General features: G+C 35.2%; 2 pseudogenes; both read left to right on the forward strand.

Annotated features, from left to right (window-relative positions):
* Positions 1–30,418: 30,418 nt before the first annotated feature.
* LOC118009131 lies at positions 30,419–31,133 on the forward strand (annotated as a pseudogene).
* Positions 31,134–52,056: 20,923 nt separating this feature from the next.
* Positions 52,057–52,163, forward strand: LOC118009749 (annotated as a pseudogene).
* The last annotated feature ends 19,926 nt before the right edge of the window (positions 52,164–72,089 follow it).

Here is a 72,089-nt window from a genome sequence, read left to right on the forward strand (position 1 = left end):
GGCATTTGTATCAGGGCAAAGCTGACCTCATAAAATGAATTTGGAAGTATTCTGTCCTTTTCAAACTTTTAGAGGAATTTGAGGAAGACGGGTGTCAATTATTACTTATAAGTTTGGTAGAATTCACTAGGGAAACCATCTGGTACTGGGCTTTGAAATGATTTTGACTTTTAAAATTAAAAAATATATATAAAGAAATACTCAGAATGTACTCTGTTAAAATCTGTTTAATCACTGTCTTAAAAATCACAGTGGTTCACTATTTTATAGTGCCAGTTTTTCCATGAATAAAAAACATAAGTACCTTCAACAGTAGCTTAAAATAGCTTGTAATAAGTCTATCTGTTATCCTTGATTTTCCAAACTTATATGGTACAAGCTGGCTGTTATGAGTTGAACAGTGTGTCCTCCCCAAAATGTATGTATATTGAAGACCTAACCCCAAGTACCTCAGAATGTAACCTTCTGTGAAGATAGCATATTTACAGAGATAATCAAATTACAATGGGGTAGTCTAATATGACTGGCATCCCTCTAAGAAAGAGAAACTTGGACACAGGGCCATTCATAGAAGGAAGATGATATGAAGAGATGTAAGGAGGATTCAGCTTTCCATAAACCAAGGAGAAGGGCCTGGATTAGATATTTCCTTCACATATCTCCGAAGAAACCAACTCTATAGACATCTGGATTTTGGACTTCTAATTTATGTTAAGTGTGAGACAATAAATACCCATTGTTTAAGCCACCTAATTTGTGGTGGCTTTATTACAGCAACCTTAGAAAGTTAATAAACTGGTTAAAAAAAAGTTATCTGCAAAGTGAGCTCATAAATTTTATTTCCTATGTAACTAGTTCTTAAATTATTACACTGTATAACATTTTACTGTGTTAAAAATATAAATGTAATATCTAGGGGCACCTGGGTAGCTCAGTCAGTTGAGTGTCTGTCTTTGGCTCAGGTCATAATCCCCGGGTCCTGGGACTGAGCCCTGTGTCTAGCTTTCTGCTCAGTGGGGAGTCTGCTTCTCTCTCTCTCTCCCTTTCTCTTTCTCTTTCTCTCTCCCTCTGCCCCTCACTCCCATTCGTATTCTCTCTCTTTCAAATAAATAAATAAAGTCTTTAAAATATATATAGGGGCGCCTGGGTGGCTCAGTTGTTAAGCGTCTGCCTTTGGCTCAGGTCATGATCTCAGGGTCCTGGGATCGAGCCCCTCATCGGGCTCTCTGCTTGGCGGGAAGCCTGCTTCTTCCCTCTCCCACTCCCCCTGCCTGTGTTCCTCTCTTGCTGTGTTTCTCTCTAATAAATAAATAAAATCTTAAAAAAAATTAAAATATATATAAATGAATTATCTAATGACAGTTTAATTTAGATTGATGTATATACATTGTCATATATTTATCATGTATTGATGTATATACACTGTCATGTATTTACATATGTATATACCTACAGATAGATGAGCTGTATAGATTTTCGAATGAACCTGCCATGTTGGAAAAGTAAGTTAAGGAACTTAAAATTAAGGCCATATTCCACCACATTTAGGAGAAAGACTATTTGTTTATGTTATCATGGGAAAAATAAACAACTTATTAAAGGTATCTATGATATCTTCAGACCCACATGATTTCATTTCAATGAATATGAAAGATTGGGAAAAACTCCAAAATTATTTTACCTGCAGATAGCCCTATTTATTTCTACTTTAACTTAGAACAAGTAGCTCTGAAGATCTTGGCTAGTCATATGTATTATTTAAATCAAACAAGTGAAGATAAACATTTCCTTGGTGACCAAATATTCTGTCATAGGAAAATCTGAGTGAAAGTTGAATCAGGTACCATTTTTCAAATAACACTATAATAAATATGAAATGTTCTCATCACAGTGCCTTCGTGTGATGCATACTGTGATGATTGTGATTATTTGTGATTGTGATGTATGGTAACAATTTTTAAAACCATACAGGAAGAAAAAGATCTTAAAATTAATTATTCAGAGCTAATATCAAGCATGTTCTCATTTGAACTTTGCACTTTTTCCTCTATTGCTTCTGAAAAGTTCAGAGCTATTTGACTTGGTTGCTTGTGGTACTAACCATTGGGGTGGAAACACTCCCTTAAATGAATTCCTCAGGCTATTAGTTTGGATGTGCCCCATTTATTTGTGCTCTGCTATTTTCTTGTACATATATTAGTGACTATGTAAGGAGATTCTATTAGTTTCCATCATCCTTCCACCATTCCATCTGTGATTTTGTAACTAAGGAATTTCATTATAAGATCAAAGAAACCTGTATCTAAAATATATTTAGAAGCATGGAACATGTACCTACATGTTTAAAGTGCATCAGTTTAGCACTATTTAAAGCATGTAGATGTCAAACAAAGTAAATAATGGGTTATAAGAATTTCTAAGGTTCCTGTTTTGTTAAAAGACAACTGTTATCACAGCAGTGTGTTCAGTCACTATACAACAATTCAGTTAAAAATTTTCTCACTAGCATTTCATCTTGGAACTTGACATAGACATTTCTTAGGACATTTTATGTCCTTGAATACACTCTAAAACCCATGAAAAAGGGGAAAAAAAAGTTTGTGTATTCATGTGTGTATTTGTGTATCACTATGTGTGATTATTTTTAAAAATAAATTAACTCTATCCTATTTAGCATTCATCAATAACCAAAAGATCTGAGGTTTTGTCCTATTTGCAAGCTAAGAAGTTGGCCTGCTATGGTTTCCCATATACCAGGGGAAGGCACGAGAGCCTGTCAGGGACATGATATTTTATCCCTCAGAACAATAGTAGTTGTAGGATACTAGTACTCTTTTCTCTGAGCCCCCATCCCCACAAGGGGATCAGAAGGCCAAGGTGACACATCCAAAATCAATGAGTTACATTACTGCAGAGGAAATCTGAGCTCAAGGAATCCAATTTTTTACACTGTCCAGTAAGCGTGTCTTTCCTTTTCTCACGCAGGAGGCAATCTCTGTCTCTTCCGAGGCCGTTTGCTCTACAGATAGCCCTGAAAAGATAATCAGGAACTAATTAATCTCTGTCTCTGCTTGTAAGATATACAGAAATGTGAAACCGGACAAGAATTATCTCCCAACAGTGTTTCAATTTGGTTATTTAAAAATATGTAAATTTGCATTAAAAAGCTATATTGACAGTGGCTTGCTGCATATTCAACATAGAAAGGCATACAAGACACCCTCTATTTTTTAACCTACAGTGAAGAAGAGAGTATCTTAGAGAAGTTTTGTCATAATGGCCTTTAGAAAGCCAAAATGAAACCACGTAACAGGAAGTGCATTATTTATGAGAGGAGGGTAAATTGATTGTTTTAGGACAAGTTTTTCTTTATCTGTAAGATATTGGCTCCATCCCTTTCTCCCATTTTTAGTTCTCCATCCTGTCACATTTACAGATAGCATATTTTAATAAATTTAAGGTTGGAATCCATCCTGTTAAAATATTATTAAAGATACTACATAGCTAGCTTATTTAACGTATAATGAGAAGAGAGGAAAAAGTAATATTCAAGCCTTACACATTGCTAAGTTTCGCTTAGTGAAGTCAGGAATCTCCTAGGAAATAATATATTGGGCATTTGATTGATCTAGCCCTTAAATATTACTCTCTGGATTCAAACAGACTTATATGGCTGACCAAGAAATTATGATTCTGCCCATCTGTATCACTTTTTACCAGAGAGACGATTCATAGCTATAAATCTTGCCAATTTACCAGATCATTAAGGCAACCACCCAAACACTCTCATGTTAACGTACAGAGATAATGGCTTGGCACCCTGGAAGATGAGGCTTCTTTTCTGTCCTGAAGAGATCTCACTGGGGACTCAGGACAAGGGTATCAATGACTTGAGGCACATGACAGTGGCACACTGGTAGAAAACCCAGGGTGGAAATTAGTTACGATGAAACAAGTAATTCATCTTAGAGCTATACTGTGTACATCAGAGAGAAAAAAAAGTGAGCAAACATACTAACAGGGGCTATTTAAAATATCACTTAATTATTCTTTTATTCACTGGTATGCACAAAAAGAGAAAGTACTATGTGACTATAAAAAAAGCACTTAACTTTCCTGTCCCTTAGGTCCTACGTCTCTAAAGTAAGTGTAATTACTTAGCAACCTTAGAGAATTGTGAAGAATAAGGGACAACATTCAATTTGTGTAAGTTATCCTATAGAAATGAATAGTAATATTAAGGAGACAAATGCTTATTCTATCATTCCTTAAGAAAATTCATGTTAGAACAATTGAGTAAATTATGAAATATCTACACAAGGAAATGTATTGTCTCAGTCAGTCTGGAGTGCTATCACAAAGTAACATAGATTGGGTGGCTATAAACAACATAAATTTATTCCTCACATTTCAGGAGGTTGGAAGTCTGAGATCAGGATGCCAACATGGTCAAGTTCTGGTGAGAGCCTTCTTCTGGGCTTCAGATTGTTTCCTTACACCATGTTCTTAGTTGGTGGAAGGGGCAAGGGACCTCTCTGGGGTTGCTTTTATAAGGGCACTAATCCCATCCATGAGGGCTCCACTCCCATGATCTGATCTCCTACCAAAGCCTCCTAATACCATCACATTGTGAGTTAGAAATTCTACATATGAATTTTGGAGGACACAAACATTCAGCCTATACTAAGTATGTTGACATAAAAAAAGGTAATGAAGGGGCGCCTGGGTGGCTCAGATAGTTGGGCGTCTGCCTTCGGCTCGGGTCATGGTCCCAGGGTCCTGGGATCGAGCCCCACGTCGGGCTCCCTGCTCGGTGGGAAGCCTGCTTCTCCCTCTCCCACTCCACCTGCTTGTGTTTCCTCTCTCGCCTTGTCTCTCTCTGTCAAATAAATAAAATCTTAAAAAAAAAAAAGCTAATGAAATAGAGCAATAACAGTGTGGAAGTATTTTCACAAGATATGGTTGAGTGATTAAAAAAAATGCTTTAAAAAGAAACTTAAAAATATACTGCACTCTGACTAAGCAATTGTATTAACATTATTCACCATGTTGTCGATCAGGCTTCCTTTCTCATACAGCCTGCTAACAAATGTGACTTGCAACGCACACAAACATACACACACTTCAGTCTAGGGTTGGGTAAAAGTATTTGTGCCATACAAATTTTAATATTATTTTCCATATGGTTTTCATTCTCACTTAATTTTAGTTTGACATTTAATATACCAATATGGAAATACATATTCAAAATAATATGCAGTAACACTTAAGAGTTAATTGGCTCATATTTCACCTTATGAGGAATTTGAATTGTAAACTACCCACAACATAGACTACAATGTGTAAACAAAATTCTGTGGCTAGAATTTTAACATGTTTTCAAAATGTTATTGAAACTATTTTTAATGGGGAAGGAGATTTATTTTATTTTAAATTTTATTTAAGCCCAATTATTTATCTCTGACAATGAGAAAAAGAGCATACACATTTATCTAAATTCATGTCAACCATATTATTCGTTTTATCCTTATGAATAAAACATAGATATTTAACATTTAATCATCATTGTTTTTCTAAGTAAATTATTAAATTATCTGAACTTCCCAAGATTGCTGTATGTATCTTAAACACTACATTAATGATCCTTGTTTCATGTTGTAGTCATTTTATTGACACTTATAGTGATCTTTGCACTTCATTAAATATAAAATGTTGATTCTTGAAATGTCCCAGATACTATTATAAATTAATAGTATATGCAGATTGTTTTATGTATTGCCATGATTCCTACATATATGGATCTTACAGTCTAGTGGAGGAGACAGTCATTAAACAGCAATAACAAATATAAAATTTGCACAAATATGTGTGTATGTGTGAGTGTGTGTTCATAAATATTTGGATGTTCATCTTAGGATTTCTATAAGCATAAACATGTTGAATTAGAGTTCTACCAGATTAGTCAGTGATCATTAGTCAATGATCTACCATACTCCTTTTGTTTTTGCTCCTCCTTCTCCTTCATTTCTATTCTATAGGATGCTCATTGAAAATTTTTAACTGGTAGAACTCCAATTCAACCCCACTGTGACCTAATGCACACATACACAGTGTTGGGTAAAATGTTATATTTAAAATATTCAGGTGATGGGTATTAAAGAGGGCATGTTCTACATGGAGCACTGGGTGTTATGCACAAACAATGCATCATGGAACACCACATTAAAAACTAATGATGTAATGTATGGTGATTAACATAGCAATAAAAATTTAAAAAATAAAATAAAATATTCACTATAAAATAAATAAATATACACTGTATTTGAAATTAAATAACTAAAACCTCCACAAATTATGAAAATGAAGAATCAATTCAATTATAAGAGGACACTGGAAGACTTTGGGGTTATGGAACCAAATGTATATTAAGAGTTGGTGGCCTAGAAATAAAACAAAGGGAGACTATGGATTTGGAGAACAATGCATGCCCATGGAATAAAGAGAAAAAAGAAAATTTTAATGAGCATCCTATAGAATAGAAATGAAGGAGAAGGAGGAGCAAAAACAAAAGAAGTATGGTAGATCATTGACTATAAAAAGTATAAATAAAATGGTAAGAATAAACACAAATATATCAGTAATCAGAAGGATAGAAATATACATCTTATATATTCAAAGTAAATTCAATCATGGGAGGTTTATGTAGCAGTATAAATTTCACTAAACCTTTTTCTATTAGATAATTCTTCTTTTTTAAATTTCAAACTATTAAGAAATAAGAAAAAATAAAGAAAAATATAGGTACATGATTTTATAATGCTAGTGCCACCCTGAATCTGTTTTGAAATAATGCAAAATAAAATAAAATAAAATAAAAATGACTCTTATCATACAGACCACATTTCCTGATGGTAAAAATGTTAACTGGAAATCACCACTAAATATAATAAAGGTATAACAATACTATTCATTTAGAAATCAAGTGCCTATACTTCCAAATAAATCTTGAGTGAAAGAGGAAGTTCTAATTAAAACTGAAGTATTTAATCTAAACAAAATTAGAAAGATCTCTATATAAAACTTGTAGGCACAGTGACAGCATTTATGGAATAAATAGAAAGGAAGGAAATATATATGTGAGCAAAAAAAAAAAAAAAACCTCAAATAAAAGTGGGAAAGAATAGCAACAATTGAGAAGACAAAACTGAATAGTGCAAAATCATTAAAGAAATTCAATTTGAAGCAGAAATATCATCTCCTCTTACATAGGCATCCTGGTACTTACCATAAATGTATTAGATCCAGCAGTTTAATCTCCAAATAATAAGCAAGTCTTCTCTTATTTAAACATATTAAGATAATAAAAAAAAAAACATATAGCATCATTTTATAATACTGGTTCGACCATGAAGCCAAACAGAGACAACAGAAGAAAATAAATAAGACAGACCAATTTGGCTTATACAAACAGTTGCAAAATTTATATATACAATGAAAGCAATCCAAAATCTATAAGATATGAGAAGATAAGTAGGGAGGAAGTAGTTGAAGAATGCAGATATTTTAGCATTGTTTATTATATACATTTAAAAAGCAAAGCTCTAAGTCCTTATGATTACCAAATTGGATATTGATGAAGCATTCAACACATTTTGATACTGATTCATGGTGAAAATAAAAATCAATAATATTGAAATAAAATGGAACATCATGAACTATTACAGACTAGAGTTTAAAATAATTTCAAAAAAACTAGATAAAACATCATACTCAATGGTAAATTAAAAATGTATCTACTACATCTGAGGCACCTGGGTGGCTCAGTTGGTTAAGTATCAGACTCTTGATTTAGGTTCACGTCATGATCCGGGGGTCTTGAGATTTAGCCCCGCTTGGGGCTCCGCATCCAGCTTGTCCCTCTCCCTCCTCCCACTTATGCACTCTCTCTCTCTCTAAAAAAAAGTATCTACTACATCAACAAAAACCCAAGGATTATTATCAACCTCATAGTGTGAACCTCAAACTGGATTTCCTATCCATTTTTGGGTATTCGAGGAAGCCTAGCAACTGCTATCAAGGGAGAAAGATGGAAGAATGAACTGGCAACATCTAGTAACTTTGAAAATATTTATGTATATTAGCAATTTTGCTTTTAGATATATTCTCATGGAATCTCTTGCATATATATTCCAGAATATATGTGACACTGGTTATGACAATAAACATTAGAAAAATGGGACTTGTCTGCCAATATGAGAACAGATCATTAAATTATAGTACATCATAAAATAGAATATGCTATGGCAGCTAATCAATAGACAGAATCATACCATATATTTTAATATTACTGATCTTAAAGCAAAATGTGAATTTAAGAATAAAACAAATTGGCAAGATAAACATATGTGAAAACACACAGACCTAGTTTAAACACACAAACACACAATATTATACATAATTTATTAGTACACATACAGCAGAAGTATAAAAACGGAAATTTCTGTTTTCTGTATGGACCATTGCCAGTGTTCCAAAAGACAAGACTGTATGAGCAGGTGTGCTTCTCCCATTTCAGGGAGAGAAGTTAGAGTCCCGCAGTTTCCTCTACTTGGCTGTCTTTGATCGCCTGCAGGTAAGCACTGTTTTCACAGATGAGATGCTTCACCTTGTCTGGAAATAGTCAACTGAGATTCTCCATGCCTGCTGGGCCAGATATAGGAAGATATTTCTGTCTTGCCTTGACTCTGACTTTAACCTGAACCCAGAGTGTTTTCCCTTTTGGTGTCTAGGTAATGCTAATAATTAATTTTCCTGACATGCCATAGCTCATCCAATAGAGATCAACTTTCAAATGTTAAAAATTATCTATACATACTAAAGTCAGAGGCAAAACACTGGGCATTGCAATTAACGTCCAAAGAAAAGCTCTTTAACAACTATCTTAAAGGCCAGGAAAGTCTTCCATACGTATGCTCAAAAGGAGAGCTCGTGCATTGACAAAATCAACAAGAGTAAAAGAAGACAAATATAATAACGTTAATTTCAGTTTATTACATTGTTGTCCAAAGCATTCCATTTTTACAGAACTGTAAATTTTCAGCGGAAAAGGAAGTTAAAGATTGTCTACGCTAGCCTATTCTTCTGTGCTTTGACATTCCCCTAAATTGCTATTCATTATCTGTCAGTCTAAGTATCTTACCATCCTCACCCTGGAGGTGACTTTCTGAAGTTATTTATTTCAAAGTGGCAGTTCTAATTATTATAAAGCTTTTATGACAATGCACATGAGTCAGTTTTCCAATAACTCTACACTTCAGTGCTCTAGGTAAAATATCTAAGCCCTAATTGTCATGGAAGACTTGCAAATATTTGAAAAATATATATATATATATATATTTGTTGGAAATTTTGTCCTGCCTAAAGAGAATATACTCCATTAGAAGAACTCCTATGACAAGTTTTCTTTTCCTATCTTCTCTCACTGCTACTGTTTGGAAGAAATCCAGCTTAATGTCTTGTCAAATCATGACTCTCAGAATTGTGTAACACTTCTGAAGTCTAAGAACCAGACAGAAGAGCAGATGTATTAGAATGCTGTGAAAAATATTTACCATTAAATGATGTTATCATGATTAATCTTTTTCTCTCTCTTTCTGTCTCTGTGTCTCTCAAAAGAACAGACTGTACTGCTTGCCTGTGTTCTGACTCCATTTTTTCTGTGCAAAACACAGAAAAAAAGATTTTCTCTCCAGCTATTAGGTTTAAAAGTTTTTGTTTTGGAAGTTAGAACATAATGGTGGGCCCCTAAGTTGTAGTTGGAATGAACTGTTTTTATGCCATATTATTTCCACTCATTAAGTGTAAAGCTTTTAAACTGTATGTTTTACTTAAATTCAGACTTTGGAAAAAACCTTATCAACTTGTCATATTTAATATAATAGTTATTATCTCTAGGTTTGTGCATCTGACAACTTAAAAAATGTCTTTTTAAGTTTAATTTTTTGGAAGAAAAAGATTAAAGAGAGATTCACTGAACAGCTCACTCTCCTTCTTTGTGTTCCCAGAGTGTAAAATAATTATTGACCATGAAATAATATTTACTGAAGGATGAATCTTTTGTAAGGGTTCCAGTCTATTCATCACTAGCCTTTTAAGAAGTGTGCTTGACTATCTATGAATTTACCTGATTTGTGATTATGCTCAAATTTTTCAAATGCCTGAAGTAGAATCTCATCACTAATTATTTAACGATGACAAGGCATTTTAGTTGATTCCCCCTTCCTCCATCTTCTGCCTATTTCTAACTTCCCATTCCTTCTTGACAGATCAACTTCCCTACACTCAGTTCTGATTAAAGTATTTACTGAGAAACTGTATTATCATAAAACCCCCAGTAGTAATAGTTTCTCACACACCACGTATTTTTTTTTTAAGATTTTATTTATTTATTTGATAGAGTGAGAGAGCACAAGCAGGGGGAACAGTAGAGGGAGAGGGAGAAGCAGGCTCCCCGCCAAGCAGGGAGCCCGATGCGGGGCTCGGTCCCAGGATCCCGGGATCATGACCTGAGCTGAAGGCAGTCGTTTAACCATCTGAGCCACCCAGGCGCCCCACCACATATTTTTATCTTACCCTTTACCACTCCCTTCAAAGCTGGTGACATCTTCTGAACTTCAAGTTCTTAACCATTCTTTTACAGCTGCAACTGAATACCACCTGCTTAAATCACAAATCCCTTACACGGTTGTCTGGGCTTTCCCTTGGTGTTAATGGCAACAATAGCCACAGCAGTGATGGATTACTTGCATTGGTGGAGCTAATGATAGGATTTTAGAAACTCTTCATTTTTGTTTTTTTCCTACATCTGCACTCCGTTTCCTCCACTTCCTCTTCCCTGCCCACCTCCCACCCTCTTCCTTCTTTCTCCCACCTCATAGTTCAACATGAGACAAAAACGCTTACTTTTTTAATTTTCTCACAAAAATCACAGAACAGTTGATCTGCTTCTCTTTTATCTTATTATTTTTTTAAAATTATTCTCTATTTCCTGACTTGATCCTAAAAATGTCATGAAATAAACTCTGAAGTGTTTCGAACAAATGTTATCTGCTTTGCTATCGATTTTAATTTTATTTATCGACCATACCTTTGAATGGGCTTTTAGGTTTTGAAATTTTGAAACGTACCTATTAATTAAAAATTTAGCAATAATTTTTTTTTTTTGAAGGAGTAGTGCAGAAGTGGTGAAGGGAGAGGGAGCGAGAGAACCTTATGCAGCCGCCACGCCCAGCATGGAGCCTGACATGGGGCCCCGATCTCTTGACCCTGAGATTATGACCTGAGCTGAAATCAAGAGTCAGACACTTAACCAACTGAGCCATGCAGGTGCCCCTTGCAATAATTTTAGAAAAGGGAAGATTATTGGTTGCTAACCAGCAACCATTTTTTTTTTTTAAGATTTTATTTATTTATTTGAGACAGAGAATGAGAGAGACAGAGAGCACATGAGAGGGGGGAGGGTCAGAAGGAGAAGCAGACTCCCTGCCGAGCAGGGAGCCTGATGTGGGACTCGATCCTGGGACTCCGGGATCATGACCTGAGCCGAAGGCAGTCGCCCAACCAACTGAGCCACCCAGGCGCCCACCAGCAACCATTTTTGTAAATAATATTTTATGAGTGTTTTGCTGTGCCTCAGAAACTTCCCTCAGGTATAATAATTGTCTTTTAATCATGTCTGTTTCCCAATAGTGCCTCACCAAGTTTTCTTTAAAATAAAAAATGAAAAACCACACACGTGGAAAACATCATGTCATTAGTACTGTTTCGGTAACCATGCACTACACTACACTAGGATAAGATATCCACCCAGATACTTTATGATATTTCTATTTTTGTCATAATTATGAATTAATTATCCCAGTTGCTTTAAAGAGTGCTCCCATATGTTTATAAGTTTCATATCTTTTTAAAAATAGGTACCAAATCAGCATGCAGGTTTTCATTCACAATATGTTAGGAAACATTATTAAGACACATTATATAAGTCAGGATGATTGGTAGAGGTAATTCCCATAATCTTAGGGTCCTAAAATTAATTTGTTTTGTTTAATGAAATAAAATGCTTATAAATACCACCTGCCTTGGGGCGCCTGGGTGGCTCAGTCGTTAAGCGTCTGCCTTCAGCTCAGGTCATGATCCCAGGGTCCTGGGATTGAGCCTGGCATTGGGCTCCCTGCTCAGCAGGAAGCCTGCTTCTCCCTCTCCCTCTCCCCCTGCTTGTGTTCCCTCTCTCGCTGTGTCTCTCTCTGTCAAATAAATAAAATCTTAAAAAAAATACCACCTGCCTTGCAATATTCTGTAGAATAGAACAATGTTCTAAGTAAATGCACAGAATATGTAAATTTCATACCTCAGTTTGACTGGAAATAAAACCCGGATGGAAAAAAGGGAAACTATAAGCACTGGTACCATGTTGAGTCACAATTCACTGAAATCACTTGCTCACGATATAATATACCCATACTTTTGAGTCTTTCAGTCATTTCTGGTATTTGCTGGTCTGTTGATCATTTATTTTGATGTTCCTCATTTATTTTTTTAAAGGTTTTATTTATTCATTTGACAGAGAGAGAGAGAGAAAGAGAACACAGGCAGGGGGAGCAGCAGAGGGAGAGGGAGAAGCAGGCTCTCTGCTGAGCAGGGAGCCCGATGCGGGACTTGATCCTGGGACTCCGGGATCATGACCTGAGCTGAAGGCAGTCGCTTAACTACTGCCCCTTGATGTTCCTCACTTATTTAAAAATATAAATTCAGAAATGTTGCTTACTGAAATAAATATCACTTTAATACTTTTGGATTATTAGTAATTTTACTTCAGAAATTGACTCAAATTGCCTAAAAATTTCAGGGTTGGTTACAATCCAATAGGAGAAATAGAATAAGAAAAAATAAAAATAACAATTATCATGTAGTTAAAGTTCAGTTTCTTTAATTTGTTGAGGTATGACAACTGTATAAGAACTGTGCAATTCAGTAATTTTAATGTCATAACACCATATTTCACAAATATAAGATGACAGCAAAATGCTTTTCCCTCAAACTCAATCACTGTTGTTTTTTCTGCATATTGGGGTTTTTGTGTGTGTGTATCTTTATCCATAGACTGAATTAATAAAACATATTGCATATTTTCACTTTTGTTTTTTTTTTCTTTTACGTATTTGTTCATGACTTACTAGATAATGGTGTTCATAGTCATTGACATTTTTATTATAATGTGATTTCCTTAATTATTTCTCTACTGACATTTTATACTGAATTTATTAATAATTAATTACTTGCATATTTGTGAACAGTAATTCTATTGGGATGATTTTGTAAATATTAAGTAAGTTAATTTCCTAATAGTGACATTTCTAAGACACATTATAAGGTCACTTTATATTTTACATTTTAAATTCTTTTTTTAAAACATCTTAATTTTCATTGCTAGAAATTTTGAAATATTATATACTTCTGAGGAAGAGGATTGAGAGATTTTACCCACAACTCTGCCAAAATAGGTAGTCATTATTTTAGTTAGCATTTAATTAAATTAGTCAATTGTATTTTATATGTTGTAGTAATTTTTTTAAATTTTTATATTGACTTTAATATTGTTTTTATGATCTCTTTACAAAACAAATTAGCTTTTGTTGATCTTAATATATTGAAATATTTATTCTCAGGTTACTTTTTTTCTTTTTTTACCTTGTCGTTTTGGGCTCCTAAATCCAATTCCAGGTGCGTGTGGAGGCTTCCCCATAGCAACAAGCAATTCTTGGACACCAGTAGTTTGTTCTATAATTTAATGCAATTTTGACACTATCTACCTGGAGATAGCATCAGATTCCACAGATGAAAGGCTCAGTCCCCCAAGACTCCTCCATTTCAGATCAACCGGCTACAAATTGGAGGTTCCAATAACCTCCTCCAGCTCAGGATGCCAATCCCAAGTCCAGGTTGTTATGTGTCTATCTGACTGACTAGCTATAAATCAGAGATTTCTATAATCCCTTCCTTGGATTTGATTAATTTGCTAGAATGGCTCACAGAATTTAGGAAACCTTTACTAGATTACCGATTTATTACAAAGGATATAAAATAACAGCCAGATGAAGAGAGACCGAGGGTGAGGTCTCAAACAGAAGCTTCTATCTTTGTGAATTTTAGGACCCAGCATGGTGGCCCACAGAAGTGTTCTGCTTCCCTAACCTGGAAGTTCCACAAACCCTCCCCTTTTGGATTTTTATGGAAGCTTTATTAGGTAGGTATAATTGATTAACTCATTGGATTTTGGTGATTCAATCTCTAGCCCCTCTTCCCTCACAGAAAAGTAGCAGGTGGGACTGAAAGTCCCAATTCTTTTTTTTTTTAAGATTTTTACTTATTTATTTGACGGGGGGGCACAATCAGGGGGAGCGGCAGGCAGAGGGAGAGGGCGAAGCATGTTCTCTGCTGAGCAGGGAGCCCGATATGGGTCTTGATCTCAGGACCCTAGGATCATGACCTGAGCTGAAGGCAGACGCTTAACTTACTGAGCCACCCAGTTGCCCCTGAAAGTCCCAATTCTTTTTTTTTTTTTTTAAAGATTTTATTTATTTATTTGACAGAGAAAGAGGCAGCGAGAGAGGGAACACAAGCAAGGGGAGTGTGAGAGGGAGAAGCAGGCTTCCCGCGGAGCAGGGACCCCGATGCGGGGCTTGATCCCAGGACCCTGGGATCATGACCTGAGCTGAAGGCAGACGCTTAACAACTGAGCCACCCAGGCGCCCCAAAAGTTCCAATTCTTGATTCATGGTTGGTTCCCCTAGCAACAGCCCCCAACCTTAGGTACTTTTCAAAAATCACCTTTATTAATATAAACCCAGTTCTGGTGGGGAGGAACTTATGAACAAGACACACATTTCACTTCTGTGGCTCTAAAGGTCCATTTTCAGGACCTGAAGACAAGACACCAAATATTATGACAGAAGATGCTTCCGTTGCTTTTATCACTCAAGAGATTGAAAGTTTGGGAAGCTGTTGACAAGAACTGTGAATGAAGACCAAATATATGAGAAATATATTTTGGTCATCTGAAATGACTAGATATATTTCTTATAAATCACAATATCAGGGTGCCTGGGGGCTCAGTCAGTTAAGTGCTGCCTTTGGCTCAGGTCATGATCCCAGGGTCCTGGGATTGAGGCTCACATAGGGCTCCCTGCTCAGCGGAGAGCCTGCTTCTCCCTCTCCCTCTGTAACTCCCCCGGCTCATGCTCTCTCTCTCACTCTGCACTCTCTCTTTCTTAAATAAATAAATAAATAAATAAATAAATAAATAAATAAATAAATAAATAAATAAATAAAATCTTAAAAAAATAAAAAAATAAATCACAATACCATATCTTGTATATACTGTATTTTTTGTTTTTGATTTGATGTGCAAAATATTAGAAATATCTTTATGATTTCTTCCATTAGTCCCCTGCTTAGCATGTAGTGTTTATTATTATGAAAGACTCCTCTGACTTCTATTTTTAATGTTTTTTCCCCAAGTTATAAATATTGTTATAGGGGAAGTAGAGACCCTATAATCTCATAAGCTGGGACAGTTGGTCCAACACTGATCAGATTCAGGCAATATTTGACCCATAAGCTTTTGGCCATTAATTATATTAAAAATTCTAAAGCCATACTTTTTTTTTTTTTTAACCACCCTCTGAACTTCAGTTTTTAAGTGTCTGTTGGATTCAGGAAATACTGGATTCTGTCATTGAAACCATTACATCTCCAGAAAATACCAAAAAAACAATTTTCAATTTTAAAAAGTTATCTTAATTTGCATTACCTAAAATGTCAGATTGGGAAACTTTTGAGAAAATAGAAGCCTTATTTTATTATTTTAAGGACACATTCCATTTATTAAAAGATAAACTGAGTCATAATAAAATTTTAAGTGTTTATTTGAGCAAAAATCAATTTAAATTGGGCTGTATCCAATCTAGTAGATAAAGAGGAGCTCCAAGGAGCTTTCTGTGAAAGAAGACTTTTATGGGCAAAAGGCAAAGGGAACAAGGAAGTTATACTGGCAAAAAGGCAGACTGGTTATTGCAAGGTTATTTTCCTCTGAAAAATGAAGAGGTCTATCAGGCAGGTTATCTAACTAGTACTAATCAGGTGCTTTCTGATTGACTAGTTAAGAATTCATTTTTGGGAGAGCCAAAACTATAATTAAGTCTGTTTGGAGACTCCATTTTTTGGCCAGTTGTCTTGTTTTTAAGAATTATGAATCACAGAATATTAAAAGGCAAACAAGCAGCAGTAATAACAAAAAGCTATTTAACAAAATATTTCCAAAATACTCTTAAACACGTTTGACTTATTAAGGCTCTATGAAGGAGGTCTGTATCAGACATTGCACTGCAAACACGGATATCCTGATCATTTAGAAACTGCTTTATTATCCAGGCTTTACAGTCCAAAGCCCTTCAATAGATTATGGACCCCTAAATCAACCTTTATTAGACAGTTTCAAAGTTATACAACAATATATTTTGGCTTAGCAGAACCTTCACCATTTCTACCATTTTTGCGTATTTTGGGGTCCTTTATGACCTAGCATTTCTTTTCTCTCATGTTCTGAAATAGTGCACTTGCTAGCCTTTGTTTTTAATCCAAGATAACTATTTTATTACTTATTTTTATTCACATATATATTTGTTATTATTTTTCAAATTAATGAGATTGATGTAGCATAATAGCCATCAGAGGCTACTTACTTCACCTTGCATCTTTTTTTTTTTTAAAGATTTTATTTATTTATTTGAGAGAGAGAATGAGAGACAGCACAAGAGGGAAGAGGGTCAGAGGGAGAAGCAGACACCCCGCTGAGCAGGGAGCCCGATGCGGGACTCGATCCCGGGACTCCAGGATCATGACCTGAGCCGAAGGCAGTCGCCTAACCAACTGAGCCACCCAGGTGCCCCACCTTGCATCTTTAATATACTCATGATTTTTACATTTCTTGAGCATTTTCAAACTTACTTTGATGAACACTTTCTTTTTTTTGTTTTTAATTTTATTTATTTATTTGTCAGAGAGAGAGAGAGATTGCACACAAGCAGAGAAAGTGGCAGGCAGAGGGAGAAGCAGGCTCCCCGCTGAACAAGGAACCTGATGGGGGACTGGATCCCAGGACCCTGGGATTATGACCTGAGACCAAGGCAGACGCTTAACCGACTGAGCCAGCCAGGCATCCCAGATGAACACTTTCTTGAAACAACATATATCTTATCCCTTTTTCATCACCTTCTTCAGAACTTTGAAGATGTTCAATCTTTTTGCGGTATCAATTAGTGATCAATGACATCTTGTAGTGATGGAGATAATCAATCCACAGCAACCCACAGACCATGATTCTCTCCTCCTTTGTCTCTCTTAAACATTATGCTCAAGTACAGTGGTAAAGTTTGCAAGAACCAACGAGACTTATATATTTTCTTGTATATTTCAACCAGAGAAATAATCATGTGCACAATTGGGCAGATATGCATGGCTGAGTTTAAGGCTTTTGTGAATTCACTTCTCTAGATATATTTATTGCTTCCAGCTTTTCCTCCTAAGGATGGGCTGCTAAAAACCCTTTCATTTTCTCCTACTTTCTTCACAGAAAGATATTATGGCTTAATAATGTGGGGTTGATGATGGCAAAAATGAAAAGCCAACTTAAAAAATGCAAGCATAAGATGCATTCCTACCAGAACTCTACTGCAATGCAATCTACATTTTTCCCCTCTCAGCTCAGAAGCAACTTAACATTTTTCCTAGCATCTACATGTAGATTAATGTGTGGGTTTCTAAATCCAAAATTAAATTTGAGATAATTTTTAAAGGAGTTTGTCTAACATTTAAATAGCAAGAGTCAAATTATAAAGGGTACCTGTGTGTTTCTGACATATTCATGAACCTCTCAATCTTAAGATAGAGCTAAATTAAATCTTTGCTTATTGCTTATGCTTTAATTTACTTGTTCTAGTCTCTTTTCCATGAATGACAATTTTGCATATGTTGCATTTCCATTCCCTGTCCCTCATATCAACCATTTATTCTTTTATTTTACTCATTTCTAATTAATTCTGGGATAGATTTCCTGGAGGAGTAATACTATTGAATAAATTTAATGCATTATTGATTTTTCTTTTTACAAATTTAATTTGCGTATTTAATTTTACGTCTTTGTTGGTAAATTAGTTTTTGTCGCTTATTTCTTCTATTTCCTTATTACCTCAATTTTCTGTCTTATTACCTCACTTTTAGTTTATTTTTTCATAGACTTAAAAGAACATATGACAGAAATCACCCAGATTTAGTTCCAAATTTTTAAATGAACATGTTTATATTTTTAACCCTATGCTCCATGTGCCTCTGATTGCACTTTTTGAAAAATACCAGCATTTAAAATTATTAGTTATCCTACTACTTTGTAAACCATCTATTATGAGCTTCTTGCTTCCTCCAAATTTTGTACTTGTTCTCAAGCAAACAAAACCCGCCAGTTAAAAAATACATCAGTAAATCAATTTGATTCCTTGAGATTTAAAAGCTATAGGTAGGGGCACCTGGGTGGCTCAGTCGGTTAAGCGTCTGCCTTCGGCTCGGGCCATGATCCCAGGGTCCTGGGATCGAGCCCCACATCAGGCTGCTTGCTCAGCGGGGAACCTGCTTCTCCCTCTCCCACTCCCCCTGCTTGTGCTCTCTCACTCTCTCTCAAATAAATAAATAAAATCTTTTAAAAAGTTAAGAAAAATAAAAGCTATAGGTATCATCTCTCTTATTCCTTGATCAAGAAGTAGAATAAACCTAGCACATATCTATAGTCTACTCTTTTAAATTTAATGCTGAATACTGTAAAGATAGTTAAATTTGTGTGATATTAATTTGATTTTTAAAGATTTAAACATTTTAAAATTTGAGATCTATCAGAAAAAGATATAGTGCAGATTAATATGTTTTAATAATACTAATTATTAGATTTATCAAAAATGTACTTTGTTCTATATCTACTGCAAGTTGTTTTACACATATTATTTCCTTTAATCTTCATAAAATTAAAGGAAGTCAATCAAATACTTGTATATATAGTTAAAGTTTACAAGTGAGAAAATTGAGGCTTGGATAAATGAATTAAGGTGAAACAGCTAATATTTAGCAAACTGTGTTGGAAAAATCCAGCTCAAAATATCCCATGTATATGATGCTATTTTGGGACCCATCAATAAAGAAATAGTTTCTCTTTAATCTAATTTTGAATAGTTATTTATTTTTACTTTTGACATCATCTCACATTTTTGTATTCCGCATTATTCTCGTTCGAACATGTACTTTATACATTAGGGAGAGGATATTTTTGTTCTGTTTGTTTGTTGTTATTGTTAATTAGAAACAATCTGAGACAACACTGTGAAATACTTAACCTGCATGTCCTTGTCACGCATCCTCATTTCTAAACCTGAAAATTGCTCCATTTGGGCAGAGATACAAGGAACAGTGCTTATTCTGGTTAACAGAAAATAAATTGTTAAATTAAAGGCCTTTAAAATTTAAAACCATTGCTGTTCACATGAAAAGAAGTGATCTGAAAGAACCACAATGAAGATGCTTTGAATTGCCCTATAAACGCAATTACTAGTTTTTGTTTTGTAACAAGTCACTCCAAATCTGCTAGTTGAAAGCCACAAACCCTTTTTATTTCTCTGTTTTTCTAAGTTGACAAGGAGTTACTCTGGTCTGAAAAGTCTCAGATAGGGCTGCATGGTGTATGATGTCCTTCATTCTTAGTGGTTTCCTGGCTGGTTAGCCTTTGGGATCTTGTTCAAAGTTGGCTAATTTCCTCAATGTTAGGGCTATGGTCATGGGTCTCTCTTAAGCAGGCTGGTTTGTACTACTTCACGTGGTATGTTTGCAGCTTTCTAAAGAACAACAAAAAAGACAAGCTCTCATGCAAATGTATTTCTCAAGCATCTGTCTGGGCCACATTTACAAATGCCCCATTGTCAAAAGCAAGTCTCATGTCCAAGACTATATTGAAGGGATGGAAAAGTTAATAAATGTATGCATCAATTGTACTTATTTATTCATGAATGCATTCATTAGTTTTGCTACCTAGAGAGAAGTATCAGCATGTCTGAGAGTCAGATGATCATATATCCTAGGGATTTATATATGAAGGGTACAGTATGCATGGATCAAAGAACAGAAAACATCGAGTATCCAGACACCTCAGCAGGACCACCTGGAGGCATATCTATCTTTGGCAGAACAATGTGCAGATAAGTCAATGTCAGCATATCCTGGTGCCAGTAACAAAATGTGAGCATAGAGTCTTCCTGGGAACTTAGAAGCTGCCCTGCTGAAATGACTTTTTATTCTGATAATGAATTCTGGATAAATTTGTGCACAATAGTATAATTAATCCATACCAGGTATATTTGTATGTATACATACACACACATGGATACCCACACAAAACAACTACTCTTGACTATAGTTGTTAAAAAAACTTTAAGTGCATGTTGGATTCATTCTCATACGAAGGATGTTTTGTTCTTCTTTCCAGATTTCTTTCAAATAAGAACTGGATATGACCGACTCTGCTGATACATAACTCATATTTGCATGAAAGCCTCCAGGTGCCTGAGATACAACTTTAGACTCTCATTTCTAATGAGTTAAAATGCCACCTAAATAAGACTGACACAACTCAATGCACATTTATTTAAGAGAAATTCACCATGAAAGTATCTTTTAAATAAGGCATATAAACGATAGCCAGAATGAGCATTGTAATTTATTTTGTCTTAAAAAAAATTTTGTAGACAGATAGTCTCTAAAAATAATTATCCAGTGTTTTGTTGTCTGTGCACCTAGAAACTATACTATTTTAACAGTATTAAAAAAAAACTCATCTACTGCTTTATTATTCTAATTTCAAGAAAATAAAAATTAAGGATGGTTTTTTACTGATACATAAATCATTAAAAGAGTGTATTTCTTTGATCTTAATTCCTGGCAAGGCTTTTATTCAAAATAATGTATTAATTCAATACTTTTCTAGTGTCATTATATAGATAAAAATATATACAATCTCATAAATATGTTCATGTACTGATGTATCACCATGATTTCTGGAATAAGGCAATAGCATTAATTCAATTTTTTGTAACATTTCTTTATTCTATTGTACCACTACAGAAAGTTCTTTCACAGAACTTTATACTTGTATGTGTGTGTGTGTATACAATATGCATATACACTCAAAAAGTGTATGTGTGTATTAATATATATGTAAAACCATTTATGACTCTTTACCTTGCAAACTATTTTTTAAGTAATACTAATTTTTTTCTGTTTTTCAAAATAATGAATGCCCGAGTAGTGTTCCCCACTCCAGATTTTTTTCTACTATACACTATGATAGAATATCCATCTTTGAATGAAACTTCATCATCCCACAAATATATTTAGGGTCTATGAAGGCTGGAATAATCTTACTTGGATTAGAAGATATCAGATAGCACCCATTAATGTACCCTTTATATTTGGCATTTATTTTTCTTAAGTCAATCTTGAATGTCACATATAATATATGGATATTCTGATCATGGATAAATTTAACACTTCAGTTCCATTCCATTTTACTGTAGTGTTGTAAAGTTTATTAAAAAATAACTTTTCTTTTTCATTCAGATTGTGGGCAAGTTAATTTCTTTGCCATTGTGGGACTGAAGTCACCCTTTTCCTACTTACTGTGTGCTGAGATCACTCTCCGCTTCTAAAGGGCGTCCCTTTCCATGGCAGTTCACAGCATGGATGTTTGCTTTTTTTCCAGGACAGCTGGAGGTTATCTATCTGATTTCCATTTTTTTTTTTTTCCTTTAACCAGAGAAAATGCTCTGCTTTTAAAGGACTTATGTGATTTGATGAGGCCCACCTGGATTATCTTCCTATCTTAAGACCAACTGTGTCCTGTAACATAACCTAATCATGGAGTAAAATTCATCATCTTTACAGATCTGAGGATTATGCAGGACATATACACCAGGAGGAGGGAAATCTTGAGGGATATCTCAGTGAGCTGCCAGACACTAATGACAGAATCTTAATGTAGGTATGAGAAATGTTCTTGTAAAATTTTATTTCTAAAATTTGCAGTATTTTTGAAGAGGCTTGAAAGGATGAGGCTAACTGTACAACTGAAAATTGAAAATGTGGGTGCTAATAGGAATATGAAATGTGAGGATCTTAACACCTGCCCTCCGTTTTTATGTTTGATTCTGCGGCAGCTCTAATAACATAGTCAATGTCAGATATTTTATCAAAGCAATGATGATACTTATTTTAATAATGGGTGCTCATTTGTGACATAAACTTACTGTATAGCAAGGGCATTTCAGATTAAATCAGTGCTTATCCCTTAAAGGCTTTCTCAATTTCATCTCTAAATGCAATGAGCATTTGCAACTCTACAAGGCACACGCACTCTGGAAATCTCTTTATTATATTTCATATCTTCTTACAGACTAGTCAGTTCTTTCATGACCCCTTTGCTGTCTTGTAAGATCTTGCCAACTATATCTGATAACAACCAACACACACACTTTTAACCTTATTTTTTTTCCCTAGGATCTTACCCTAATTGTTAGAAGTTCATTGGAATTTTGATTAGCATGTCAAGATAATGGAAGTGGCAAGGTGACCCAATATTTTGCACTCAACCTCTTATATCAGTTTCTCACCATGTCCAAGCTGATTGCTCAGTCACTACTACATAGAGCAGATTTTTGTTTTCGTCACAACCACTATTTGAAGTGACTTCTACACTCACGCTACATGTCAGAGGTTTCCTCTTGCCTACACAGGATCCTAGGTTCTGGAGGTTCTACTATCTTCCATTGTACCATCTAGAACATGGGTCCTTCAAAGATATTATAGAAGAAAGAGCAAAGGAGAAGGTACAGCGTCACATTAAGGTCCTGATCTAATTAAAAGTGTCTAAAACAATAACTAAATCTCACATAGCCGCTAAATGTCTCTGCCATAGCCCTCAACAAAACAAGATGTAAAAGGAACAAAACTAATGAAAGCAGAAGACAATAAAGACTTTAAAGATTTTATTTATTTATTTATTTGAGAGAACGAGAATTAGAGAGAGAGAGAGAGCACATGAGAGGGGGAAGTTCAGAGGGAGAAGCAGACTCCCTGCTGAGCAGGGAGCCTGACGTGGGACTCGATCCTGGGACTCCAGGATCATGACCTTAGCTGAAGGCAGTCGCTTAACCGACTGAGCCACCCAGGCACCCGACAATAAAGACTTTAGATAAAATCATAGAGATGAGCCACTGAGGTGTTTTTCTTTGATTTAGCCAATGACACACACCAAGTCTTATGGTCATTTCTGGAAGAATAACAGTGAGATTTTAGACTATCTTTCTGGCTGAATCATAAATTTATTTTTTCCATTGTACACACTCTTCTTGATCATGGAGACTCACTAAACTATGAAAATAGTTCCATATCCTGAATTTTATAGTGTTGAGAAAAAATTGAGAGATTACACCTATATTTAAATATCTGTATTTCATGTTCTAGGTTTCTCATTTAGGACACTGATGTCAAAATTCTTTTTAATTCAGAATTTTTGCACATGTGTTCCTCATATCATCTTTATCACAATCCTGTGAAATTTCTATTAAAGGTACAGATTATTTGGTACTGCCCAATAATGTTAAATTGGATTTGTTGGTAGATTCCTGGGACACAGCATTTTAAAGTATTACCATGGGGGTACCTGGGTGGCTCAGGTGGTTGAGTGTGATTCTTGATTTTGGCTCAGGTCATGATCTCTTGGGGTGGTGGGATTGAGCCCCAGACTGGGCTCCACATTCAGCAGAGAGTCTGCTTTAAGATTCTCTCTCTCTTACCCCCCCCCCACTCATGCAAACTTTCTTTCTCTCAATCTCTCTCAAATAAATATGTCTTTTAAAAAATAAATAAATAAAAGTATTACCATGAATCAATTCATACACACACTTTAGAACAACTGTTCTGATTTACTGGATCAAGTCTATGTAAGCTATGACTAGAGCTAGTGGGAGTATACATTTTTACAACCACTTTGTAAATTGGTTCAGCATTCTCTTTTAATACTGCACATACATGTAACCTATGAAATAGATATCCCACTCCTGGACATATCCGCAACAGAAATGTGTACATGTATTTAATGAAAGGTAAACACAGAATTTTCCTTTATTTATAGCTGTGCAGACTTTAAATGACAAAGTTTTCAATCAGCAGCAGAAAAATGAATTGTTTTATATTCTGTAATGGAATACTTTACAGGAATGAAAATGAATAAAATACTGCTGCAAGTAACATCAGGGCCATATTTTAAATTTATAATTTGAGGGGTGCCTGGGTGGCTCAGCCGTTTGAGAGTCTGACTCTTGATTTCGGCTCAGGTCATGACCTCAGGGTTATGAGATAGAGCCCCGCATCAAGCTCCACGCTGGGCATGGAGCCTGCTTAAGATTCTCTCTTTCTCTCTTCCTCTGACCCTCCCCCCCCCTCTAAAATAAATAAATAAAAATTAAAAATAACCTGAGAAAAACTGGACAGACATAAATCAAAACTGTATCGATCTCATTTATATAATGTTCAAGAGCAGGCTGACCGAATCTATGGCTCTATAAATCCAGATAGCGGTTACCTCAAGGGAGAGGTGTTCGGTTGATAAAAGACATGAGGATGGCTGTGTCTATTTCTTAATATTGCTGTGGTTCATGTCCTGAAATTTCACTGAGCTTTATGCTTTTATATATGCAACCTTTTTTTCAGTATGCATTTTGTAATTTAATATAATTATAATGAAAGAGTATAAAATAAAGTGAAGACTTGAAACTAGAATATTTACTTTAAACTATTGATTTTCCCAGTCTGAGATTAAAACTTATTCTAAAGCCACTTTTATTACAAAATTTAAGTAAGCTGCTTATCTGCCTATGCCTCAGGTTCTCAGCTATAAAATATGATTTATAATCCTTAACTTGCAGATATAGTAAAATACAAAATTAAATTACATAATCTATGAGGAAGTGCTCTGTGTACCAATTATCTGCTTTTAGGGGATTCCATAAATTTTCACTGTCATAGCCCCACCCCAACATCACTCCCAACACAAAGAAATACTGCTTGAGTAGATAAAATTCAAGGCTATTAACTGGATCAATATGCAATGGGGTTTAAATTTCAGGTATGACATTTTATGAGTTTTTGTTGAAATGTTAGTCTCTTTTATTTTCTTGTTCCCAAATAGATACACTGTTTTTTTAAATTTTATTATATTATGTTAGTCACCATACATCATTAGTTTTTGATGTAGTGATCCATGATTCATTGTTTTCGTAAGAAACCTGCAACTCAGCCCAGTCTGACACACCAAGGATAAGGATATTGATTTCTTAACCTGTGAATGGATATATATTTTGGAGAACTGAACCCATAAGGAGGCTTTGGTAGGACAAAATTTTGGGTTATGGTCATAAATCTGGTCAAATCCACTAACCTTAAAAGAACTTAAGGTACTATACTATTATCTATTTCTGATAGACATACATTTTATGCATTTTTATAATATCATAAAACAGAATCATAACACATATTTACAATTGCATTTAATTATATTTAAAGTATTATTTTCCAAATTATTCTCAGATCCTGAATTACTAAACAATATGTACCAAACGAGGTGAGAATTAGCAAGGTTACAACTAAAGGTTTCCTTTCTTCCATTAATCCATCCAATGGAATAGTACTGTGCATATATATATATATATATATACATATTATATATATTTTATATAATTTAAATATTATATAAAATATATAAATATATAATATATAATTTATATATATAAATTTAGACAAAGAGAGACAGAAAGAACAGGTGCATATGTGTGGGGGAGGGTCAAAGGGAGAGGGGAAGAGAGAATCTTTCTAAAAATTTTATTTAAATACAATTTAATTAACATATACTGTATTATTAGTTTCAGTGGTAGAATTTAGTGATTCATCAGTTGTGTCTAACACCCAGTGCTCATTGCTTCAAGTGCCTTCCTTAATGCCCATCAGGCAGTTACCCCATCCCCCACCACCCACCTCCTCTCCCCCAGTTTGTTTCCTATTGTTAAGAGTCTCTTATGGTTTCCCTCCCTCTATGTTCTTGTCTTATTTGATTTGGCTCCAGGCCCAGCATGGAGCCCAAGGAGGGGCTCATCCCAGGACCTTGAGATCATGACCTGGGCTGAAATAAAGAGTCAGGTGTTTAGCTGACTGAGCCACTCAGGCACCCACAATGTTTATAATTTTTATGTATGATACTTCTATAGAAGTTTTTTTGAAGAAAATATGCTAATAATACAAAAAAAATTAAGGTACTGTTTTGAAATAACATTTTTGATATAATTTAATACATTTTTGTTGCTCTGGACCATAGCCAGGAAATGATTGCAACATATATAATTCCAAATAGATGTTTTTTGAATGATATTTTATATACTTAACCTATCAGATATTCTTATCCTAACACTCCATATAATGACTCATTAAAGTGTTTTTCATAATTTACCAAGAAAAAAAAATGCTGGGGTTGAAGGTATGTGTAGAGAGCTTGATGTCTCATTAATTTGAAGTAAAAGACTCTAGGCTTATTTATTGTAAACATTATAATTATCCATTTAAAGTTTTATGAAAGCATTCAAGTCAAGAAAAGAAAGGCAGTCTTTGATCTACTAGATTACTATATCTGTCACTTGAGAAAAAATTACTCATCTATTCGTGCCTTCCATTCTCTTCTCCCTAAACATTCACTCCCTTGAGAGACCTTATCCTTTGAGAAGAGTTAATAGCACCCAACCTTGACTATTTGCTTATGTCCCAAACTCTTTCATTTTAAAAAATTTACTTGCACATACACACAAAAAAATTCAATGAAAAGATCAAGGAAGAAATGGTTGATAACTAGCAGTAAATTTTTTAAAAATGTATATATGTAATATAAAAATGGCTATTACAGAATTTAAAAATACAAGAGATATTAATTTAAGAGATAATATCTTTATTATACATATAAAGTATTATCACAAACTAATTCATAAATAAAAAACTGTTGTGCTTTTGTTTAAAAATAAATGGAAATGCCTGTTCCAACGAACCTGTTTTTAAAAGTAGTCATTTCCCAGAATATCTTGACATGATATTGTAGTATCCACACTTAAAGAACGTATTCTTTCCTATGATGGAGAGTAACTCAAATATAGATTTTTACATCTAATTGTCAGAGTATGATTTTCACTTGTTCCTAAATCAATTTGTAGGCTTCAGCAAATATGTATTGAAGTCCTACAAGTTTCAGAGACTGGGGATAGAATAGTGAGCAAAAAGAGTTACCACTGTGAAGGAAGAACCTAGGCAGCAGAAGTCTAATAAACAAACAAACAGTAACATAATAATGATTGCTAAACCTCTTGATCTTTACAAATGCAAGAAATATCTGAAGTAAGCTTATATATACTCAGAGCCTTAAAATTTAGTGCTTAATCTAAGAGACGAGATGATGCTTTCCCTTTGTTATTTAATATTATTTACATCCAGGATTAATTTTCTTATCCCCTTTATATAAAAGAAAAGGAGAGCTATGGGTTAATATAAGTTAAATTGTTACTTACAAGCCAAGAAGTGACTCAAGGTAACAGAATGTATACCACAGAGAACAAATTGCACGTAAAAAAATACACACTTTCAAACACACACACATAGTCATATGTCAATCAAATGTTTATTAATGGAGGCATAGATATTATAGGGAAATATAACAATATGTATCATATATATTTTTAAATTTATGACACTTCCTCCTATGTATCTTTATGTATCATATATTGGTATACTTCTTAATATGCTCTCAATTTATAAAATCAGACTATTCATTCCTTTATTTGTAATTAATAATTTATGCACATATCATAATGCTGAATGTATATTAGTAAAAAATCAGAAACAATGCAAATGTCTAACAGAAGTGAAATATTTAAGTCAATGTTTTGTGGCATCAGATTATTTACTAATTTAATAATAATATTTAAGAAAAAACACAGCTTTAAAATTAGCTAATAACAAAGAAATATGCAGCATTTTATACCATATTTATCATATGAGCTACATTTTATTTAAGGAGATTGAGACAGAATGTTATGAATAAAACCATATGAAACTACATTTTATTTAAAGAGATTGAGACAGAATGTTATGAATAAAATGGTTACTCAAAATTAGAAAAATTTTTAAAATGCATATTTATGGGAGAACTGATTTCTAATTATTGCCATGCTATTTTCTAATAGCTCTATAGTGTATATGTTTCCTTTATAATCAGAAACTGTATTAAATGAAAGAAACATGTATATATAATTAACACACTAAATATTTATGGAGCAATAACTGTTTCTGGAACTGTATTAAATATTGACATTGAGGGGCACCTGGGTGGCTCAGTCAGTTAGGTATCCAACTCTTGATTTCTGCTCAGGTTGTGATCTTCAGGTCCTGAAATCGAGTCCTGCATCAGACTCCAAACTGGGAGCATAGAAACTGCTTAAGATTTTCTCCCTCTCCCTGCATGCCCCCCAAATGATTTTGATGAGGTGTTATCCTACAAAGTTACATAAATAATACAATTAAATATATGTCATAAACTACATTAAGTCAAATGTAAAAAAAAAAACAATTAAGTACTCAATATTGATTGGAATTTGAGTAACATGCACATGAGAAAATGAAATTTGAACTGAACTTGCAGAAGAGTAGGGGTTTTCTAGGCATTAACTAATTAAGTAAATAACTTGAATCAAATAATTAACACAAATGATATAATACACACAGGCATACAAGAGTGGTCTGGAGTTAAAATGGGCAGCAAGTACATAAAATTATTGTTCAAGCATGAATAGCAGTAAGAGCAAAATGGGAATTGCCAGTCTAACAATTAATCTCTCTCTATGATAAGTCAATAAGTTTGGACTTTCTCCTATAGGTTATAGAGAACCATTTATGTTTGTTTCTTAAGGAATAACACAGAGGGGGGTATTTTTATTTTGCAAAGATGACTATGGTGGCAAAATTTAATGTAAAAAGGAAGAGATTCAAGGAGAAGGGAGAGTGAGTTGGAAGCTACTGTGGTCTGTCTAAATGAGCAGATGATCACAGTCAGAACTAGTCTGATAGAAATGGAACAGAGACAGCATACACTTGTAGTCAATAAAATAAAGCTGGCAGGTTCAAAATAGGAGGTCAATTAAAGATAACTATACATTGATTAGTTCTGAAGTTCATGGCAGTATGTTTGTTAAAAAATGTGGAAAATTTGAAGAGGCAGTGGTGTAAGATGCATTTACCTTTAATTCACCAAATATCAAAATATGTATTCAGCAATATCAAATAAAAATGAATCCATACCTATGTAAGGAAAAACTTTATTCAGAAGGACGACAGCAATGGAGAGAATGTTCTGATCAAGAGCAAAAGGCTTTTCTTTTTTAGGGAGGAGTATGGGGCTTGGGAGAAGCAAAAGTAGTGAAGTTGCTGGACAGGGTGGAGAGCAGGTCAGTCTTCCATTTTTGGCAGCCTACAGGCTGTCAAGGTAGGTCTGCATGCTGCTGAGGGTGGATCAAAATCCAGGGGCCTTGGGGACAGAGAAACTCCAGCAAAGTTTTGTTTAGGGCACTTTGTTCTGATTGATCAGTGGGAACAAGAGATTCAACTAAACATTAATGAGAAAAAGATGAGAATTTGGAGGGTCTGGTATAGGGAAGCAAAAGGGAGGGGCATCAGTGAGTCTTACCTAAATCTTATGGTGAAGGATGGCTCCTCCCAGTAAGCTGTTTCCAGAACACAGAAAGCTGAAGGGCTTTCTGTAACTGTTGCTCTTTTCCAGGATCCCAGGGTTCAGATAAAATTCAGTAATGTTAGCAGCTACAATGATATAGCTCCAAGGGTCAAAATGAAGAAAGCAAAGCCGCCTTTGGAAGCAACCAGTCTACCAGAGAAGAGAAATATGTTAATAGCTTCTATAATTAAAATAAATGTTATAAGAGAGCTATGGAAAAGGCAAAACAGGTGTCTATAAAAGATTGTACATGGTTTACATTTGCACTGGTAAAGATTTTTTAAGAATGGATAATAGAGTGAAACTATTAAACACGTGTAGCTCAGGCTTCCAAGAGCCACAGGTGGAGAAGCCAGAGCTGCACCTCAAACCGGCTGAGCTTCTGAAACTGGCGGGATGAATGTGGTAGTGGCACATGGTGAAGGAAAGCCCGGCCCTCAGGTGGCAAAGCGCCAGGGCATCTGGCTGGCCGACATCCTCTTGGCAGGACTGCCGCATGTGGCTCTACTCAGCATCCCCTTCTTCAGCATTTCTGTTGTCTTGACTCTGACCCACGTCATCATAACTGTCTATGTCTTCTTACATACGATGAAAGGGACACCCTTGGAGACGCCTGATCAAGGAATGGCTCTGCTACTGTCACGTTGAGAACTTACGGGCTCCAGCTCACCTCTTCCTGCGATTCCTCAGCCTCTCTCCTATGGTGCTCTGCTTTCCGGCCAGCTTCTACACTAAGTAAGCTGCTGCTCACCTCCTCATCAACACACCCTCATTGCTCAGCCTACTGCTGCCTAAGTTGTCCCAACTCTATAGGGTTTGTCCCTTTGGCATCAACAAATACTGAGGGAGGGCGCTGGGAAAGAGGCTGAAACAAAACGCTGTAACATCCTTCCCTTCTCCATGCTGCCTTCTGCACGTTGAAAGCCTGAGAACTAAACAACCTTTCCTAAACTCCCTGGAAGACCTCAGGTTGGAAAGTAGAGCTCCCTGGGACCAGCCCTGCTAGGAACAGGGTTCTTTGAATCAGGAAAGGCAGCCGCTTAGCTGGAATTTTGCTTCTCCCTTCTTTTTGCTCCATGGTCTGAGGAGGTAAGGGCATTTTTGCTGTTCAGTATATAATACTGAAACGTAATTTGGTAAAACATGTTTGCAGAAGGTTTGGGTAACATTAGCAAAATATGGCATTTTTACCTTGATTCCACTTGACCCTGGATTTCTAGAGGAATATGTGTTTCAAATAAATTTCCATAAATAGTGGAATAAGGTTATCGCCACTAGAATAAGCTCATAATTTGTCCATTTATATTCTTCATAGATAGATGAGGTCACTTCACTTCCAAAGAGGAAAATTGGTCAGGTTTCAAGAAATTAAATTAGAGTGCTAGTAAAATCTCAGTGCCAAAATAAAAACGTGTGTGCCTCTGGGTTTTGCCCATAGGTAAGATAACATTTCAGCAATTTTTGACTATGACTTTGGGCATTTTATCTCACCAACAAAGATTTAAGATGGACTTCTTGCCAATTCCACTCACCCACCCTACGATTATTTTTTTTTTCTTAACATTTGTTCAAACACCCTTCCATTCATTCTCTCTTAACCCCTCCACTCCATTTTATTTTTCCATACTGTAACATTTCTTGTTGGAAGGACTTATTTTCCTTTTTAGTGGTGCTGTTTATGAGCTATAACAATGGTTCTGAAACTTTAATGTAAGAATCTGTTAGAGAACTAATTTAAATGCAAATTCTTAAACATATCAACAAAGACTCTGAATCAATAAGTTAGTAGTCTTAGGCCAAAGAATGTCTGTATTTAACAGTCATTGCAGATAATTTCTTAGATTAAATGTGCCAAGTGATTCCCACAGCATATTTAGGGAAAAATTGTATGATGAAACAGAAATAGGCTGAAAATCAGCCTAATTAGCTCTTGATTTTATTACTAGAATTTGAGTTTGAAAAGTTAACAGGTAATAGAGTTTCATATTGCTTATATTTAAAAAAAATATGTATTTCGCATATGGTGTCCATGTGGGGTGTTATGTTTTAGGGAAGAATTTGACTGATCTTGTTTTTGCTAGCCAAATACCATCATAAAGTCATCAAATCATCAGTATATCTAAGATGGGATTGGTACTGCTCTGGTTGTTCCTTTTTTCACTGGCTAAACCCAAGAAATTGACAGCGGGGAGTTAAATGGCCCATATGGAATGAAAGAGAACCCCAAATGAGACACTTCAATTGTAGAAATGACATTGAAATTGTCATTGAACATTTTGTGTTTAGCAGTTTGGTATCAAATCCTTTTTTCAGAGATAATGATGATCTATTTAAGACTTAAAATAGTACTAAGTTGTGTATTTTTCTTATTTGTTTATCTCTATTTTTTTTTTTATCTCTAGTAGTTACCACAGAAACTATCCCTGTGTAGGTGTTCTATACATATTTGTGAAGGAACAATTAAATAAATGAGTAAATGGCACAATACAACATCATAATTTCAAGTATTTCACTGAATTAGATTGGCTCTCTAAAGGGAATTGACATTAAAAATACTTTTTATTGTTCATGACTGTACTGGATTGAATATTGTCCCCTGAAAATTCATGTCCCTTAGAACCTGTGAATGAGACTATTTTGGGAATTAGAGTCCATGCAGATGTAATCAACTTAGGATGAAGGCATACTGAATTAGGGTGAGCCCTAAATCCATTATGACTAGTGTCCTTATCAAAAGAGGGAAATTTAGACACACACACACACACACACACACACACAGATAGAAGATGGCCATGCCAAGATGGAGGTAGAAATTGGAATAATAAAAATACAAGCCAAGGAATTCCAAAAATTGCTAGTAGCCACCAGAGTCTAGGAGAGAAGCAGGAAAAACAATATTAAATAGGAGAGTATGACCTTTGCTAATACCTTGATTTTGGATTCTAGCTTCCACAACTCTGATAACATAAATTTCTGTTGTTATAAGCCATCCAGTTTGCAGTACTTTGTACAGCAGACCTAGGAAACTAATACAGAGACCAACAACTTTAGAAAGACAAACATAAAGCAATGATTACATTCTGAATTCAATTATCTTTTTATTTGTTTTTAAGTAAACAAATATGCATTTAAAATATATCTCCTTTCTGTGTACTATCCTTTCAATCTTTCCTTCTGCTTCTTAAAATCTTTGTTGCATATAATATCCCCACATACTATATTATGTTTATACTGGTATACTTTTACAGAAACCTTATTTAGCTTTATGTGTAAGGTATTTTGTTAATAATGGAAAATGATATTTGTAATGTGTGCGTAGAATATTAAGTTCTACTCTTTGCACATTTAATCTGGAAAAAAAAAAGTTACTCCAATGATAAAGAAGGACCATCTATTGTCTTAAGAGGGGAAAAGTTGATCAATCCTGTTTCATAAAGAATATCAGACCACCTCCAATAAGAAATTCCTACGGTGGAGTGCTTGGGTGGCTCTGTTGGTGGAGTGTCTGACTCTTGATTTCAGCTAGAGTCATGGTCTCAGGGGAGTCTGCTGGAGTGCTGGAGGATTTCTCTCCCTCTCTCTCTGCCCCTCCTCCCACTCACTCACGTGCGCTCGAGCACGTGTGCGCACACACACTACCTCTCCAATCAATCAATCAAAAAAAAAAATTCCTATGGAAAACAGATTATTGACAAGCTCAACAAATGTTTTTATCTTTTTTAAACCAGCATGACATTTCCTTAAAATTTTAATTATAAGAATGCTAGAATTGCTCACTAGAAAATCAAGTCACAGTTTGATAGAGGTGAAAAGAGAAAAGTCCATGATTTATAGTTGGTGTGAGATTAGGCTAAGTATTTATCTAAAATGGTTCATGCAGCTCACACTGGGTTCCAAAGGCAGTACACTTTGTATTAATTTTAACTACATGTTTGAATCTAGTTATTTTGAACCTCTTGATGATAGTGCCTCTTTGTGGGATTTGAAATAATGTGGAATAACTCATGCTGCATTGTACCCACATGGCTTCCTACTTAAGAATTAATTGCTAACATTTTGCCTTGTCCTTATGTGCATTATGCTCTAAACATAAGGACTTTTTATAATTAAGGGAAATTGCCAGTATCCTGGCCAGCATAGTAAATGCAAACTTGTATTAACAATACTGTAAGCCCCTGTGTTTGTACAGGAAATTACAATAATGTCCTAAACTCAGTGTCAAGTTTTAGTCCCACAATAATGATTCTTTGGAGCTAATGCTTATTCAAGGAGAACATAACTGTGTGAATGTAATGGGCAATGAGATTATACCTTTATCATTTCCAGGAATCTTTTTGTATACGTTATAAAGAATATTAGATTACTCTTGAAATAAACAAGGTAATTTTCAAAGTTCTTGTGTATTTCAATATGCTTTCTAAATTGTCTTAATTTTTCAGATATTGGTGGGGCATGGTTGGTTGGGGGAGAGGATAAAGCAAGAATGAGAATATCTAAATTATATAATTTTTTAAAAAAATTAGCTATTTCTTATTAAAATTATTTATTTTTATTGAAGTGTTATTTGTATGCAGAGTCACACACAGATCTTTGGTATGGAAATCTCTGGATGAGTTTACAAATGCATACATCCATGTAACCCATGCACCCATTAAGATACAGAATATTTCTGTCACTCACACACATCCCTTGTGTACCTTTCCAGTCAGTCATCCCCTCTGACCCTATTCCCTTTCCCAACATTGTTCTGATATTTTTCACTACTGACTGGATTTGCCTTTTCTGGAACACCATATAAATAAATCGTTGAGTGTACTCTTTTGTGTCTGGCTTCTTTTACTGAACATAGTCTTTTTTGAAGTTAATCCATGTTACTACACACATCCTTGGTCCATTCATGTTTGTTGTAAGAATCTTAAAATTTTATTTTTCTATTCCCCATCCTTCGTGGTAGTGTTGTCACACATTTTAATTAAAAAACATCATATTGAGTTATAATCGACATACAAAAAGCTGTATATAAAAAAAGATGTATATATTCAGTGTGTACAACTTGATGAGCTTGGAGGCTTGGAGAAAAGTAGACACCTTTGAAACCATCACCACAATCTATGCCATGAACATATCCATCACCTCCCAAAGTTTCTCCTGTTCTCTTTATGATTGTTATTTTGGTATCGTCTGCTTTAAAACACACATTTTACTCTTATATATATTTTAAACTCCCTAATACTCTGTCATAATGTTTAATTTATGCATTTGATTATCTTCAAAGAAGATAAAGAAAGAGAAGAAACTAGGCACAATATATATTTTTCACATATTTATCTTTTCTGATGCTTCTGTTTCTTTGTGTAGCCTCAAATTTTGTCTGAAATCCTTTTACTTCCACTTTATTTACTTTATTTAACAGTTTTATTGCACTGGTCTGCTAACAATATATACTTCCAGTTTTTATTTGTTTGAGAATTTATGTAGTTTGCTTTCAATTTAAGGATCTTTTTACTGGAAATAGAATTCTAAGTTGACAGGTTTTGTTCCGTTGTGTTGGCTTTGTTTTGTTTTGTTTTCCATCAGCTATGCAAGATTTCATCAGTATCTTCTGGCTTATATAATTTCTCATAAGTCTTTTCCTTGTCATGTTTAACTTGTCCATGATCTATATTTTCATTTCTTTGCTTTTAAGATGGGATCCTTATCATCAATTGTCAGCCTTTGCATTATGATTTTCCACTGTGTGATTTTCTTTATGTTTATCCTGCTTGAGGTTTGTTGACTTTCTTGACTATGTGGAGTTTATGGCTGTCAAACAACTGGAACATCTTCGGTATATTTTTGAATATTTGTTCTGCCCACCTACCATTCTATGCCTGAAATTCCATGCATGTCATAACACTTTATATTCTCCCATAAGTCAATGAAGTTCTTTCATTCATTTCCACAATTTTTACACACAGCACTTCATTTGGTATAATGTCTCTTTCTCTGGCATCATGTTCCCTCTTCTCTTATACACTGTCCAATATGCTATTAATCCCACCCAGTGATTTTTTTTTCATTTCAGATTTCGTATTTTAGTTTTAAAATTTCCATCTGATTACTTTTTAGAGGTACCAAATTCTTTGTCTCTCATCATGTTCTTTCCTTTAATATATTTTTTTTATTTTTTTTAAAGATTTTATTTATTTATTTGAGAGAGAGAATGAGAGAGAGAGAGAGAGAGCATGAGAGGGGGAGGGTCAGAGGCAGAAGCAGACTCCCTGCCGAGCAGGGAGCCCGATGTGGGACTCGATTTCGGGACTCCAGGATCATGACCTGAGCCGAAGGCAGTCGCTTAACCAACTGAGCCACCCAGGCGCCCCTTTAATATATTTTAATATTTTTATAACCACTGCTTTAAAGTCCTTCTTAGCTGTTTTAATTTTTTTCCAGTGATTTCTGGATAGCTGTATCGATTGAGAAAAATTTTCATCTTTATGGGTCACACAGTCTTGCTTCTTTGTATATAATTTTTTATTGTACACCAATCATTATGGAGAATATATTGCTGGACTGGAGTGGAAGTTTTCTCATGGCAGGAAATCCATTTATTTGACAATTAGTTTGACCTTTTTGAAGATTATTTTAGATTTTGTTAGACATGTAGTATTTACTTCTGACCTAGTTGAGCCCTAACACTATGCGTAAGAGCTCTCCTTGGTCTCCACTGAATTCTGAGTCCCTTGCTAATTGTGGAGTGCTCAGAATGCCACTCCATTATGATTGTTTGGAACACAGTTATCTTCTAGCCTTTTATGAGTTCCAGGGACATTCATCTCATAGTCCCTGGATACTTGTTCTTATACCAGTAGTTGTTTTTGTTTTTTTTCCCCCATAATTGTTCTTTTCGTGGCCTCATGCTGAGTAAGCATGCATGGACTCCAGCCCAAAACTCAAGGGAAGGTTCTCACTTACATACAGATCTTTTTCTCTGCTTTGCTGCCTCATCTCCAGTATTGTATTCTGAAATGTTTCGACATCTTTGTTACTCCACATTCTGATCTCATCTCAACAAGGCGGCGCGTTCTATATGCTGCAACTGTCCTCACACACATGCTGTTGTTTAGAAAATGCCTCTAGGCAGAGAGTCTGAATAATCATGAAGCTTATCTTATTTAACATCCGTATCTCACAGATCATGGTCCTGAACTGTCTTCTGTCTAACATCTAAAACCATTTGTTTTGTGCTTTTCCCTTCAGTTATTTGTTTATGATAAAATGTCTAGTCTGGTAGTTATTACAGTCTCATGATTGGAGGTGTAAATCAGTTACAGAGTTTTAATTATGAAATTATGAAACAACCATTCTAAATTCATTTTTATTGTGCTCTTTCAATCACCAATATGTTTGCTTTAAACACCAAGTATAAGGATCTATAATTGGGAACCCCTTCCTGTTATAAGCCCCAAAGGTTTATGAACTTGACTGAAGTCATATACCTACATAGTTTGAGATGCATATATGAATCCAGACAATGCGACTCACATGAATGCACTCAATCATTTTGTTTCTTCTCCTTTTCATGATACTGTGATGAATAATTTTGTTTATCAGTTTAACTGGGCCATAGTGTGCCCAGATATTTAGCTAAATATTATTTCTGGGTGTGTCTGGGATGGGGATTCTAGATGAGCATTGGTAAACTGAGTAAAGTAGATTGCCCTTCCCAGTGTGGGTAGGCCACATCCAATCCACTGATGATCTGAATTGAATAAAAGGCTAAGAAATAAAGAATTCTCTTTCTCTCCCTGGCTGTTTTCAAGCTGGGACATGGGTCTTCATCTACCTTCAGACTTGGACTCATACTGGGACTCACACTATCAGCTCTCAGAGCTCCTAGGACCTTGGGCTAGGACTGGAACTTACACCATCTGTTCTCAGACTTTTAGACTCAGATTAGAACTATACTGTTCATTCTCCTAGGTCTCTAGCTTGCCAACTAAACATCTTGGATAAGCCAATTCCTTACTTTAAATATCTCTCCAGTTCCTTCTCTCTCATTCTCAATCTCTCTTACGTAAGCAGAACCTTCATCATTAATGTGTCAAAATACCATAAATTTCCAAATTTTAGGAAATTTTTAGTCATTTGTAAATTATGGTACAACCTACTTTCAGCCATATCTTACTAGACAGCATGCGGTTGACCTCTAGAACTAAACCAAAAATATATGTCACAGTCATAATTTTTCAGTGTGACTCATATTTCCTTGGTATACATTCTTATTTTTTCCCTAGGTATATTAATTAAAAATTATTATCTGTTAATTTTAAGACATAGAGTGTTTGAAAGGAGCTGAGTCTGGGGAAAAATATTGCCTGGGGCTGTTGATTTAATATCTCAAGGTGTACAAATACATAGATCTATGAAGATAGAAACCACGTTTGTGTTTTTCAAAGGTGTATTTCCAGGGATCTGGAACACTGTGTGTCCAACTGATGCTTATTGAATGATTGAAGTTCACAAAACACATTTCATGTACTCTTAATAGTATTGGGCATTAAAACAATTATTTGATTCCTAAGAAAAAGGATTAAGGGGGGTGCAACTGGGTCGCTCAGTCAAATAAGCATCTGCCTTTGGCTCAGTTCATGATCTCAGGGTCCTGGGATCCAGCCCTGGCATGGGGCTCAGTGGGGAGTCTGCTTCTCTCTCTCCCTCTGTCTCTCCCCTTTCTCATGCTCTCTCTTGCTATCTCTCTCTCTCTTTCTCAAATAAATAAATGAAATCTTAAAATAAAAAAAAAGAAAGAAAAGAAAAAAGGATTAAGGTTTATCCTACTTTGTATAAAATTACAAAGTATTACTTGGAATAAAATATGGTTACACATTTAGAAAACAGGGCAGAAGAATAAACAGTTGCATAGAACTGAGACTGAATTCTATCTCTACTTAAGCTGATTTTGCAATCCATGTTCAACAGGAAAGAAGGGAGAGAGATTACCTTACCTAAAAAAGGCACAATTTGAAGATAAAAATTTGAAGTTAAATATTGGATAAATTATATATAAAAACGGTTTGATGGCTTAAGCTTCTACATGTTCAATATTCTCACTTCTACATAATGAAGAATTTCCTCAGACTTTTCAAACAATGGTATACCATTTCATTCCTGTCATTTTCCCGGTGGGCTTGCTCCTCTCACTGCCCTAAATTAGTAGCATATTATTTTTATATTGATACCATATCAAACTGTTTCAGTTCTCTGATTATACAGGATTTTATGACATATTTCTTCATCTGTATTTTTAATGCAATATTTAGATATCAAAATAAGAATGAATAATGTTTGTATATGTTAAAACTTACACACACACAAAATAAGACATTCTACTGGAACTATATCTCCTTTATTTATATGTATTCCAGAAGAATAGACTTAAATCATTTAAAAATGACAGCAACAACAGGTTGCCAGACTTTTAATTTTAAGAAGAGAATATTGGAGGCAGCAATACAGATGTTAGAGTAGATGCGTGAGATTACAGATGTTAGGCACCTGACATGGATAACAAACAGATGTGTTGGGCTTGTAATTACTTCCAGGTGTCTATCATCTTGTTTAATTCTCATAATAGCTGAGGTTGGTATTATTATTGCCTGTGCTTTTCAGAGATAAGTGAAGACCGGAGAAGTTAAAATCTTTCTAATAATCACACAATCATTAAGTAACACAGCCAGGACTGAAACCCAAATTTGGCATGACTCCAAACTGTGTAGTCACTGCCGTTACAGAAAATGTTAGCATAAGTAGTTTTAGCTTATAAATTTTCAGACAAGAAGTAGAAATTGTCTTGCGTGCGTATTTCACATAGGTCCTAAGATAAGGCAGAAATAGCAAAATGTTAAAAAATAATGACAAAATAATGGGGCGCCTGGGTGGCTCAGTTGGTTGAGCAACTGACTTCGGCTCAGGTCATGGTCCTGGAGTCCGGGGATCGAGTCCCGCATCAGACTCCCTGCGCGGCAGGGAGTCTGCTTCTCCCTCTGACCCTCCCCCCTCTCATGTGCTCTCTCTCATTCTCTCTCTCTCAAATAAATAAATAAAATCTTTAAAAAAAAATAATAATGACAAAATATTTCCTACCAACAGGAATGTAAAGGCTGGATATCTCTGAGGTACCTGAATTCAAACAGCGTGCTACACACGCAAAGCAGGGTAAGTGCTCTAACAGGAATTCTAGAACTGAATGTCACCTCCACTTTATAATCCCCAACTCTATTTTGTCACAACGCTTAAACTCTATTTTCTTTTTCTTGCAAGGAAGATAACATGCCCCAGTGACACGGATGCGTTTGTCTTCTTGTTTATGCCATAACTTCTGATACTAACATCTCAAATTTGCTTCATTTAAACTTCTAGGGTTTTTTTCCCAATGGATAGTTAGAAACTTTTAACTCATGACCTTTAAAAAAAAAAAAAATGCAGATTCTAAGTTTTCCAAGTCTGTGTGATCTGTTCAGTTTGAATTATTTTCTATATTTATATTTGAAAAGATTTTCAAAAAATTAACAATCTGGGACGCCTGCGTGGCTCAGTCGGTGAAGTGTCTGCCTTGGGCTCAGGTCATGATCCCCGGGTCCTGGGATGCAGCCCTGTGTCTTGGGCTGCTTCTCCATCTGCCCCCCTCCCCTGCTCATGCCCTTTCTCTCTCAAATAAATAAAGTATTTTTTAAAAAATAACTGAATCTTAGAAAAAAAATCACAATTTTTACTTATGTGTGGGGCATGTCAAAATACCCCTTATAAAGTGAAGGGTAAGTTGCTGGATCTGGTTCCTCCTACAACAAAGAAGGAGGCACAAGAGAGTTAGTTAATTTACAGAGTTAGAGATAGTTGCAGATCTGTAGGAAAGTCAAAATGTGAGAAACTTGAAACTTTGAGGTGATTTAGGCTAACTTTCTAAATGATATAACGTTTCTATTAGTCAAAGTCTTCCTGAGAAACAGATCGATATTTTTATGAGGAATTGGCTCACATAATGAGGTCACTGAGAAGTCCCATGATCTCCTGCCTTCGAGCTAGAGACCAAGGAAAGCCACGGGTGCAGTCCAAGTTTGAAGGCCTGAGGCCCGGGGATGCCAACAGTATAAATAACAGTCCAAGGACTGGAGAAGACCGAAAAAGGAGTTCAAGTAGGAAAGCAGGAAGTAAGAGGAGGCAAATCCCTCCTTCCCCCACCTTTTGTTCTGTTCAGGCACTCTGTGGATTGCATAACACCCACTCACACTGGGGAAGACACCTACTTTACTGATTCCACTGATTCAAATGCTAATCTCATTCAGAAACACCCTCAAGGATACATCCAGAAATAATGTTTAACCTGGACACCCCCTTTAATGATCAAGCTGACACATAAAATTAACCATCACAACACTTAGAAATTACTATATAATGATCCATATTAGCCAGCTGGAATAAGGGGGCAGCATCTTCTGGAGGGATGCCTAAGCAAAGGCCCAGTGAAGCCCTGTATAGGGGCTAATTAGTATTTTCTGACACAATAAATAAATGAATAATATTGCACAAAAGAATGTGGTTTGTCTGGAAACTACATGAAATCTAGTCGGCTGGTTCATAAAATATCAGGTAGGGGAAGAAAAAAGATGAGTTTTGTAATATGAGCAGGATTCTCAATGTCTTCTTACAGGAGTTTTACCTTTGTCCTATAGCTGATGGAAAATTGTTTAAGGGAATAACAAGGGAGCATCCCATATATCTTCAATGTGACAAAACTGGAGATGGACAAAGCCGTTAGAGTGCAAGACCAGGTAGGGATCTGAATGCATGCAAGATATTGCAGGAAGAGGGAGAGGGAAAGACAATTCATTGACCAATTTCTAACTTGGTAATGCCATTACCAGAACAGAGAACTCTGTCGTAGCTGATGTAGGAAAGACCACGTTAGGGTTTGAAGCTGATGGACAAGAAAGAATTCTTGAGATGTCTTTGGTGCAAAAAGGTGATTTTATTAAAGCCCGGGGACAGGACCTGTGGGCAGAAAGAACTGCACTGGGGTCATAAGGAGTGGCCCATTATGTACTTTCAAGTTGGGAGGGGGTTAGAGATAGCGTAAGTCTCCAAGAAATTTTGGAAGCAAGGTCTCCAGGACCTTGAGGGGGCTAGCTATTATTGGAAAAGGTCATTTATTACCCTCTAATAAAAACCTTAGTCATGAGACCCTTCCGATGTATATGGGTGGGCTATATGCTTGGGAGGTTTAGAGATAAAGGAAATTTCCAAAGGAATTTTTATACATTAAAGTACACTTACAGGATTGGGGGGGAGGGGTCAGGCTAGGATTGCCTTTTGCCCTTAGCAAAGTATTAACATCGAGGCAGTTGAGTCCCTAGAGGAGTGTCACTCTGCCTATTTCAAGGACTTGTCAATGGGCTGTAGGTAGTAAGGAAATTGAATAATTTTTCTTCTACCTCTGTTACCCACATCAGTAGCCACTTTAATTGGAAAAATAACCACAATATTCCAGATAGAAATGGCAGCATGGAGTTGGATATATAAGTAAAAGTCTTAAGTCTGGACTGATTATATAAATGTGAGCTCCTAATGCATTTGTATGGATATTATATTGGCTAGGTGTAGAATTCAAGATGGAACAATAAGGAAAGAGTTTGAGGAGACAGAGCTCTAAGCAAGTTAGGGAACAACTGAGGAACTCTTTTGTTTAGTGGTCAAACATTACAGGCATGTCAGATAATTTTGGAAGTGAATGCCCTTCATTTTATCATTAGTCAACTTGTCTATTTTCAGGGAGCCAGTGGTGAAAACTCACAAGGAGGCCTTGTGCCTGTTGAGAACTGTGGTACAATGTGTGAAGTCCTGGTTTAGAAAAAGCCTCGGGGTAAATTTTCCCTGGGAACGTCCACTACAATTTTGGGAAAGTGATTGTTAAGCCCTTAATTACAACAAGGAATGCCTAGATGTTATAGCAATTACATTAAATACAATTGAATGTGCATAAATCTTAAAACCCCATTTTGGACAAAGGAAGATAGAACAAGTATAAAGATATACAATTGGTTGTTTTAGTGGATCTTTACATCTTTTCCTAAGAAAAGAAAAGAAAAGAAAAAAAAAAAAGTGCAGATCCAAACAGACCCTATCCAAGCCCAGGGAAAGTAGAAGGATGTGATTGTAGGAAAAAGGGATCACACAGAAACAACCTAATTTAAATCTTCCAGTTACCCATGTTTGACTATGTTCTGCTCTGCATACCAAACGTCTCTTGGCTTTAGTGTAAAAGCTTGACTAAAGGGGAGCTTTGGCAGCCCATCATTGTCTTAGTGTAATCAGGCACTTAGCAACCCTGACGTCGTCGGATGCTGGCATTCTCTGTTTGGAAACAGCGGTGGATTCCTCAATGAGGTATTTGATTGCTAATTTAGTGCACTAATGGAGAAAAGTGGGGGGGGGCCTCCATTCTGCACCTGAATCCAGATGTCAGTTTGCTACCAAGATATTATGTTATTTAAAGATTAATTCACCCATTTATTGGTTCTATAGAGATTTTATAGTGTGCACTTTCTCAGACCCTTTGGCTCTTATCTTTCTCAGTTGTGTTCATGAATGGTCATTTTTTGCTTCTCTAGATCTTCCCTAAGTTATACAAATATTAGAAAAGATGAGCATACTACTTATTAATAGTAATTAATTAAGTAAATGTAAGCAGCTAAACCATCACCAGTCAGACAATGAGCCTTAAAGGGGGTATATATATTTTAAAAAGTTTAACATTTAAAAATATCAAATATTTATTTTTGATTAACATTCTGTAATTTGTCAGGGTCCATCATACTTATTCAACAGAATTTCATACACTAAGAAATATTTTCATAACTGAAATATTAAACTGAAATGTTAGTGTCATATATTTATGTCAATAATAGCTACATATTTCACAGGTGAGTGAAAATTAAATGTAATCTCAACTAAATCATTCTAGAGGAAGAAAAGGAGAAACATACAGTAATCAAATATATCATATATGGTTTTAAGTAAGTCATAAAAGTGGCATCATCATTTGACAGTCAAAATTAAATGGTTTAACCCTCAAGACACAAAATAGATTGTATAATGTATTCCACATGATACAATCAAAATAAAATAGAATGCTATTAAAAGATCCAAAATACCCTTTTTAAAACCAAAATGTGCATAAAATATGAAATAAATAAAAATACTATAAAACAAAACTATGGGATTACATTACATAATGAACAGTGCATGAATTGTTAAACAAAAGAGACTTTAAAATTTTTTCCAGTGACCTTATTTGTTAAGGCTATATATTCAGCAACAAATTAACAAAGTATCATCAAAACCCTTTAGTAGAGAAAAATCTGCAAGAGTGCATTGTGTAAAATAGATGCATATTTAATTGAAATAAGATACAACATCTCAGGTTGATTCAAGTTCTGTTAAACTAATATGGAGAAAATCTATATATTTCTTTAATAAAATATATAGAGTGGGGTGTCCGGGTGGCTCAATCAGTTAAGTCTCTGACTCATGATTTCAACTCAAGACATGACCTCAGGGTTGTGAGATAGAGCCCTGGACTGGCTCCACGCTGGATGTGGAGCCTGCTTAAGATTCTTTCTCTCCCTCTCCCTCTGCTCTCCCCCCTCCCCCCAAAAATAAAATAAATAAGTTAAATATAGAGATTTATCTGTGCAATGCCTGTGCAATTTCTTGTTAACTCCTTCAGATACATTGGAAGATGAACAGTGATGTAATTATAAATGGTGTGCTTTTAAAATATCAAATCATACATTTTTAATATTTATGTTCTACATTCAAACACAATAGAATTTATGTTATTATTAAGTAGTGCAGTGATTTAAACAGAAAAGTGATACAAAGAATTTGAGGCTCCAATTTACAAAATGCTGTATAATGGTATTTCAAAATCATTTCCCCCTTGTGTTTTAACTGAAAAATTGTTATCTTTTGGGAAATGTTTCAGTTGAAAGAAGCAAAATGTATGGTTGCCAATATTTCCCTGCTGGCTGATTTCAGAACCCAGGTGTGTTGGTTAGGGTTAATGTGTCCCAAGGAGGAGCAAGCTCTGTCTCCTAATTAAAAAGGTGGTTCCCAGGGTGCCTGGGGGCACAGTCATTAAGCATCTTGGTTTTGGCTCAAGCCCTAATCTCAGGGTTGTGAGATCAAGCCCCGTGTGGGCTCCTGCTCAGCATAGAGTTTGCTTGAGTTTCTCTCTTCCTCTCCCTTTCTCCCCCCCTCCCCCGTTTGTGGTTTCTTTCTCTCTCTCTGTCTCTAAAATAAATAAATCATTAAAAAAAAAAAAGTGCTTCCCATAAGCCTCTGACAAGTCTTGCAGGATCTGTGAGAAGTTACTATCTTGGCATCCTCTGCTTTGAGCAGAACTTCTGACATAGCTATAAATAATATGTTGAGTGAATGAATGATCACTTCTACCTGTATATTTCCCTAGATGGCTTTGACTGGAGGCACAAAATTCACACACTTTGCTATCTGGGTGAGGAAGAGCAACTTGTAACCTTGGTACCAAATTAATGTCAAAACAAGAAGATCAGAGAAAATTATGCAGAATGTAAGACATTGCTCCCTCTTGCACAACGGACTTTTCAGTATGCCATGCATATTTCCATATCTTCATTCTTATGAAAGAAGAAATAAGCAGCTCTCGTTGCCCCATATGTCCCCTGGAACATGCATATGACAAATAGCAGTGTTTTCCTTAACTCAGCTTTTTGTCCCCACAAGTCAAATGAAGTGTAATAAAATTTCCTGTCTTAAAGGCAATGCTTACAACTTGAATGCTAACATGAAGTTTGTGCAGATATATGTGTGACCACATGCAATCTCTGATTGAATACATTTATTATGTAGGGAGACTATCTAACTGGATTGTGAATGTGTATTAAAAGAAATAAACACCACACAGAACTCCCCTCAACAAAGTCACTGGACAATCAACTATTAAAATTATGTAAGCATAGGTCTAAATGTTTTTTCTTTATATCTCAAGGTATTGAGATATAAATGTTTTTTCTTTATATCTCAAGGTATTTTGGTTACATTTCTGTTTTACAATATTTGATGCATGTGTCTATGTTTCCTACTTTTGAAAATATGAGTGTGTTTTTTTGTTTAACCCTAAAGGTGTACTTCACATTCTAAGTGCCCAACAAATATTTCTGAATTTATAGAGATACACAATTTTTATGTCCCTCTAGTTTCAGTTTTTCTTTAATGTTCTTATTTCTTAGAACTTTCCCTTTGTGTTGCTTTGTTCATCAAAATCTGTTTCCTTCCTAGGACACAGGCTCTCCAAGAATGCAATAGTCCTTACTTCAAACCACAGCATAATTTAAGCAGTCTCAGCTGAGCTCCATGTCATTTTGCAAATTTTTATTTTTGATTTCTGAAGGCAACTTTCTTAATTTTACATGTATTTTAATATAATCCTAAGCTAGATGGAAGTCTGATTTTTTTTCCTTTGATCACAAAATGAGTACTTATTAAATCCCAAAATTTTGTTTAAATGTATATTAATTCTAATGTAATTCATTGATTTCTTCATTCTTCAATTAAAATCAAAGCAGAAAAAAATATTTGAGTGAAAGGACATCTTAATACAATGTTTGCTAATCTCAACATTAATTATAAGACTTATGAAGGTTGACAATATGGTATTGTTTAAGTCAAAGCCTCAGACCAGTTTTTCATAGCAATTTGAGATTGAAAGTAATAAACAGAACCAAACTGGAAAAGCTATTTACTTCAAATAATTAGTAAGGGGCGCCTGGGTGGCTCAGTCGGTTAAGCGTCTGCCTTTGGCTCAGGTCATGATCCCAGGGTCCTGGGATCAAGCCCCGCATCGGGGTCCTTGCTCAGCAGGAAGCCTGTTTCTCCCTCTCCTGCCTCCCCGCTTCAGTTCCCTCTCTCACTGTCTCTCTCTGTCAAATAAATAAATAAAATCTTTAAAAAAATTAGTAAAGTGATTCATCTAAAGTGAGAGGATTTATTGAAAACCGAGTAAGTATGATAGAGATTCTGTGATGGCTGATGTTGTGTGTCCACTTGGAGGACATTTTTGGTTGAGGTTAACATTTAACTCAGTGAGATTCGAGTAGAGGAGATTGTTTTCCATAATTGAGTGGGGCTCATCCAATCAGTTGAAAGCCTGAAGAGAACAAAACGCCTCCCAAGCAAGAGGGAATTTTCTAGAAAACGACCTTCAGACTTTTTCTGTACCATCCACTCTCCTGGATCTCAAACCTGCTGGCTCACACTACAGATTTGTACTTGCTAGCCTCCATAATCATGTGAGGCAATTTCTTAAAATGAATAATATATATGATCTCCTATAGGTTCTATTTATAGAACTAATTGGTTCTGTCTCTCAGGAGAACACTGGCAAATACAGACTCCTTTATTTTTTTTTTTAACTCAGTCTAAATTAACATTAAAATTCTCTGTAAATTTCCTAAATTTGTTTTCAGTCATTTATTCAGGCATGCATAAAATTTATCTCTGACCTGCATGTAAAATTTCAATGAGGAAGTGCACTGGCAAAAGCTTTCATTCATAAGGACTGCCAAATAGAAGTTCCTGGATCTCAGCCAAATCCTAAGCAATGAGGCGATACACGTTGTAACACAGGGCTACTGGGGAAGACATCCACAGAAAACAGACGACAGCAGGATGACAGCGGTATGGCGAGGTGAGGAGGGAAAATCACCAGTGCACAGCATGCAGGAGAAACTCTGCGAGCACTCCCCGAGACACAACTTCACACGACAGGACACAGCAGCGCAATGTGGAGAAACAGCAGTGGGCCAACTGTCTTAGGCAATAGTAATCGAAATGGGTGTCTCCTGTGGAGTAAAGGCATCAGTTACTCCATGGGGAGAAGGAAAGTGACACTGCATAAAAACATCACCTCTCGTAGCAGAGGAAGGTTTGACATTTATAAGGTGTGTAAAGGGAATCAGTGGTCCTTGAAGTACATTTATTCAAATGAACAGCATTGGCACTTTTATTTTATGCAAATATCAATGTAACACAAAGAATAGATGTTATCAGTGTGAAACAAACACATTACTACTAGTTTTTTATAAACAAAATTAGACAGGTATGCGTTTTACAAATATAATGACGGGAAAAGTTTAATGCTAAAAGAAACCCTAATTTAATAGCATGAGCTGTATGAAAAAATACTCAGTGTTATTTACATTCTTTTTTTTTTTTTTAAGATTTTATTTATTTATTTGAGAGACAGAGAATGAGAGACAGAGAGCAGGAGAGGGAGGAGGGTCAGAGGGAGAAGCAGACTCCCTGCCAAGCAGGGAGCCCGATGCAGGACTCGATCCCAGGACTCCAGGATCATGACCTGAGCCGAAGGCAGTCGCTTAACCAACTGAGCCACCCAGGCGCCCTGTTATTTACATTCTTAAATACTTTTCAATGATTTCTCTTTAACTTTTACCTTCTTTTCTATTTGATTTTGAAAGCTAGTAGCTAGATTTATTGAGTTGTATCTTTTGTATCTTTTGAAAATCATCTAACACTAGTGCCCACCAATATGCTTTCTGGAACTGTATGTTATTAATTAGAGGAACTCATATAAAGAATATTAAATAAATGTTTGTATAAAATAATGTATGACTGTTAATTCTTCATTTAGTCTCCTCCTGACATGAGAATTGTTGGATGTTTCACATAGAAAATACTCTAAAAGGATATTATTTTTAGTTTACCTAATTCAGCAGAATAAACAATCCAAGGGGTGCCTGGGTGGCTCAGTTAAGTGACCGACTCTTGGTTTCAGCTCAGGTAATGTTCTCAGGGTCTTGGGATCAAGCCCTGGGTCAGTCTCCCTGCTCAGCGGGGGGTCTGCTTCTCCCTCTATCTCTGCCCCCCGCCATTGCCACTCTTTTTCTTTCCCTCTCTCAAATAAATAAATCTTTAAATAAATAAATAAATAAATAAATAAATAAATAAATAAATAAATAAATAAATAAATAAATAAATCGAGATACTCTTGGGTCTCTAAAAGTATTTCACAGGCACTTTGTTCATATAAATGTTTTAGGTCACTCTCTGATCATTTTAATTCAGAAAATATCAAAATTTAACAAAATTATTTTTGGTCTTTTATAGGAAGAGCTGAGGTTCCAAAGTTTAATGCCTTTCCCATATTCTTTAACTTGACAAAGTATACACTAAAAAATACCATCACTTAAAAAAATACCATTGTTGGGGGCGCCTGGGTGGCTCAGTCATTAAGCGTCTGCCTTCGGCTCAGATCATGGTCCCAGTGTCCTGGGATGGAGCCCCGGGTCCGGGCTCCCTGCTCCGCGGGGAGCCTGCTTCTCCCTCTCTCACTCCCCCTGCTTGTGTTCCTTCTCTTGCTGTGTCTCTCGCTGTCAAATAAATAAATAAAATCTTAAAAAAAAATACCATTGTTTTTCAAACCCTCTGACTCCTTTATTCTTTTCAACATAAAATTACCTCTTTTCCTACATTTTAAACACTGATATATATACAATTTGTATATAATTTTCTCAGGACATGTTTGTGTGCTTAGAATAATTAAAATACAGGGGATGGAGGGCTAAAAGGGAGGTGATAATTATGGCTTTAATTTTCATGGGATTTGTGGCATGGGAGGGTAATAAATAGAAATGACCTTAATAAAGTATAGGGACGGGTGATGGTACAAAGTTTTGTTGGAGTTAAAAAATTAGAAAACAGCATTTCTAACCAAGATTGTCAGGGTGTGCTTCATAAAGAAGGTAAAAACTGCCTCAGGACATAGGGATGTGTAGAATCTTGACAAGAAGTAAGTGTAACAGGTATTTATCTTTTATTCATCCTATATATAAAATGAGGAAAACATTGATATGTCGAGAACTAGCACGAGAATTGTTATTATGTTTTGAGAAAATGCTTTGAAAAACCTCCTGGATAGAAAATGAAGTTATAAGAACATAGAGCCAGCAGGATCCACAGTAATGCAACTTGATGAAAGAAGATGACAATTTGGGGGTTGATCCTGAAACAAGAGTAGATGTGAAAAATCAGAAATATGACATAGGATGGAGTAAATTTTTATAACATATTTGAAGAGGATCACTTGGTTTTAATATTAACCCTTCCTCAAAAATGTTCCTAATTTTCAATAAATTAATTATTATATTTTGTCATTCATTTTTTATACGGAGACTGAGTTGGCATATTTCATAGAAGATAAAGTATGTTCAAAATCAGGATCCAATCTTCAGAGGAAAAACTCTTATGACATTTTCCAGTGAATTCAAAAACTTTTGAAGACAACGTTGACTTATATTTTTCAAAGAATAGAGGTCTGAATAGCTATTGTGGAAATATATATCTAGGTGCTCAGAGATGCTGGCTGAAATCTGAATCCTTTTTCTTGAAATTAATAGTTGTTTTATAAATTTTTTAGTTTTTTTTTAATTAACATATGATGTATTATTTGTTTCAGGGGTACAGGTCTGTGATTCATCAGTCTTACACAATTCACAGTGCTCACCACAGCACGTACCGTCCCCAATGTCCATCACCCAGCCACCCCATCCTTACCACCACCCTCGACTCCAGCAACCCTCAGTTTGTTTCCTGAGATCAAGAGTCTCTTATGGTTTGTCTCCCTCTCTGGTTTCATCTTGTTTCATTTATTCCTCCCTTCCCCTATGACGCTCTGACTTGTTTCTCAAACTCCACATATCAGCAAGATCATAAGATAATAGTCTTTCTCTGATTGACGTATTTCACTTAGCATAATACACTCTAGTTCCATCCATGTCATTGCAAATGGCAAGGTTTCATTTTTGATGGCTGCATAATATTCCATTGTGTGTGTGTGTGTGTGTGTGTATACCACATCTTCTTTATCCATTCATCTGTTGATGGACATCTAAGCTCTTTCCATAGTTTGGCTATTGTGGACATTACTGCTATAAACATTGGGGTGCACATGCCTTTGCATCTTTGGGATAAATACCCAATAGTGCAATGGCCAACAGACACATGAAAAAGTACTCAACATCACTTGGCATCAGGGAAATACAAATCAAAACCACAATGAGATACCACCTCACACCAGTCAGAATGGCTAAAATTAACAAGTCAGGAAACAACAGATATTGGCGAGGATGCAGAGAAAGGGGAACCCTCCTACACTGTTGGTGGGAATGCAAGCTGGTGCAGCCACTCTGGAAAACAGTATGGAGGTTCCTCAAAAAGTTGAAAATAGAGCTCCCCATGAACAGACATTTCAGCAAAGGTTTTTTTTTTTTCTTTTTTTAAGTAGGCTTCAAGCCCAAAGTGGGGATTGAATTTACGACCCCGAGATCAAGAGTCACATGCCTTACTGACTGAGCCAGGCAGGCACCCCAATAGTTCCTTTGTAATTAATAATTGTTTTAACAATAAAAACATTTCTACATTTATTTCTCCTTTATCCAATCATGCTTGATTCAGAATATATCTTTTGTTTATAATTTCAGTAATTTCTTCATCTTCAGTTGATGAAGAAACATATGTGATATATCCATACCATAAAATATTGTTCAACAATGAAAAGAAATGCAGACATACTACAACAATAACAATCATGAATCATTATGATAAATTAAAGAAGCCAGCACTCCAAATCACATATTATATGATTCCATTTATATGAAATATGTAGAATAGGCAAATCTATAAAGACATAAAGCAGGTTAGTTTTTTCCAGGGGCTGGGGAGAGGGTACATGGGGAATGACTGCTAATGATTACATAGTTTTGTTTGGAACGATGAAAATATTCTGAAATTTGTGGTGATGGTTGTATAACTTTGTAAATGTATTAGAAACAGGTGAACTGACACTGAAAGGGTGAATTTCATGGTATGTTAATTATATGTAAATAAAGCTGCCTGCAAGAGAAGATTAGTGAGCTTAGAAGTTAAGAAACTACCGTATTAGCTTTGCGCAGTGGCAGTATCATAGCCAATGAGGTTTATCCGAGGCGCGATTATTGCTAATAGAAACTACCGTATTAATTTTTGAGTCTTGTCATTTATAATACAATAGTTTTGCTGTGACAAAATGTAATATGGTAATTTCATAGTTTTTGCTTTTCTAATTTCCTTTTTTCCTTGGTCATCTGTCAATTTTTTTTTTTAAATGTAGAGTTTCAGAAAAGATTCTTCCATTATAATAATGATGTATAACTAATTTTTTCACTACTTGGGAAATGAGAAAACATTAAATTTTGGAAAATAAACTGGGTAAAATTCATGCTTTCCCAATGACAACAATTGGATCATTAATCTACTACTAGAAACTGTCAAATTTGTATATAAAAATAATAGACTTAATAAAGTATATATAAAATAAAAGTATAATAATATGTCAAAAGGCAATAAGTTCATGGAGAAGTGAAATTGACAGGCTCTGTAGAACTCTCTCAGTTCTTTGCTAGAGTTTTAAAAGATGGCTAACAAGTAATTAATTATCTCTCTGTGAACATGTGTCTCTCTCAATTTAAATAGACATATCTATGAATAAAACAAATCAACAGAAGTTATTACTCAAATGTCACCTTGAAAAAAGAAGTATATGGGATGATAGACTTTCTTGGTGTGAGAGTCAGAACCTGTTTCTTTCTCATGTCGTGCTGGGGATGTATGGTGGCAAACATATATGTCAGTGCTCTGTGAAAGCCACAGTGGGAGAACTATCTGTGAATCACACAACATTTCTAGATTATAAAATAGATCTCAATGGCAATTCAGGTTCTAGGAGGTTCTTGGGTGTCAGTAAGGGCAATAAATCTACATGTCCACTTGTATCTCTTACTGAATATGTTTGGAGAGACTTTATGTTTATTCAAATTATTTTTGGAAAACAAGACTTTATTCAAGAATTTTGGAAGTTCTGGGACGCCTGGGTGGCTCAGATGGTTAAGCATCTGCTTTCAGCTCAAGTCATGATCCCAGGGTCCTGGGATCGAGTCCCACATCAGGCTCTGTGCTCAGCAGGGAGCCTGCTTCTCCCTCTTCCTCTGCCTGCCTGCCTGTCTGCCTACTTGTGATCTCTCTATCTCTGTGTCAAATAAATAAAATCTTAAAAAAAAAAAAAGAACTATGGAAGTTCTTAGGTAATACAGTAACCTTACAACCCAGATGTTATTTTAAAATCCCCTTTATCATTGGAGCAAGTAAAAAAAAAAAAAATCCATGTTTTCTTCAATTTCAATTCGGTTCTCAATCTATGTCTAGGTCTTATTCCAGTAGTCAGAATTAGAGGCAAAATCTATGGTATGAGCCTAGGCTACACAGCTACCACATGACATGACCCTTCTTTACCCAGTGCCTAATGCTTTGCACACTCAGGAGATAGGAAAGTTGATGAATTAGTGCCAGGGTCATGAAAGAAGACATGATGCCAAAGCACCAGCTTAGGTCAAGGTTTGTCATTGTGGCTCTTATAACTACACAAAACAGCCCATAAGTGTATAGTTTTCAAATAAAACAAATTGTCTCCTAACTCCCAAACATGATACAACGTTTGGACTACTGAGTGCTCGACACTGAGAGGCAGATTTCACACTTAACAGCACCTGGTATATGACTGTCAAAAAAATTTATTCTTATTCAAGTTATGAGATTGTTTTCTTATTAAAATTAGTAATTACATAATTCATCTAATTACATAATTCATCTAAATGGATTATATTTAGAAAGATACTCTGGTAAAATTAGATTCAAGGTATAAATATAAAATGGGTTTTCCATTCAGTCAAAGAGAAGGAATCCTAGAATGATATAATAGATACCTCAAGTTCCAGCTCAAACCACAATAACTGTGAAACATTAATGAGTATGGCCAGCAGTTATCCTACAGGCTGCTATTTTCTCAATGATCAGACTTTTAAATATACTACCTCTTTATTCTTAGTCTTAGATGAAGAGGATGGCAGAAATGCACAGTAAAATAATATATTATAGTCCAACTGATAAATAGGGAATAACATGCAGGTGATTTTTTTCCCTATTATGAAAATAATAGGCCAGGATGAAATATAATTAAGGCATCATCAAAATGTTAGCATTAAAGCCAAAAGTGGGAGGGAATTAGCCTTATTTAATTGGTTGGACAAAAAGCACATAATTTATTAAAAAAAAAAAAAAAACTTGTAGATTGAGCTTTCAGCATCACTTTTCTCAGGTCTTGATTCCTAGAGACTTGACGCATAATTTCTCACCATATAATTTTTAAAAGTTTCATATTTTTATTTAAAATTCTTCGAGAATTGTAAATTTTGTGTGAACAGTAGAAATCACTACTTGGAATTAATTGCATAGGATTATGTGGGGGAATTTAGTTGACTAGTCATATATTTGATGATCATTCAGTAATACATAAGTATAAATTAAAATTGGTTTGAAAAATATAGCAAATAAGTAATAGAATGAAAACTTGAATATATTAGTTTGACTGATCCAAATCAATTTATTTATTTATTTATTAAAGGTTTTATTTATTTATCTGAGAGAGAGAATGGGAGACAGAGAGCATGAGAGGGGAGGGTCAGAGGGAGAAGCAGACACCCCGCTGAGCAGGGAGCCCGATGCGGGACTCAGTCCAGGGACTCCAGGATCATGACCTGAGCCAAAGGCAGTCGCTTAACCAACTGAGTCACCCAGATGCCCCCCAAATCAATTTATTAATAATTTTTCCCATATTGCCATTGAATGCCAACAATTTGAACTGCTAATGTAGTCACAATTTGAGTATAATAAAATTGTTAAATATGTTCACAAAAAGCTAAATAACCTACATGCATATATTGAAAGTAAATTTTATCTTGGATTAAAAAGGTTACATATTTATCATAATGATATCTTCAATATGTCTGAAAATGGCAATGTATTTTTGGACCTTTATTTAAATATGACAACAATAGTTTAAGGACATCGTTTGTTAACTTTCACTGTGCCCCATCAAGAAAAATTATAGTTATTACCTGAAATTTTATATAATTTCAGATTTGCAGAGGTTATTTTAATACTTCAAAGGTATAACCTATTGAAATTCAATGATGATATCAAGAATCAGGGAAAAGTTGAACAAAAATAATTGATTGCCCTGAACTTTTTCAAAAAAATAAATTTTAAAAGTAAGTGGTTTTTTTAAGGATATACAGAAAATGGAAATGTGTGTAAGATAGAAAGGTACAAGCTGAAATCATTAAAATAATGGCAATTTGGTAATTATTAAATTTTATTATTTTTGTCAAACTTGTACAAGACATTTTTTGTGAAAAAAATGTAGCATTATTTAAAAGTTAAATTTAAGAAATTATATAAGCACTTTTCTACTAGGAACAGTAATAGAATAGATAAACATGAAAATTCTAATAATACAATAGAATAGAGCATGGAAATTATTTCTCTAAATAAAAGAATGATGTCTATGTCTCTTTTACCATATGACAGTGTATTTAGAAGAATAACTAGATACAATTCTCAGATAAAAGTCTGAAAAGGAAGAGTAATAAGATATTAAATCATCGGAAAGGTCTACAATGCTTGTGTTTTATTAGCAAAAGAAGAGAAAAAGAAATCATTGAGGAAATGGTCCAGAGATAGAAACTATTTTCTATAGACAATTGTTATCTGAAAAACAGATGAATCATAGATCAACATTAAAGTGAATTATTTTTCACTGGCTAGTTTTGTGAATATAACTAAATTAAGATCCTGCAAATGTAAAACAAAATATGTTCCTGACTTCACAAAATATTTATAAAGCATATCATATAAAACACAGGAAAACTGATATGAATATTTATGAAACAATGAATGAGAAAGTCGCCTATCCTTTTTATGGTAGAAGTACAACATATTTAAACAAAAATGAAGATGTGTAACTACAAAAAGGTAAAATTTTCTTAATACAGAGTAAGTTAATGTGTCATTAAATCAATACATGCTTCTTTTTTTTTTTTTTTTAAAGATTTTATTTATATATTTGACAGAGAGAGACACAGCGAGAGAGGGAACACAAGCAGCGGGAGTGGGAGAGGGAGAAGCTCCCGCAGAGCAGGGAGCCTGATGCAGGACTCGATCCCAGGACCCCGGGACCATTACCTGAGCCGAAGGCAGTCGCTTAACCAACTGAGCCACCCAAGCACCCTCAACACATGCTTCTAAATTTTACTTAGCTTAAGATATTTTTTATTCACAAGTGGCCTGATTTGGATAAGAAATTTTATCATAATCTAAATCAATGTCAAATTTCAAAGAAAATACGTCAATTATAGCAAATTCAATATCAAAGAAAATATATTTTAAAAGATAGACAGTATAAGGGAGAAATAAGGAAGTCATCTATGGGTAAGGGAACCAGCACATCAAGAAGATAAAACAATAATCAATATGTGTGCCTCGCAATGATTCTTACTTGACAAAAGTATAGAGAGATATAAATAAATCAACCATTATCAGTGGAGATTTTAATATACTTCTCTCAGGAAACAACAAAGCCAGCTGTCAAAAGATGAGCAGTGATATAGAAGATAAGTTATATGATGTTTTTACACCCAAACAAACCAAGAATATATTTCAATAACAATCAAGGAAATATTTGAGAAAATCAACAAATAGATTTTAAAATGTATATGGAAGAAAACATATTATGTACAAGTCAAAGCAAGTTGAGAAGGAAGCTATGGCCAACCACATATGAAAACATAGTATAAAGGAAACTATTGTACAGTGTGGTACTGTGCTGGTGTAGAAACAAACAAAAATCAAATGTGATAAAAAAAAAACCTGAGCTCAGAAGTAGACCCTTTTACAGATAGAAAACCTCTAAAAGAAAAGATGGCATTGCAAATGAACAAGTAAGAATATTTAAGTAGACGATTGAGAAGATGCAATTAATTTGTGGAGAAAAATTAAGTTGAATTCTTATCTTCTGTTACTTTGAAATAGGAAAGCTATATTCATTAAAGGACTGGAATGTAAAAGGCAAAACAACCCTGATGGAGGAAAAATGCACGAATATCCATGGTCATGAAGCATGGAAGAACATCTTCAACAACACCTCAAAACGCAATTTGTAAAATAAATTGGTACACTTGATTACAAGAAATTTAGAGATATATTTTCACTAAAGGATGCATTAGGTAAAATTATCAGATAGATAACAATATGGACACATGTATTTGTGATGTCTAAAACTGAAAAGAAACTCTTGCATGTAAACAAATTTGAAAATGGAAAAATAAGAAAATGGATAAAGGTGAAGAATAGTCGATACACTAAGCAAAAGTCTAGATACCTAACAAGCATAAGAAGATGTCGTTCACTATTACTAGTGAAACATCGATCGACACACCATCTTATATCCACCAGATTGGCAGAATTTAGAATGGTGGGTAACACCAGGTGTTAGTGAGCATTGGAAAAACAGGAAAATAATCACCTTGACTGTGATTGCCAGGACAATGAAGACATTTCCAACCGTGAAAGTGATGAATCAGACAAGGAGGAGGATCCTCTTCACATGTCCTCCAAATTCCAAACTCACACCCCTCAAAAAGAACAATTAAGAATGGATCAGTGTATCAGAGAAATCATTGCCTATGTTCTCTCTTAGGATTTTTATGGTTTCATGTCTCACATTTAGGTCCTTAATGTATTTTGAGTTTATTTTTGTATATGGTGTTAAGAAAGTGCTCCAGTTTTGTTCTTTGGCATATTGTTCATTTTTCTCAACCTAATTTGTTGAGGACTGCCTTTTTCCCATTCTATATTTTTGCCTTGTTTGTTAAAGATTAGTTGACCATATAATCATGGGTTTATTTCTGTGCTTTTTATTCTGTTCCATGTGTCTAGGTTTGTGCCACTACCATACTGTTCTGAATAGTGCAGCTTTGTAATATGACTTGAAATCTGGAACTGTGATATCTTCAGCTTTGTTTTTCTCTTTCAAGATTTCTTTGAATCAAAACCATAACGAGATTTCACTTCACACCTGTCAGAATGGCTAAAATCAAAAATACAAGAAACAAGTGTTGGTGAGGAAATGGAGAAAAAGGAACCCTGGTGCACTGTTGGTGGGAATGCAAACTGGGGCAACCACTGTGGAAGACAGTATGGAGGTTCCTCAAAAAATTAAAAATAAAAAAAAAATTAAATTAAATTAAAAATAGAACTATGATATGATCCAGTAATTGCACTACTGGTTATTTACCTAAAGAATATGAGAACACTAATTCAAAAGGATATATGTACCCCTATGTTTATTGCAGCATTATTTATAATAGCCAAACTGTAAAAGCAGCCCAAATGTCCATCGATAGGGGAATGAATTAAGAAGATGTGGTGTGTATACATATACAATGGAGTATTATTTGGCTATAAAAAAGAATGAAATCTTACCATTTGCAACAACATGGATGGATCTTGAGAGTATAATGTAAGTGAAATAAGTCATCAGAGAAAGACAAATACCATAGGTTTTCACTCATATGTGGAATTTAAATGACCAACAGGGAAAAAAAAAAAAAAAACAGAGACAAACTAAAAAACAGACTCTTAACTATAGAGAATGAAGAGATGGTAACCAGAAGAGAAAGGAGTGGGGGGATGAGGGAAATAGGTGAAGGGGATTAAGAGTACACCTATCTTGAGGAGCACTGCGTGATACATGGAATTGTTGAATCACTTATTGTACACCTGAATTTAACATAACACTATACGTTAATTATACTGGAATTAAAATAAAAAAAGAAAAGAACAGAATGGGTCAAGGTATTCAGATCCCTCCCAGGACCAGTGGCCCCATAACCCTGTCAAGGTGAATGAAAAGAAGGAAACAATGCAAACTTTCCTGAGACCTTGGATACTAGTTCCCACCAGGCCCCTTCAGGAGTAGGGGTAAACTGGTGACGTTGGGGGCTTGGCAGAGGAGCCTGGTGACTCACGTTAGACGAGTTTGCATGTATTTCTAGATAGGCCCTGTGAGTCATTTCAGTTGCCAGTGATCGTTGCTCTCGTCACTGAGTGCACTATAGATACTGATATTTTGGTTGCTTGCAGTGTGGAACACTACCATAGCCTCGGGGAACATGCTCTCTCAAAATAAAGAATGCCTGCCACCACAGGGGGTGCATCCACCCCATCCCACCACCGATGTTACTAAAGCCCTGAGCAGTTATTTTAATGAACCTCATACTTCGCGTCAGACATGACTCAGCAGGATAACAGGACTTGCTGCAGGCATGCTTGTTACACTCCACCCCGTCACAGTTTAGTAGCCCAAGGTGGCCTGGGGCTACCTTAGATGAAGCATCAGGGTGCCACCTGTGGATCCTGGGTGACAGCCCGCATGGGAGACTGATGCATTGTTAGTGAAGTACCTAATGTCTTCTGCTCAATCCCTTTGCAGGATGAAGATCAGGAACAATGTACATTCACATGGAGCAGCCTGCGGGCACACACTCACTGTACTTCCACAGGGAAACTTTCATTCCCCCACAATATGCCATCGGTGGTAGGGCTAGATCCGTAGCCAGCTAACTTACCCCCCCAGCGTACTTGCCTTCCACTATAGTAGTGACGCCCTCATCACTGGCCTGACCAGGTCTTACACAAGGTCATAGACTCTGTGGCACACACAGGCTGGACACTCAACCTTGATAAGACCCAGGGACCTGCTCAACAGTTTCAGTTCCTAGAAGCCACCTGGATCAGTAGTCATAGGAGTATCCTGGATTAAGTCAAATGAAAAGTGCTGTCCTTGGCAGCCCCCCTCCACCTCCACCAACAGAGAAGGAGCTCAACAGCTGTATGTATGAAAGTCTCCATATCATCCATGCAATTTAATGTGGGTATTAAATGTGCTTTTTGCTAAACCAGAAAAGGTCCCTATTCTGATATATGTTGCAAAAAAATCAATACTAAAATATATATTTTTTCATTTAATATACCAAACTAAATCATTAAATTTTAGGATTTGGAGATATTCTGGAAAATCAATCTTTTAGATGTATTTAATAACCTGTAAACCAAAAATTAAACATCATTTCTAATTCTTTGTAATTCTTTTCTTACACAAGCATATATGATCTTACAGTATATTTTCTATATTTGCTTGTTTTTCTATTTAGAACCTAAATCAATTGGCCATTTTTAATGAAATAATGTAATATTATAACTTTCAATAATAAATTTTCTAATTGTCTAACCACAATTCATTTAGTGATCTATTATTTTGTCGATGTTTTCAAATCTTTTTTTTCCTACTAAGTCTCCCTTTTATGCAAGTTACTTTTAGATTATTTTGTTTGTTTGTCTATAATTTTTGTTAGTTTTACACTAACATTTCTTATTTTCTTTTATAGCTCATTTTTTAAAGATTTATTCATTTATTTTAGAGAGAGAGAAAGAGAGCATGGAGGGGAGGGGCAGAGGGAGAGAGAGAAAGAATCTTAAGCAGACACCCACTGAGCACAGAGCCCGACTTGGGGTTCGATCCCAATACCCTGAGATCACGACCTGAGCCAAAACTGAGTCGGTCTCTTAACCGACTGTGCCACCCAGGCACCCCTGTATCTCATTTTATCATATTGTCAGGTGATTTCTAGCTCATTATGTGCCATCATTTTCTCTTCAAAATTTTGCTGGCACACTTGCATACTTACTCCTTCAGATGTACATAAAAACCAATTTAAAGATTTCAAGAATAATCAAATGAAAGCTCATTAAAACAGAACTTTCCTTTTTTATTTTCTTGTTTTTAGAACTTTCAATAAAATAAAAATATTAATCAAACTATAAGCTAGAAAATAGAAAATATTATTTTCTCAGTATTTCCTTATTGTCTCATTATCCAGAAAGCAGACAAAAAGACATTGCTAAGCAATAAATATTTTTTTTCAGGTCCCATTAACTCATTAGATGTAAGATACAATGGGACAGATCTCACGCCTATTTTACTTAAGCAACATAAAGTTAATTGAATGTGTCCTTGCTTGCCTGGAGTTAGTAACAGAGTAACAGAAAGTAATGGTTTACATTTTGAGATGTATGTAGGGTTCTTGTCTGTTTTATCTACCAACACTATATAAAATTATTAGTTAATTATCTCACAAAATTTGAATATTCTGTTACACTTACATTCAGTTATTTACACTGATAATGACATGTCCCATCAGGTAATTTTTGTGGCAATTTTAGATAAGGGTCTAAATTCTCTAATCCAGATAGTCCATGTAATTCCTTTATTATTATTATTATTATTGAAATATATTTGACATAAAAAGTGTAAATTTAAGTTGTACGACATGTTCATTTGGTGAATTTATGGTACTTTAATATGATTACCATTGTAGCACTAGCTAACACCTCTATCACATCACATAATTACCACTTCTCTTTGTGTGATTGTAATAAGCAAGATCTAGTTTCTCAGCAGGTTTGATGATTATAATACAATAGTCTTCCCTGACTACTTCTATGTTGGGTTACTACTTTGAATTCTTTATGTTTCATAAGATCTGTTTATATACCTAGACTTGCCGAATGTTTCCTTGTGCATCAATCTTGCAAAAAATAAAAGAAAATGTTCATGATGCCCACAGGCTCTGATGTTTCTAAAACCACTTTCTGAGCTTTTTCTCCAAATAGCATAGAGTGCTTGGTATTCACTCTCTTGCCCCCTAATGCCTTCACTCTAACTTTCATATAACTAGCTACCTAATGTAAGTAAATGACTTTTAGACATGGCGTTTTTCAAGATTTCAAAAATCATAAGAAAGTCATTTAGTGGCAAACCTGAAGAGAATCGATGTCAGGCTATTTATATTCTTTATACATCTCACTTAGTCTGATCGTTTTTAGCTGCAGAAATGTTAATGTGTTGCTGAAGGGATAATGCCAGAAATCCTATGCAGGTTACACATTTTGAATGGCTACGAATTCGCTTGCTTTTCTAAAAGCGAAAAAAATTCTAAATTCAAGGGTTTCAGATGAGGATTGAAGATAGGAAGCAGACAATAGATTCATTGTCCAACCACAATTATTAACCATCCAAAAGTTTGCTGTGGCATAATGTCCCTCCACTGTTACTATTTAGACTCTCACACTAAGCTTCCCAACCCCAAATGATGCAAGATATTTCAATTTCAGGATGATAAATCTAAAGGTAAAGACGTTTAGGGTCAGAATAAGGTTTCCTAGAATATCCTAAAATGTTATACAAAAGGACCTAATTTGAGTTGTGCAAAGTCAACTGTCATTTTTTTTCTTTTTATGAAGTTATATTGAAAAGTCCAAGGATGACTAAGAAACGTAACTCTGGACACTTTGTACATTATGCTATTATTTTTCAATGTGATTTATGAAGAGTAAAAATGAATTCCTATGTATTCTTCTATATTTCTTTCATAGTATTTTCTGCTGTTACTGACTTAGATTTCATTTATGAAAAAACTTTTTCCTTCACATGCATCCACCTCCCTAGTGATTGCCAGGTTGGCTGGCAGGTGAGAATAATGAGACTCTCTTCCCATCCACTGTCTCCTTTAGCTCACTGTGTTTTTTTCTATTAATTACTTAGTTTCTCTCAGTGTCAGTTTTACTGATGCTAAAAAGATATCATAGCTTGAAATTGTCTGCAAACCAAATTAGTAGAGTAGCATGCTTTATTTCCCACATCTAATCACCTGTAAAGGATTTATTTTGCTTTTCATCTTAGCTCGTTAAAGAGAGTGAATCAAATCCACCGGTTATTTTACCCTTGTTTACAAAATGCAGTTATTGTTGTCATCTTTCCTCTTTGTATAGCAATTAACTATAACTCCTTTTGATATAAGAATAGGTAAAATGTATGTGGCACTTATTATGTGAAGCATTTAGAAAAATTTAATGAGTAAAGTATTTTCATCCTGTTTATGTCAGAAGGAAATTTTGATTTAAAGCAATAAATATAAGTCTGGGACTACAAAACTAAGTGAATAGCTAAATAAGTATATATAATCCAGGCTAATTTCAAGCTGGAAATTTTAACCACAGTGCTCATGGCCTCTCAATATGACAAATATGATGTAGTGATTACTCAAGTAGAAGACATTTATAAATAGGCCATTTGGGTTATTTCTGTTAACAGCATGCTACAGCTAATGCTCGATAATTATTTTAAGTTTTCCAAGTAGCACAATTTGTGGGAAATATGAAGTGATAACATGATATGAAAATTTACGTTGCTTGGTGTTTCTCAAATTAGGTGGGGGCTATATTTTACATGTCTATTTGGTTTTAAATGATAAATACTTCAAAACCTGAAGAAATATAAGTAGGTAGCATGGTCACAGTCTGAGCAGGATAAAAGAATCAAGTTGTAGTGGTTTAGAAACCCAGACTGCCTGCACTCATCTGGGACTGTTCCCCGTGGCTCAGTTTTCTAATTTGCAAAATTAGGAGGATAAATAGTATCTACCTCACAGATTTCGGGTAGTGTTAAGTGAGTCAGTACATGCCAAGTATTTAGACAATTCTCAGCTGTATATATAAGAACTATGTAAGTCTTTTTTATAATTTTATAAAGTACATAGGTATTATAGTAACAGGACTGCTACTTTATATTGATACTTGACATTTACCTGCACTTAGAACATATATCATTCATTCTAACATCCTTTAGAAAAATCTGGAAAATGGAGTTAAGATCTACTTTGAAATACACAGTTGCATATAATGAAAGTGAGCCTTAAAATCCTTGAGAAAAGATCTAATTTTTAACAGATTTTTTTTAGATTTATTAATTGATTTATTTAAAAAAGATAGAGAGCACTGTGAGCAGGGGTGAGTAGTAGAGGGGGAGGGAGAGAGAGAATCTCCAGCAGACCCCTTGCTGAGCTAGGAGCCTGCCGCGGGGCTCCATCCTATGATGCTGAGATCATGGCCTAAGGTGAAATCAGGAGTTGGACACTCAACCAACTGAGCCACCCAGGCACCCCGAAAAGAGACTAATTTTTAATAAGGTTTGGGAAATTATTTGTGAGTGAGAAATTATCTTACCACTTAAAAGATTGATAAATATTAGTACGTTAAAACAAAAATGTGATACATTCCTAGTGTGAATGCAAAATAACAAAAGTACTATGTCCAGAGATTTGACAATATCTTGCAAAAGAACATATGCATTTATACTTTCACTCAGAAAAACTACTTGTAGGAAAATACTCCTGATATAGTTAAATATATATCTACAATATATATATCTACAATAGCTCAACTAGGCATGTGTATGAGGTTATTCTTTGTATATTTGTTATGGCTAAAGAAGGCAAACAGCCCGTATCTCCATGTACAACAGGAAAAAGTTTGAAAACACCCTATTTACTCTCCCTTAAAAGCCTGAGTTAACCAGTACAGGTCAAGGAGCCTCGCTCTACCTCAGATTCCTTATTTGCAAAGTGAGGCAGATCAACTAAGTCACCCGTTTGCAAAGTGAGGCAGATCAACTAAGTCACCCGTTTGCAAAGTGAGGCAGATCAACTAAGTCACCCGTTTGATCATTTTCATATAAAAAGGAATTACTTAGAGTGTCTCCCCTTTTCTTGGAACGCTACTTATTTTAAATTTCATTTTGTGGTTTATAATGATTTGCCCATAGACTGCCCTACCAGAAAATAGCTCCACTGCAATGTGATAACTTTACTTCTCTAAAAATAATGTTTTTGGCTGAGTAGAATAATTTCCAATAGATAGTAATATGCTATTTAGAGTACTGATTATTTTAGGTATAGTAACACAATATCTAACAATTTATTTTTTTTAAGTATGCTTAACACTTTTGTATGTGAAAGAGACAACATGTAAATACACACAACAAATCCTATTACCAATAGTTAATTGAATAGGATTTGCAGCCAGGTCTGCTGGTAGATATCCGTATTACAGTCTCTAGCCATTTTCTTAGTGCAGGTTCTTCACCTATAATTTGGGAATAATAATAGTAGCTGATAAACCAGCAACATGTTTGCTGTGAGGATTAAATGAAGGCATTTATGTGAAGTGCTTAAAATTTTTCCCAATATGGGCGCCTGGGTGGCTCAGTTGGTTGAGTGACTGCCTTCGGCTCAGGTCATGATCCTGGAGTCCTGGGATCGAGTCCCGCATCAGGCTCCCTGCTCGGCGGGGAGTCTGCTTCTCCCTCTGACCGTCCCCCCTCTCATGTATTCTCTCTCTCAAATAAATAAATAAAATCTTTAAAAAAAATAAAATAAAATAAAATAAAAATTTTCCCAATACACAGTAAACAATTCAATATATAGTATTGAATATACAATAATATACCCCCTACTCCTTATCACTGTATCACTTCCTGTGGCTTCAGTTACCTGAGTCAATGGTGGCCCAGGAGTGGATGATCCTCCTTTGGACCAGTCATCAGAAGGTCAATAGTAGCCTAAAGTGACATCATAGTGCCTACGCCTTCACCTCACTTCATCTCATCACATAGGCATCTTATCATCTCACATTATGACAAGAAGGGTGAGTATAGACAGTAAGATATTTTGAGAGAGAGAGAGAGAAAGAGCACATTCACAGAACTTTTATTACAGTATATTGTTATAATTGTTCTATCTTACTATTGTCTTTGTTAATCTCTACTATGCCTAATTTATAAATTAAAGTTTATTATGTGTATGCAGGTACAGAAAAAGCCTAGTATATATAGGGTTCAGTACTATTTACAGTTCAGGCTTCTACTAGGATTCTTGGAACTGGGAGTCTTGGATAAGGGGAGACTACTGTATGTTAACTCTTATTCTGTTTATTGACAAAATGTCTGATAGTTGTGCAAAAATATCCCTCTGGTGAGACTGTAAAGAACTCACTCTCTCTAATTTTAGTTTGTCATCAAGTTTTAACCTCAAGAAGAGAAGTCCAACTTCAAGGCTTATTTTTTTAAAGAGACTGCTATAGACTGAATGTTTATGCTCCCCTCCCCCATTTATATGTTGAAACTTCTTCCTCAGTGTGATGGTATTTGGAGATGGTCCTTTTGGGAAGTGATTTGGTCATAACGGTGAGCCTTCATGAATGGGATTAATGCCCTTATTAATGGAACCCCAGCAAGAAGACACGATCTATGAGCCAGCAAGTGGGCTCTCAACAAACACTAGATCTATTAGCACCTTGAACCTGGACTTCCCACCCTCAGAACTGTGAGAAATGTAATTTGTTGTTTATATGCCACCATGTCTGTGGTATTTCTGTTTTAGCAGTCCAAACAGACTAAGAGAGAGACTCTTTATCCTTTGATTCTTCCTAATTGCTCTTCAAAAGCACTTCTGATATCATGGAACAAATTCAATTCCTTATCAAAAGACTTCTAAGAATCTATGTTCACCAACTTTTCACCTTAAGCAAAAGACAAAGATTGCTCAGCCTTGTTTCTCACAACTCAGCAATTTTTTTTTCACTCAATAGTGACTTTTACTTTTATCTCTGCTATCAATCCCCCAAATTCATACACTGTAATTTGGCTCCAACCAGCGAACTCAGTAAGTCCAACATAAAGCTTTGCAATCCTCCTTGTTATCAATAAGAGTTCTGGCACTGAAGGACTTCAGAAGCCATGGTACTGGCAGCCTGGGATTTTGGTCATCATGCTGCCTCCTGTCTACTGTTGGAAGAACTCTGCTGCCATACACTATACCACAACCTCCTACTCCACATTTTTTCTGTTATGCAATGTCTATCTCCTAGGCAGAAGCCAAATTCCTCCATGTAGCTTCAAATAGTTTTTCCCCAGAGAGTATTTTGGCGGGGGGGGGGGGGGGGGGGGGGGGGGGGGTGTGGCGGTAGTTTTATTTCTGTTACAGCCTTCAACAGCACCCTGGGTATCAACCCCCACCTTCCCAGTTGGGGGTAGGGGTGGAAGAATACTGAAGAGAAATCCCTGAAGTTACAGAATTTTCCTCTACTGATAAAGTTTAATCATATATTTTCCCAAAGGGTTATCTGAAAAGAACAGCTCAGTTGTCTCCATAGAAGCGTTAAACAGGAATTTTAACAATCTCTCACAATACAACCACAGAGAGAGAAGGAAACACAGTGGAAGGCAATCTGAATCTGCATAGAGCTCCCAATATGGAAACATCTTCAGAATATACTTACCCCAAAAAGAAAACCTGCAGGAGATAAGATCTGTTCTTCCAGGCTTCTAAAATCAGCCCCTGGAACAATTTGTCAGATTTAGAATGATATGATTAGCTTATTATTTCTCCAGTCCTTGTCAGAACAGAAGTTCTTCCTGAAGTCCTGTCCCTAGTCCACATTCCCAGATGCAACCAGTTAATTAAACCAAAAACTCTTGCTTATCAAAATGTTTTTTACAAAACTTGTTGGTTAGTGATTTCATCAAAGAATGTTTAGCAGATATATCATTTATGTAAGCTCTGAGGGAGCAAAATATTCTTTTAATTTGATGAAACTTGTACAATAGTGTGATTGATATTTACAAAGGATGATGATTTTTAAAAATAATTTTATGCACATTCATAATCCAAATGTTAACTCCTCCTTTAAAATTCCCTTTACCACCAGGAATGTCTGAATTTTAAGCATGAACATCTTGGAATCTGACCTGAACCACGAATTTTGAATGTGATACTCAATGAATAATTTATAGATATGTCTATTCAGAAGTTGCCATGCATAGGAAAGTAAATAAAGAGAAACAAATAAATTGTGAATGTATAATAAGCCATAGTTGAAAGCCATAGGCCAAAAGCTGTAAGCTCCGTTTAAGTAATACCCAGGCATACAGATATTACTTCTAGAGGCAGAAAATATATAAAAGTTCAGTATTAATATAATTTATTTCAGTTTTGTAAATAATAGTTTAGAATTATCTGCTCAAGGAAATATTTTACATTCCAAATGCCAAGCCTGTAAAGTAAAAATTATATCATTGATAGGGAGAGGAAAATATGTCCAATGCCTATATACTTCAGTTGTATCACTGGTGAATGAAAATAGTGGTAATTTCTCTGTATCCTACAGGGATAGTGTGAAGACTACATGATCTAAGTTATCATGAAGCACTTTAAGAAGCACAGAGCATCAGGGGCGCCCAGGTGCCTCAGTCGTTAAGTGTCTGCCTTCAGCTCAGGTCATGATCCTGGGGTCCTGGGATCGAGCCCGCATCAGGCTCCCTGCTCGGTGGGAAGCCTGCTTCTCCCTCTCCTAGTCCCCCTGCTTGTGTTCCCTCTCTCGCTGTGTCTCTCTCTGTCAAATAAATAAATAAAATCTTTAAAAGAAAAAAAAGCACAGAGCATCATAAAAGTTAAAAATAAATGAAAAAAATGTTTGAATTACACTTTTCAATTTACAAATGGGGAAATGAAACACTGATAGCTTCCTTTACTTTTTTTCAAAGTCTCAAGACCAGTAAGTGTTAAAATATAAGATAAAATGAACCTCCCCATGAGCCACTTACCTCTAAAAACCGTTTTGTACACTATTATGGCTCATTGTAGATGATAAGTAGATTAATCCAAATATGTATCAAAAATTAAGATATCTAGTTCAATTGATACATAATACTTTAAAAATCTAAGTTCTCCAGGTAATTTTGGGAATTTCAAAATAGAAAACTAATGAAAAGTACTTTTTTTTTTTTTACTTTTCAAAAAGAAGATATATATCCTCATGATAAATATTTTCTTTGAATTTACTTGCAAATTCCTAGTCTAAAAAATACTGTGGTCATTCATGTCTACAAAGAAAATATTTTGAACACGTTTACTCTAAATTTCCCTGTCTTCATTCTACTTAAAATAGATGCTATAGGCATGGCTGCCTGGGGTTTTGAATTATAATTCTTCAGTTGCCAGATTGTTGTCTATAAAACTGATTGGGACAGATTTAGATTTGGATTCTGACTGACTATATTAAACTCAAGGAATGAATCTAAACTGAAAACTACGGTTCAATCTAGTTCATTCCAGTAGGAACTGGCACTGTTACAGATATTTCTGTTCTTGTAACTATCAACTTCAGCTAAACCTTGTATTTACAACATTGGTCGGGATAAAAAATCTTTGGAGTCTGAATACTTTCCTGCCTCTAAGGAAACGGAACAGATAAAATTTAAACTCACAAGAGTAGACAGAAACAAAAGGCCACCATCTAAAATTTTCTTCAAAATGACAAGAAACAAATTTTTCAAAAAAAGATAATAAGAAGGGCTCCTGGGTGGCTCAGTCGGTTGAACATCTGACTCTTGATTTGGGCTCAGGTCATGATCTCAGGGATGTGAGATCGAGTCCTGTATTGGGTTCTGCGCTGGACGTGGAGGCTGCTCAAGATTCTTTCTCTCCCTCTCCCTCTGCTCCTCCTCTCTCTCTTTCTAAAAATAAAGTAAGAAAGTGATAACAAGTTGAACTTTGAGGGATCAATTTATTGTTTGTCCAAACGTTGTTTTATTTGCTGACAGAATCTTTATTGTACGTAAAGAGCTAGGAAAGAAAAAGGCAATATATGGAATATGTCTAGTTGAGCATCATAGGATTTTTATTTACTTGGAGAGAAATTATATTTTACTTTAATATAAAATATATTAACATAATTCAAAAAAAACAAAATGACATAAAAATATGTATATTCAGAGGTCTTGCCCCAACTTTGTATAGACACCTACTGTTCCCTCAACATCCTCTTTGTAAAAATGAATTTTAGGTAATTTAGAAAATAACCCAATTTAGTGTAAGTATGGGTAGATTTTTATTTTTACTATGTGATATACATTCTTCTGCTGTAAGATTTCTTTTTTATCGCTATGTATCAGGTTATGTCAGTACACAAGAGCTCCCTGATTTTTTTTTTTTTAAGATGCAGAGTTTCGTTATGTAAATACAATATATTTTATATAACAAATCTCCTCTTATTTCATCATGGGCTGTTTCCAGTCTCTTGCTATTATAAATGATGTTGCAATGAAGAGATCTGTGTATAGATGATTTGTATGTGTGCAATTATAGTTTGAGGGTATATTTCTAGAAGTGGATTGGTGATTTAATGAATGCAGGTGTAACATTAGTAGCTATTTCTAATTTGTTCCCATATGGTTGTTTCGTTAGCACTCAAAATAGTAAGATATCTGAATAACTATTTCCTTAAATCCTGGTCAGCAGAATCTATAATTGCTATTCTGATATTTATCACAATGTTCACTTCTTATTATAAATGTATTTCTCTTATAGGAGAGAGCAACAGCTATCTTTGTGAACATTTATATTTGTAATGAGAGTTGCGAGGAAGAAGCCGCAGGAGTATCCATCTTTGTCCAATTTGACTGTCTGTGTTAGGTGCTCATCTCGAAGGGCCATTTTCTTAGAGCCTCTTCCATGAAGCGCTTTCCTTGCTTTGAACACCTACTCAAGAAAAATTCCCTAGGACGTTGGTCTGAAATTTCAGCATGCATAAGAATCATTTGTGTATCTCAACACGTGTAGATTCCTAAGGGCTACATATCAATTAATCCAGTGAGAGAGTAGAGTCTTAATTTTCTATGAGCAGTGCAGGAGATTTGTTTGTAATTTTCCTGTGGACTTTATCTTGAGAAAAGCTACTTTTGGAGCAGTCAATACATTAAGTGTTCATTTTTTTTTTATAAAGATTTTATTTATTTATTTGAGAGAGAGAATGAGAGACAGAGAGCATGAGAGGGAGGAGGGTCAGAGGGAGAAGCAGACTCCCTGCCGAGCAGGGAGCCCGACGCAGGACTCGATCCCGGGACTCCAGGATCATGACCCGAGCCGAAGGCAGTCACTCAACCAACTGAGCCACCCAGGCGCCCCATAAGTGCTCATTCTTTAATATTGCAGAACAGTATTTATTTTTAACGGTTCTTAAACTAAAGGTTTGGGGGCTGTTTCCCTGTACACAAAATCCCATATAGCAGTGTGACACAAATTGAATTGTTCTCAGAAAATTTGCCCCCAAAAAAAAAAAAGAAAAGATTAAATAGCCAGAGCCTGTGTTGACGTTGCAAGGGTCAAGTCATCTCACAACTGCCTTTATTGCTGATGTTTTACATTTTGTATGCAAAACAGCTTTTTCCTCTTATTTTCTTTTTAATAATTGTCTTCTAAGAATCAATCTACGTTCTTAATTATGTCTTCAAGTCTGATTAATACGAATGATTAGGTGCTTAGCCTAGGAGAGCAATTGGACATGCTGGAGTTTTCATTCATTTTGTCACAGCAGATTGCAGATTGTGGTGTATGGTCTTTCTGGTTAATTCTGAATTGACAGATTTCAGGACAATATTATTAAAGAGTTACACAATTGGGATTACAGATTGCATGGTGTAATCTGTGTGCAGAGCTGGTACTCCACAGAAACAAGTTGTCTGAATAATTTGAGTCCATCACGAGAGGTCAATTAAGTGATGTGGTCTTAAAGATCCAAAGTGTACTTAGAAAAGAGCCTTTACATTATCTTGAACACAATACATCCCATATTCAAGAATGTATTATGTGAGTGTTCGACCATAGTAATTATTTTTCTATTGGCATGCAATTGAACTTGCTTCAGAGAAATAATATGTAGGCTGATATGTTGGACAACCATAGAAAAGAATTTACCTTGCAATGAAGAGGAAGAGAAAGAAAAGCCATCATAGAGTGAGCACTTGTAATGTTATCAGAAGCGGTAGTAGATACTTCTAACATAGTCATTAATGTCAAGAAGAACCTGGGAGATTATTACAATTAAGGTTTTGAAATGTGAATCAGAAAGCATACATAACTTTTAAGTGGCATAGTATGGATTTGAGTACAAGTGCAAAGCCCATGCTTTTTAAATATTTTGAATGTTAATTCTTATTTTTCATCAAGTTTGGAAAATAACTTTTGATTATTAATTTTTATCTCAAAATATTCTGCAAGGTATTTTAATTTCACATCAAGCTTTCAACACA

Source organism: Mirounga leonina, unplaced genomic scaffold, assembly GCF_011800145.1.
Source record: "Mirounga leonina isolate KUSES-001 unplaced genomic scaffold, KU_Mleo_1.0 Mir_127, whole genome shotgun sequence".
Lineage (NCBI taxonomy): Eukaryota > Metazoa > Chordata > Mammalia > Carnivora > Phocidae > Mirounga > Mirounga leonina.